Consider the following 72089-nt stretch of genomic DNA (forward strand, 5'->3'; position numbering starts at 1 on the left):
TTTAACTTAATTATTCCTAAGCGAAGATGGGCCGAGACTTACGTGGTCTCGAGGGTGATTGAGTAAAGAAAATATTTTAGCATCAACATATTCACCAACATTCGTTGCTGACGTATTTTCTAATATTTTGCAGGTAACCAAGAATAGGGCTTGAAGAACGAAGAGCTCAAGAATCCGATGGCTCGGATGTTTTTGTTTAAATATTAAATATGGTGATTTTGTAAAACTTATAAACAAGTAAATGTAAATGGAACTTTCGTTCCATCTTTTGTAATGTAAATATTTATAACTTTAAATCCACATGTTTTATAAAGTACACCGCTAATAACCCGTAACTCTAATTTATTTACAAATGTGGTACCAACTGTTGATCACACTCCTAGGCTTAAGATGGGGGTGTGACATAGATAGTTTATGGAATTTAGCCTGGCATCATATAGTCTAAATCAAACAAAACAAGTAATACTGAAAATATGGTGAAAATCTAATCACGAAAGATTAAAGGCGATAAAACCCGTAATCTTCAAACGTGAACGTATAAATCTTCATCGGCTGTCCTCATGCCTTCAAAATCATCAAGCAACTCGAAAATATGCTCCAAGAACTCTCAAAATCTGCTACGGTCCTCAGGTTATGTTTAGGTTTAAGTTAAACATATTTAAATACCCAAAACAAGGCCTAACTTGAAGCAAAAAACGAAATAAATCAACCCAGCAGCTCCTAGGCGCCGCGCGACCAGGGGCTGAGGACCTGGCCGCGCGGCGCGGCGTGTTCCACCAAGGGGTCCGGTCTGACCGGTTCTCTGTTCTGGCTCCTTCCTAACGCGTTCCAGATCTCCGTTTTGGCTCTTTTTAACTCGTTTTTCGCCCTTTTTGATCACGATCAACTCCCGGAACCTACAAAACATAAAGTGTTAGTAGTATACAAATCTTGACTATAAACGAACAAAAACAATTAAAATATTAAATAAAATATACACATGAAACATAAACATTTAGCATTATATCAATCGTACATTTAGGAACCTATTCTAGTTAAAATTCAATTATTGAGGTCGCCGGAACCTTAAAATCATCGTCGGAATCAGTTGATGGTGCTTAAGGAATGGTGGTTGGTTGGCGGTGAGTCAATTGGTGGTGGTGGCGGTGTTCAGGTGGTGTTTTTAAGCAAAAAATTGACTTTCTCGGTCAAAAACGTTATTCTGGCGACCTGAAACTAACAGTGTTTGGATTCTGTTAGCCGCAGACCGTTAGGAACAAATACATTAAAAGTTGGAACCATCCGTGATCAATTCGTTAGTTGGGACCGGCAATGACCAAAAGACAATATTTGGGACCAATAAAAACCAATTTTCCTAATATATATTAATAAATTTCTCCCGACAAATAGTTGTCGCACCCCCCCCCCCCAATTTCGCCCCGGGGCGGTGTTGTAACCCTAATTGTAAGGCCCCGATACCGGAAGCCCTACTTTCGCGTCGGATTTACTCATAAACACAGTTCTTCAAATCAGAGTTTATTAAAACTTTTCGCGGAATATAAAACATCAATCATTTGTTACAAATCATTCAATCTTTTCTTTGATATCATAACACAAAACTTTATATTTAACACATCTTTACTTCTTTCTTCAGATGCCAGCCGTTCAATCCATGCCGTGTGTCATCCTCATGCTAACTCTATAATCAGCTCACCTGCGTGCATACTAAAAGTCAGCTACGCTGAGTGAGTTCCAGTTAATCAAGCAACTTATCATACAACCACTTCATACAATATATATATACGTATCCGAAGACACATAGTCCACTGTCTAACATGCCACTGTTTAACCACTTAATTACCCCTACAGCTTAGCCACTTAATTACAACGGCACGTATAGGCTTTCCCTATCACGCACTCACGCTATGCCACTTAATAACGAAGGCACGTATAGGCTTTCCCTATCACGCACTCACGCTATGCCACTTAATAGCGAAGGCACGTATAGGCTTTCCCTATCACGCACTCACGCTATGCCACTTAATAACGAAGGCACGTATAGGCTTTCCCTATCACGCACTCACGCTATGCCACTTAATAACGAAGGCACGTATAGGCTTTCCCTATCACGCACTCACGCTATGCCACTAACACCCTTACTAGACTCCTGCTACCTCTAACACACTCTACCTCAACCTGCCTTGGTCACACTCATATTAGTTTAGTATTTACGTAGTGAACAAGTCACATCACATCATTCATACACACTATCAACCACTTGGCAATCGCTATCCTTGGCGATACGTGCAATATCCGAAGATCGTTCACGTACCGACAAGCATTATAAATATATACCTCATATAACATCTATAGCATACACTTACCACTTAAAGTAAGTGGATTCACACTTCACATCGAGTATGCACACAGCCCCGAAAACATAACAAGGAAATGGGGCTAGAAACTCACCTGAATACGGTTACGTTCTCCGTTGATTGTAATTCCTTTCTTTAACTGGGCTCGGCTAACTGTATAATATTTACACATATCAATTAACTACTACTACTCGTTTTCGATAACTGCCTTAACACATTTTCCATTAGGTTTTTAATTCATTTTATAAACGAACTTCGCTTCAGGCGAAGTTAAACCTTAGGCGAACTCGGAAACAGCTTGGTTCTGGCTTGATTCGATCGAATAGGAACACGTTCGATCGAATAGGAACACGTTCGATCGAATAGGAACACGTTCGATCAAACAGGAACACGTTCGATCGAATAGGAACACGTTCGATCGAATACAACACTCATTCGATCGAATACAAAACTCATTCGATCGAATGAGTTGGAGACTATTCGGTTGCTTCCCTATTCGGTCGACTGGACTTGTTCGATCTACGCATTCGATCGAATGGACTGATTCGATCGACTGGTTCGATCGAATGAGTCTGATTCGACTCCTTCAAGCTGGGCGACGGAGAAACCCACGGGTTTTCCAGATTTTCCAGATTTTTGACCCAAAATCGAAGTTTTTGACATGGAAATGCTCGGGATTGAAAGGGCTATCGATTCCTTGTACTTTTAAACACAAAAGCTTGCATTTTGACATCAAAACAAGGCGGTTTTTGACCCGAAAACTCAAGTTACGAAAATAGGGAGTTTTTGCTCGATTTGAGCTCGAAAATGGTTATGAAAACGGATGATTTTCGAGAGGGACTTACCAAAAACGATTAGGAACTAGATTGTGGACTCGGATTTGTGATTTGAGAACTTTCTCTCTCTAGCTTCTCTCTCTAGAAATGAGAGTGTTTGGGTGGGTGTAAGTGAAGGAAGATGGTGAAAATGGTGGAAGTGTCAAGAACTTTCGTTTATATACTACGGGTTTGGTTAGGCTCGGGTTGGCTTCCTACGGGTCGAGACAGGCCGAGTTCATAAAATAACTAAGCCCAAGACCCGTTCCTTACTCGACATTAAATAACTAAAACGTGAAATTACTAAACATAACTTTCTTTTATTTATCAATATAAAAATTTCGGGATGTTACAAGTCTTCCCTCCTTAAAGAGGTTTCGCCCCCGAAACCTAACTTATTCCCTATAAACGGAAAACTTCTTATATTTACACGCTTTACCATCACACAACTATTTATTATAACCAACATGCATTCAAGTTAAATTCATAGATCATTCATACTAAAGCACAAGAAGTCACAAGTACTTCATAACATAAAAGGAAATCATTCAAGCTTGCTAAACAACATAGGTTCAACTGTAACATAAAACACTCTTTAACTACTAAACATAAAACAACTGTGACATGCCACTTATTCTCCTGCAACCTCCTCAGCAGCTAATAGACCATCCCTTCACGCGTTTCCTCTTCCTTCCCTCACTGCCACGGCTTCTCTACACTCCCTAGCTATGTGACCTGACTTACCACACCTATAACACTTCTGGTCCTCGGTGCATTCACGGGAGAGGTGCCCCTCCCTCCCACATCGGTAGCACTGGTTTGGACCAGCCTTGCATTCCCCCAAGTGCATCTTTCCACACACCTTACATGCTCCACTCCCTGCCATCTTCTGTGTCCTTCTCCCTGCATGTTCCACGATATCCCCAGCTCTTTTAGTTCCTTTCCCTTTTCCCTCATCTTCCACTCCCACATCATCCGCCGCCAGATCATCATAGACTATCTCCGCCAACTCGACCGCAGACTCAAAGGTAACAGGTTTGTTGGCCCTGACCAACATGCGGACCTTCTGGGGAAGTCCTCTAACGTAGCACTTGATCCGTTTCGCCTCGGTGTTCACCATGTCAGGTACCAACCTAGACATGCGGTTGAATTCAGTGGTGTACTCACGATGTGTCATCTTGTCCGCCTTTAGATTCAGAAACTTCATCTCGGCCCTCTCAACCTCAGCATCAGCACAGAACCTTTTCATCACTAACTCCTTAAGGTCATCCCACCTCATGGCCTTAATCTCCTCTCGGGTCTTCCTTTGTTCGACCGTTTCCCACCAGTACATGGCCTCATCTTCAAATGACTGAGTGGCATAACCCACTGCTTGGTCAGGACGACACTCGCTAATGCGGATAACCTTATCCATGGCGGTTATCCACTGAAGAGTAGCGATTGCGTCTCCCAAACCAGTCAACTTAGGCGGGTCACAACCTTTGAAGGACTTATAGTTGCAACCGCCTCGGCCCCTCTTCCTTTCATCATCTTTCACAGACTTTACCTCACTCGAGTTATCCCTTTCCCTCTCGTCATTCTTTCTATTATTACCACCTGCCCCTTCAACGGTTCGTTCACGGCTTCCAGCAGACCCTTCGGGATTCAGGTTCTTCACAGCAGCAACTACAGCTTGAACAATGGCTGCTTGAACTGCAGGGCTAAGTTGAACTTCTTCGTTGTTGTTCTGGTCTCCTCCAGCTGCGCTTCCTTCATCTTCGGTGTGGGAAGCTTCTTCCACCGAGGGTTGCCGGACAAGACGAGGCCTGCCACGACGCCCAGTGCGACCCCCAGTTTCAACAAATTCTCCAGCTCCAGCCATCGTAATCTAAAAGGGAAAACACAAACATCATCACTCAAGGATCTATCTAGTACAAGGATAGTAAGGCTAACAGGTAATAACAGTGGCCAGTTGTGATTAGCTGATCACGTTACTTTCCGTGTCCTATACACTTCCCTTTATGAGTCCATTTGTGCTGGTTCTACATAAGCAGTTTGTCAAATCAAACAATCAATTATTCCTATCCCTAACGTTCACATATCTTTCTTTTCTCATTAACATATATCATTTAATCATACACCTTACCTTTACTGATCTTGCTTGAGCGACACATGGCATTCTTGAACTGGCATCTTCTTTCCTTTCTTACTTAAATCCCATTTTCTGTTCGAGTCTAAGCATGTAGGATGCTTAAATCTCTCGAACTTATGCTCTGATACCAACTTGTAAGGCCCCGATACCGGAAGCCCTACTTTCGCGTCGGATTTACTCATAAACACAGTTCTTCAAATCAGAGTTTATTAAAACTTTTCGCGGAATATAAAACATCAATCATTTGTTACAAATCATTCAATCTTTTCTTTGATATCATAACACAAAACTTTATATTTAACACATCTTTACTTCTTTCTTCAGATGCCAGCCGTTCAATCCATGCCGTGTGTCATCCTCATGCTAACTCTATAATCAGCTCACCTGCGTGCATACTAAAAGTCAGCTACGCTGAGTGAGTTCCAGTTAATCAAGCAACTTATCATACAACCACTTCATACAATATATATATACGTATCCGAAGACACATAGTCCACTGTCTAACATGCCACTGTTTAACCACTTAATTACCCCTACAGCTTAGCCACTTAATTACAACGGCACGTATAGGCTTTCCCTATCACGCACTCACGCTATGCCACTTAATAACGAAGGCACGTATAGGCTTTCCCTATCACGCACTCACGCTATGCCACTTAATAGCGAAGGCACGTATAGGCTTTCCCTATCACGCACTCACGCTATGCCACTTAATAACGAAGGCACGTATAGGCTTTCCCTATCACGCACTCACGCTATGCCACTTAATAACGAAGGCACGTATAGGCTTTCCCTATCACGCACTCACGCTATGCCACTAACACCCTTACTAGACTCCTGCTACCTCTAACACACTCTACCTCAACCTGCCTTGGTCACACTCATATTAGTTTAGTATTTACGTAGTGAACAAGTCACATCACATCATTCATACACACTATCAACCACTTGGCAATCGCTATCCTTGGCGATACGTGCAATATCCGAAGATCGTTCACGTACCGACAAGCATTATAAATATATACCTCATATAACATCTATAGCATACACTTACCACTTAAAGTAAGTGGATTCACACTTCACATCGAGTATGCACACAGCCCCGAAAACATAACAAGGAAATGGGGCTAGAAACTCACCTGAATACGGTTACGTTCTCCGTTGATTGTAATTCCTTTCTTTAACTGGGCTCGGCTAACTGTATAATATTTACACATATCAATTAACTACTACTACTCGTTTTCGATAACTGCCTTAACACATTTTCCATTAGGTTTTTAATTCATTTTATAAACGAACTTCGCTTCAGGCGAAGTTAAACCTTAGGCGAACTCGGAAACAGCTTGGTTCTGGCTTGATTCGATCGAATAGGAACACGTTCGATCGAATAGGAACACGTTCGATCGAATAGGAACACGTTCGATCAAACAGGAACACGTTCGATCGAATAGGAACACGTTCGATCGAATACAACACTCATTCGATCGAATACAAAACTCATTCGATCGAATGAGTTGGAGACTATTCGGTTGCTTCCCTATTCGGTCGACTGGACTTGTTCGATCTACGCATTCGATCGAATGGACTGATTCGATCGACTGGTTCGATCGAATGAGTCTGATTCGACTCCTTCAAGCTGGGCGACGGAGAAACCCACGGGTTTTCCAGATTTTCCAGATTTTTGACCCAAAATCGAAGTTTTTGACATGGAAATGCTCGGGATTGAAAGGGCTATCGATTCCTTGTACTTTTAAACACAAAAGCTTGCATTTTGACATCAAAACAAGGCGGTTTTTGACCCGAAAACTCAAGTTACGAAAATAGGGAGTTTTTGCTCGATTTGAGCTCGAAAATGGTTATGAAAACGGATGATTTTCGAGAGGGACTTACCAAAAACGATTAGGAACTAGATTGTGGACTCGGATTTGTGATTTGAGAACTTTCTCTCTCTAGCTTCTCTCTCTAGAAATGAGAGTGTTTGGGTGGGTGTAAGTGAAGGAAGATGGTGAAAATGGTGGAAGTGTCAAGAACTTTCGTTTATATACTACGGGTTTGGTTAGGCTCGGGTTGGCTTCCTACGGGTCGAGACAGGCCGAGTTCATAAAATAACTAAGCCCAAGACCCGTTCCTTACTCGACATTAAATAACTAAAACGTGAAATTACTAAACATAACTTTCTTTTATTTATCAATATAAAAATTTCGGGATGTTACACTAATTCGCCCCTTTTTGTTGCCCACTACGTATAGTCTAGGAGGGTCGTTATTATTAATTATTAGGTCCATTGTAATGATTAGAAAAGTTGTCGTCAATGTCGAGACAAATCAAGTGTCTACATTGAAATTACGTGAGAAAAAATGAAAGAGGAAAAAACTTGTGGTATGCGTTTATTTGAAGAAAAAGCTACATAATGTTTGGAAGGGACAACAACTTGCAAAATGCAATATTGGATGCATTACACTGTATGAAGCTAGAGGTGTTCATAAACTGTCCAAACCTGTTGAACACTTGAATCAAAGGCTTGTTCGCCGGTTTAATATTTATGTGTCCATATTCTATAAACCAGACCTTTTAAATCCTAGACATTTGGGCGGTTTGTGGTATGAAATGTGGAACCGGTTGTGTACAAGTAATTGATATGCAAAAAAACAATTTCATTTTTTTATACATTTTAAAGGTTGCTAGTTTGATTCTTGCTAACCTTCTTTATCACATTTTTCTTTCTTTACCTAATTTTGACAACATGTTTGATGTTTGTACCGGTTTCACTTTGATGTTGCTTCTTAAATATTAAAAAAACAATTTTAGATAATCATTAGTTTTTAATTAAATATATATGTCCTACTGTTTGGAATCCAGTCGAATTTACCCATGATACTTGGCTTATGTGGAAATCTTTGTAAAATGCATGTTAACGGATGACCACCAATCACATGTTCAACAGCCACTATATAAGCAGTTACACCATTTTTGAGCCCATAACTCTTTTGACACATAAAGATAACGTTATCTAGTATGAATACAAGTGACGTTGAAAAATTTACGGCCGGCACTATTCCGCATTACTTAGGCATCTTCATTCTGATGTTTAGTTCTGACGTGGCATTGCTTAGAATTCTGAACTGAATAAATGTACATTTGAGTTGATGTTCAGTTTTGAGCATATTCAAAAAACTAGATGAAAGTAAACATGATAAGTGAGTCCAATGTAATTAATTTTTCATTTAAATATCGAAGACAATTTCAATCCCCACTTTAATTATCTCTCTTTTCGAATTAAAAAATAGTTTCTTTGTTTTGTTTTTACTTTTGACGGTAAAAATATTTAATTAAAAAAATATTATTGTTTATGTAATTTAAAAAAATTTAATAATTTTTGTGTATGTGTGTGTGTGGTGGTGGTTTATTTTATTTATTGTTTATGTAATTTAAAAATATTTTTTATTATTTATATGACTTTTATTATTTTTATTTTAAGTCTATTTACTAGAACTTATTTTATTTTTAAACAATATGAAATAAAAAAATAAGATACATATAAAAGTATTTGAGTTTATAGAAATAAACTATAGAAGTAGGTGATTATACGAAATATAAGGGTGTTTAAAAGTGAATGTAGTGTTGAAGAAAAAAAGATATCTTTTAATGTTTGAATGTGAATGAGTGAAAATCTAATTTGATACGTTTAGTTGTTTTTTACTCATCCACCATTGTAAATGCTCTTACTTATCATTTCTAACTAAGTATTCTCTTACCCCCAAACTTATTCTCATGCCAAATGGTGAGCCCCAAGTTCATCCTTAAATCCCTTTGTGAGATTTCTTACGAGGGTGAAATAGAACTTTCTTAAAACACAAGGGTGTGATAGTAAATTAAAAGGTAACAATTTCCAGCAATGCAATGATGTTATAAATAAAGATAAGGAATACGTAGTCATATATATTGGACGAATGGGATAAGGTCTTATGAAATATGAGTCCCAAACTGGGATGTGGCAAATAGAAAATAAGAATACAAACATTATCCAAGTGCATATGACTCCTGAGCAATCATAAATTCACAAAAACTTATCCACAAATAAATAAGTAAATCATTTTAATATAAGTAACATGTTATATATATTGTTTTATAAAATAACCAAACAGTGAAAAAATAACATGCCTATTTTTTGTGCTATTTTTATGAAACTTCTCAATAATAATAAACAAAGTTATAAATACAACTATCTACATAGTTAGTTAAGTTTGTTATAAAATCTTTATGCTATAAATTATTTGAATAGACTTATAATGGGTTGATCTTGATTGTAACAGGTGTTAATAGGCTACTTTTGCTTGAAATAGATCATTATGATCGTATCAATGAGTCATTTTTGAATAAAGAGACTTATAATTAGTGATAATTGATTGTAAGATTAGGCAATATTCGGTTGTAATCGGTCATAATGATTACGAAGGGTCATATTTGTATATATTGTGTCGTACTGTGTAAGGGTATTAGGGTCATTCAGTATGGAATCGGGTTGGTCAGCTACCAGTAACCCTTGGGAATCGGGTTGTGAATTTGAGTATGTGAAGCTGAATCAAGTTGTGAATCCGGGTACTTTAGGGAAACCGTACACCGCTGCCAATGGTTCGGGTTCAATCAGGTACGAGTGATGCGGAATTTTTTTTTGGTTGTTCAGTTTGTTGCTATCAGGTTGCTTGTGCCCCAAATACCCTACTTTTGGTTGTAATTGTTATAACTAATAGATGCCTTGGTGCGTTGCATCATAGTTGTGTAACGTATACATTTTTTACCCATTTACTTAACTTAAATATTTACATTTGCACTTTGTATTGGGTCGAAAATTCGTTCAACGATTATTGCAATGGTCAACACACAAAATTATAAAATTCAGGGGGCTACAAAATTTTTGGTCAAAACCTAAATTTATAAAACTGGGGGGTTAAAACTAAGAAATTAAAAAAGTATGTATTATAGGTCATTTTTTGGGTTGGTGATTCATAAGTTTATATCTTCACTTGAATGGAGTTTTCGTGTCGGAGTAATTACAAAATGAAAACGCATAGTCATGTTACTGTCACATAAACATAGGTTTCATTTAGAAAAACACTTCTAACCACTAAAATGTGTTCTAGTTTCACTTGAAAATTAAACTAAATAAAAAATAAAAAATAAAAAATGAAGTATGGTTTCGATTGGTTAAGAAACAAATTAAATAAAAACATACTTTCCCCACGCCGTGGTTGATCCACGCTTAGCGTCCCACGCCTTCAAAAACATTGGAGGAGTATTGGTGTTCTACGCCCAATTTGATTACTTGGAGAGGGGTGTTGACGCACTACATACACCCTTATTGTAACATCCTAGGAAAATCTCAGATCGGTCGTGGATAAGAAAGATCATTGGTTCATAAGTAAACGACATGCCTCTTAAATCACCAACGGGTTTTTGGCTTAATGGCAGTGGACGAGAGGAGAGCTCCACAGTTAAGCGTGCTCAGCTGAAAGTAGTAGCAGGATGGTTGATCTCCTGGGAAGTCTCCACTTGGGCAGCCAAAAACAAATCCGTGAGCTCTTCGTGGACAAAGCGGACAATATTTGTGGTGCGAGGGGCCCGGATGTTACACTTATAATGAGTCATGTGCTAACTAATTACATGTCTACTTACACATATTAAGGTTAAGTGTGAACTTAAAGACGTATTGAGTAATTATAGGTATAGAGGTTTGGTTAAAGAATTGTGGAGCCGGAAGAGGTAATAATAAAAAAATAAAAAAAATAAAAATAAAAAAAACTTACAAAGAAAGAGAAAGATGCTATTCTAGAAAGAATCGCATGAATTGAAGCAAATGAGGGCAAAGTCTAATATGAATAAGCATATCCTAACTATTGACTAGTTTGAAAATTATCTAACCATCATCTTGTTTCTTTTTAATAAATTCTCCATGATTTTTATAAAAATAAAAAAGCCTAGCTAGGAATAAATTTTATTTTGTAGACACCACAATTCATATATCTATTGTCTTCGCAGTGGGAAAATTATTGTATTATACCTATATAATATTCATAATTACATATTTAAGAATTCAAGTAATTTCATTAACCTATATAAACTTTTGCTATAATTTGTTATCCTAACAATTTTATTATATGGTTGACAAGAAAGAAATTGATCTTGAAAAAAAGTTAATTCTTATATCTCAAAACCTATAATTAGAGACGAAATACAAGTGCAAATTTGGTCCCAAAGGGTCATTACACGGACCTACAAACAGTCGCTTTTAGGTCTCAAAAACCTTTGCATGAAGTGTCGCTATTTATTTGCAAAAACCGTCCAAAATCCAAATACAACTTTATTTGGTCCAACGTTTGTCGCAACTCTCCCACCATGGAATATGTTGTTTATACATCGACACTATTTTTGGTCACTAACCCGTGTGAATTGAAAACCGATTGACGATGATGTTTCCATCTCAATCAAATCCATCGCAAGTGGGCTTCTACAGCTGTTTTCTACATATACGGTAGACTCACATGTATCATGCCACATGACAATGGTAATTTTTTTATTTATTATATAGTGCTTGATACTCGTTTTTTTATGTTCTTGATGTATATAAGCACAAATGACACCGATTCACACAACATTTTCAAAGAGTAGGAGTCCTGAGAAAATATCAAGTCTACCATTGCTTATAGACACATGTTTTTTTGTGTATGCACCAATGTTGCAAAAGTCGCTAGGCAGTCCCTAGACGGCCGACCCTCTTGGAGGGAGTACTCGGAGTACTCGGACATGATAAATATAAAGAAAATTGATTTTTTGGGTAATATATATATTTCAAATATCAAAAGTTTACTAATATTAATAGCAAAATAAGTGAATATCAATCTAAATAAGAGAAATACATTTTTAAATACAAAATTATTCTAAAATGTTAATCATTAATTAAAAAAATGATATTCATTCTTTAATATTATATAAATACTAATTATGTTGTATTTTTAAGTTAAAATAGGCCCAAGTTAACTGACTAGATGTATTTATGGCTGATGTTAACCACTTTTGAACAGTTTATAGTAACTAGGCGGAGTTAAAGAAACTCCCCTCGACACCATACCTTGTAGCGAGTACTCGGAGAGTACTAGGCCTTGTAGACCTACTTTTACAACATTGGTATGCACGCACGAGATGTATGCAAGTATGTAGGATGAAAACCGGAAAATAATAAGGACCAAGATAAAATGTTGATTTTCATCAAATTGAGGGTGTAGCGCAAGAACTTGAGGTGTGTTTATCATCCTATGGTAAAAAAAAAAGCTAGCTATGTGATTTGTCTATCATAAAAACCCTAGCTTTTGGGTATTCTTGAATTGTGATAGAAACGTGGGTAATGCATGAAGACTATATTAGTTGTAGATGATTAATTTCATGAGTTAATGTTGTTCAAGTGATGGTTGTAAAGGTCATTAGGTGGACCTAGGCGGCTGACTGTGGAGTTGGGTGTACTCGGAGTATTCGGGGAGTACTCGGAAATGATAAATATAAAGAAAATTAAGTTTTAGATATTATATATATGTCAAATATAAAAAAGTTTACCAATATTTATAACAAAATAAGTAAATATCAACATAGATAAGATAAATGCAATTTAAAATGCTAAATTATTTAAAAAATTGCTAATCATTAGTTTAAAAAAATGATATTCCTGTTTTAATATTATAAAAATATTAATTATGTTTTATTTTTTAAGTTAAAGTCGGCCGAAGTTGACCAAATAGATATGATTCTAGCTGAAGTTGACCACTTATGACCGTTCCTTAATAACTAGGTGGTGTTAAAGAAACTCCTCTCGACACCATACTTTGTAGCGAGTACTCAGGGAATACTCGTCCTTGTAGACCTACTTTTACAACATTGGTTCAAGTTCATAAAATTTATTTAATTTGTTGATGCATGTTGAGGGTTTTGGGGTATAATTTATAATGAAAGGTTAAAGCATGATGTTTCCAAGTTAATTTCACTTTCTTTGACATGTTCATGCTCTTAGGAATGGTTGCGTTCCACGTATACATGTTTGTTGATGTATATGTTTGTTTATTTGTTTCTAATATTAACATATCCATGAGCTATAGTGACGTGAAGTGTTTAACTTTGGCATATTATTAATTAAATTACTTATGATTACAGGTGATAGATAAAGGTTAGCAAGAAGATTAAGAGTTGAAGTCCACGTCGGATAATACACTTAGTTTCCATAGTTTGATAAGAACGTAGTAATAAAAGTACAAGTTTTACAAGGAACAAACTCGATTATAAGATCCTAAGATTATCCCATACTTGGACGCCATCTCCACGGACCCAGGAGGGGTGGCTTATCAAACCACTGTCGCCATGTTTACGTGTCGTGGCTGGCCACTTTGGTGTTGACATATACTACAAAGTTATAGTAAGTTTAAGCATTTTTTTTCTTTCTAATTATTACAATTTGACAAGCATAAACTACTGACGCGTACACGTACGATACATATCACCTTAGCTTTATCTAAATAAAAGCTACAATACGTTTTAACTAATCTTATATTCCAGTCGGCATGACGTGAAAGATTTGAAATAATATAGTATATATACAATCAAATAGTTTTTAAAAATTGTGTGTTGTTATTATTTACTTTTAAAATAGGATGTTGGGAGTGATACCCAAATAAGACCACCCGTAGTCGGCCTAGTTATGTCGTTTTGAGGAAAAAATGCCGGGGGCACTCCACCCCCTTCCCCCACGTTTTGGCCTTGCGTTTTTGAATAGGCGATTTTTACAAAACGCTTCATGGCACACACTTTCAAACACTCTGACCGTTTTTAACAGTCATATTATTGTTTTATAAAAAAAACAAAATTTTTCTATATAATCATTTTCATCCCTAATCAAAACTCACCAAATTTATAAACCTTTTTTTTCTAAAACTCTATATTCCTCACACCAAATTTTCTATAAGACCTAATCTATGGATTCTCCCACTTCTATATAATTTCGGGCCCGACCGGCAAGCCGAAAACGACGCGGAGGAAGAGGCGGCTACGAGTGCGATTGTGCTCGCGACAACTAATTATATGAATTCTATTAGCTCTTCTCCACCCTCGGTTTCGAAAAGAGCATATATCGAGCGAGATCGTATTTGCGCCAACGATCGGTTGATGGAAGATTACTTCAACGACTCGCCGAGATACAAGAACCCAAAGACTTTTAGGCGTCGCTTTCAGATGTCTAAAAATTTATTTATGCGCATTACCAAAGATTTGGAGCGTGAACTTGATTACTTTAAGCAAAAACCGGACGGTCGAGGACGCTACGATTCACAACTATTCAAAAGGTTACGTCAGCCATACGAGTGCTCGCCTACGGAAACACGTCCTACATTAACGACGAGTATTTAAAGATGGCCGATAAAACAACTCGGGAAACCTTGGAGTATTTTTGTTACGATACATTTCATTTTTTTAAATAATTATATAACTCGTTTGCATTAGTTAATTATTTTATAAATTGTATAAAATATAGGAATATTAAAACTATATGGACCACATTATCAAAGAGAGCCCAACTGGAACGATCTACAACGTCTTTACGAGCCACATGCAAGGGTGCATGGTTTACCTGGCATGATCGGGAGTATAGATTGTATGCATTGGGAATGGGTTAATTGTCCAACTGCATGGCGAGGCCAATACACACGAGGTGACCAAAAGGGACCAACGGCCAGCCTTCAAGCGATTGCTTCATACGACCTTTGGATTTGGTCGGCGTTCTTTGGTGTTCCCGGTTCCAACAATGACATAACCGTCTTAGAACAGTCGTCTATGTTAGAGAGTTACATATATGTGACTGTTCATGTCGCTTCGTTTTGGGCTAATGATAACTCTACGATCATGGGTACTGTTTGGGCGATGGAATATATTCGGAGTATGCAATTATCGTGAAAACATTTAGAGACCCGTTGGATGAAAAAAGACAGTATTTTAAGAAAGTACAAGAGTCTGCGAGAATGGATATCGAGAGGTGTTTTGGGGTTCTTCAACAACGCTGGCATTTTGTTAATGTTAATAATCCTTGTCGTATATGGTCGTTAGAACGAATGAAAAGTGCTACGTATGCGTGTATCATAATGAATAACATGATTATCGAAGACGAGGGAAAAACAATATGTTCGACTTTCATACCACTCGGATCCACCACGAACTCCAGCAAGTATGGAGCAAAGACTTGAGTGGGTTTTGGTCCAACATTTTTGAATGTATCGGCGTTTTCCAGGTGAAAGTGAAAACCAAAACGAGGGCAACGATGAATACGAAGTCGAGATCGATGATGAAGACGACGATGATGGAGACGAGTAGTTTTTGTTTTATTTTAACGTAATATTTATTCAATAAAATATTATCATTATTTGTTTACTTTTTAATAAAAAATTTTAAAAAACAAAAGAAATGTAAAAGTGACTGGACACCACGTGGTGCAAAATGCCCAAGGGTGGGGCATTTTGACTACGCCATTTTTTTGCAAAATTTGAAAAAGCTAATTAGACGCCACATGACGCAACATGCCCACATATAAAGCATTTTGACTATGCATGGTTTAATGTGACAAATATAAGAAACAACGCATAATTTAGCAAAAAAGAAAAAAACAACTAAATTTCTTTCTTTTTTTTTTTTGATTTTTAATTTACTTTAATATGTAATTTAGTTTTTGATGATTAATATACAACAAAATGTTAATCCACAGTTTTCTTTAGCTTTTATCGTTTGTATTTCGATACACATTTTATTTGTATATACTCGATCATGTAAATTTTTTGTCGGTTTGAGATACCTTTAGTTCACCGTCTTTACTAAAAGAAAAAAAGTCACAAGGCCGGTCCACAACAGGTGCTGGATGTGCAACTACACAATACCTCAGGCTTTCGAGAATTTTTATTTTTCTGGCGTTTTTTTTTTATTTTTAAAATTGTTCTGTACCATAAACCTATAAAATTCAAAACCAATAATAATTTGTAATCAAATAACATTTTTAACTCATTAATCTTACCAAACAAAAAAAAAACAAAAAAAAAAAGACTAAATTTAAGTTTTAGTCCTTCTAAATCCATTTGCCATTAAACCCATTTAATCTAATTTAGAAAAAAAAAACATTTAAACCTAATTAAACTTCTAAATCCATTTGCCATTCACTCATCTATACCCATTTAACCTAGCTAAAAAATATATATAAACCTAATTAAATACTCCCTTCGTCCCGGTCAAAGTGTCTTGGTTTGAAAAACACAAAGTTTAAGGTAGATTAAATTATTGTTTTCACTGCTTACCAAATGACAATAATGCCCTTGAAAATTGGGTCCATCATTATTGTTTATTAATGTTAGTTGTATGTGTTTAAGGGTAAACTTGGAAATTGGCTAATAAATTTTGAAAGTGGACATTTGTAATGGGACAAATAAAAAAAGAAATATGGACACTTTTAATGAGACGGTGAGAGTAATAAACTAGCGGAGAAAATAAATTAGAAAATGTGAGGCTACGATCTGTTGACTTTGTTCGACTATTCAAGTGCCGAACTCCGAACTGCAGCTTGCAATTAGCGATCAACGTTTAAGAAGGTTGTTCAAGTAAGCAAGTTTGATGTCTATTCTCTTTTCAACAGGGTTCGGGTTTGTCCAAAGCGATCAAGTCCAAACCGATAAATAGGCTCAATCAAAAATTATTAAAGATTTATGATTCTTTTTATTATTATTATATATTATTATTATTTTTTTTTTTGGAGTTGTAAAATTCCATGTTTTAACTTTAGAGGATGGAAACCGTTAACAAAAGTCAAAATTAGTCGAACCCAAGATTTCTAAGTTTGACCATAGGGTCCATGTTTTGCAAACGCCAACATATATATATTTCGGACCAAATTGACTGCTTGTTTTTGAAAGATCCAGCATACTAGAAGGAAAACCAAAAGAATTTATAAACCACTAAAAATATTCACACAAATGGGTACATACTTTATTTAAATAAAAATACATCTTGAACTAGAATCTTTTCCGCATGCTTGAAAACAAAGTTTCTTCTTAAAATACAAACGTAAACTCTCGTTATTTTTTCTATATGAATCACGTTATTATACACGGTTTTTCATAATTATTGAGTGTGGAGAGTGTGTTAAGTATTTAAGAGAAACATCCAAGAGGTTGTTTAGCTTATGGGTTTACGTTTGCTAGGCTATCATTTAGTTGATTTGATATTCGTGTTTTTAAAATTATACTCATAAAATTGACACTTACCGAATTTACATGTGAAAATAGTCACAAAATCACCGTTCGTAACTAGTAACTTTTAAAGTTTTAATACAACTATCAAGTATCAACAATGAGAGTAGAATGACCAAACTCCATATCAACAGTGGGCTCAACCCAATCTTGTAATCAACTAGAGATGTCCAAAAGAATAACTGGTTCCAGCCCGGCAAACCAGTTTACAAACTGACCCAATAGGCAATAACTAGTTTCCAACCCGACCCAACTCGTAGGTTTGTATTTTGCTTCCTACGTTGATGAGAAAAACCGGTTAAAACAGATTAAACGTGGGGAATGAGTTATTACGAGTATAACATTAATATACCGTTTTTTTTTTTGTGCTTCGGGTGTTTTTGTTGAATCCCAACATTCAAAAACGCTCTCAGTACTCTTAAACTCAAAACTGCTCACTAATCTCAAAACACGTTCCATAAATGGCTTCATTAAGTGTGTAATCCTTCGTTGACTGCTTAATAAAAAATTTAAAAAAATATTTACAAAAAAACCTGATTTGGGCCCGAACCGGTTTCATCCCAGCCCTAAGTGATCCATATAAGGTTCGCTTATTGACACTCAAAGTCGTTTCTAACCCAAACCAGGATGGGCTAAACAGGTATTGACTAGTCGTTGACCAAACTGGCCTGGTTTATAACCCGAACCGGTTTGAGCCCAACTGCTTTGTACACCCATGTTAAACAAAGGCTTTTTAACACACAAAATGCATCTCCACATGCTTATCTTCCCTAAAGTTTATATTCTAGATATAATAACTGTACAGATTCAAACTTCAAAGGCATGTTGGCAAATAGTACAACTGTTCCATGCAAAATGTAAATGATAACTCCATTTAAAAATTTTAAAAAAGAAAAATAAAATCAAAGAATATTAAATGTACAAAACACCTACATCTGTTCTATGATTCCAATTTTTTGACATTTTATCAAGCAGAAACAGGATCTTGCGGTTGGGAATTTTGCTCAAGAGCTTCCCGAAGATTCAACACGATTTCGGCAAATGCTACAACGCCACATCAACAGAAGAATGTCAATCGCAAATAAAAAAAATACCTAATTAACTACTAAAACATCATTTAAATTTTGATTAACCCGTTTGAGATGAAACACAACCCAAACTGACCTTCGGGTAAACTCAAGGTGCGCAACGCAGATTCTGCATAGGATAAACGCATGGGGCCCATGTTTCCAAAGGATACTTTTCCCTTTTTATCCCTGGTTGGGGACTTTTTTGATTGGCTCATGGGCCATGCCACAACACTTATACCAGTTGGAAGTATGGATAACAGATCTGCATATCTAAGACTCACTGTTACCTTGCTGCAAGAATTAACAACATTAGTTACACACATATTAATAGTGTATTATGAATATATAAATACGTAACATAAAAATACCAACCAATCAAAATCTTCTAAGAAAAACTCAATCATATGATATGGAAGACTATGATAAAGCTCTACAATCTGGTTACCATACAAGTCCTTAATAAGACGGACCTGTAACAAGTAGAAAACGGTCATACAAATATTTAAATACTGGGAGAAGTATTAAAGAAAATACCTGTTCGCGTCTATCAACATAAGCTTGCAATAAGTCTCCAATGTGATCAATAAATTTCTGAAAAGCAAGTATTATTAAAATTGTACAAACATGAACTGAGAGATGTTATTAGAAATTAAAATTAGTTAATTACCATTGCATTGGAGGACAAAAGATCGTTTTCTGCTTCACGTAATGGCAAAAAGAAAGGAACAGTGTGTTCAATGACAGTCATCTTTTCAAGAAACGACTTGCTTTCGAGAACACAATGATACTGTTCGCGTGGCTCACCTAAAAAATGAAATGTGTGTTATAATTCGAGTTTACAATATAAGAAAAGAAATAAAATATGATTGTTTACCAGCAAAAAACGTATCATACTGTATGCCAATGCGTGCGCCTTCCAAGCAACAAATTACCTGTTAAAGAAGATATTTAGTTAAGAGCATAATAATAGTTTAGTTCCACTTTGCAAAAATAAAATAAAATAAAATAAAAAATACCTTGGTTCCAACTTTATATGTAATTTTGTCCTGAAACATAGACAATGGCAGCATGCGTGCATCCTCAGGTGACTGCATTGCCTTTCTGTCAGCCTCCATATGAACCTGACATCATAATAAAAACAATTTCAATACCAAACATAGCTACACATTACAGAAATTTAAATCAGAATATCTGAAGAAAATGAATAAGATTAGGAAACTGCACCACTTCTCTTATAGTTGCTAACAACCCATCATTCCACTGTTCGATGTCTAAACAAACCTCTGAGAATAAAGGCAGATAATTTCAGAATAACCAAATTTGTGACAACAAAAGATAGAAACAAAAAATGTAACTAGGTCTACCTTGAGTTTGAGAAGCACATGCAGCTTCAAATTCCCTTTCTAGACGCTCAAGAATCATTTTATCGGAATCCCTAATATTAGAAAAAGACATAAGTTATTACTACAATGAATCATTGACGTAACAAAAACAGACATTAAATGCCAGAAAACTAATATTCAGTATTTTTAAGAGTTAATACCTAGAAAGGCGCTCAGTTAGTTCCGCATGCCTTTTGAGGACACTTGCAACTGCCAAAAGAAACAACTGTGATTCTTGAAGTCATAAAAATGGTAACTAGAATACTTGATCCAAACCAAAAAAAAAAAGAATATAAGATGTACATCTGGCTCTTGTGGTGTCTAAATGTATATCATCCTCATCCATATAGTCCTGCAGTACAACCAAGAATATATCAAAAGTTAAAATGGATGTATTGTTAAACGCATCAGGTGAACAATGTAAAATGCATAATAAGTACTCAAGCAGTCAAGCTATAATAAGTTTACAAGATAAATTTTGTTTAACAGTGTTTGTTAATTCTGTAGCTCAGAAGCATTATGAGATCATGGGTTTCAGTTATGTAACTGATAAGAACCGAAAATAAGAACTTGATTACTGAAATTGAAATGGATAGTGACCCGATTCGAGATGGGTGATCTCCAGTTTACAAGGTTAACAAACCCTAATTTTAATAAACAAAAACATCGACTAACTAAACAAAACAGAAGTTCTAATATTAATATGAACAGTTAACACAAACTGAAAACTGTTCCCGCTTATTTGGTAACATGGGTTTAGGCGGGAACAGGTACGTATCAATACTACCGGCTGGGTAAAACGACTTGTCCTCAAGTCGAAACAAGGGGGATGGTTCACCAATGGATCATACGGCTAACACTTGGTTTTTTTTTCCAATGGTCGGTGACCCCAAAAGATAAGTAATTCCAAGAGCGGTGGATTTGTTTCTGAAAACCAGCTTGAGCTTTGAAACATGTAAGACCACTTATCATTTTTAGCATGAAAGACCGAGTCAACACGAAAATCGGGCGGGAGTTCCAACTGCCAGTAAGGTTGTACGAAACGACGAGAGTGTCCTGTTAAATCCATCAACCCACATATGATTTCCCTGCAAACCAAGTTGCACCTTATGGTGTCTTCATTACCTATTTGCATCCAGAATGGGTTCACCAACCAGGTAACTTCAGTTCATGAAGCTTCATTGAGGTGCACCCGATGATGTCTATGTTTCCATCTTTGCATTGGTGCTTTGGTTCGTATTCTTCTCCACACTGGAAGCATTCACCAAGTAGGTCTCGTGCTTGTTTCTTCGTATCTGAAAGAAGGGAATTATTATGTCAAGCAACAAGCCATTCTATTGGAGGTTGATAGACGATTTCCTTGTGTTTCAAAGCTTCACATAACCCTACCAAATCAGCTTCCAATGCCTCCTGAAGTGCAGTCACTGCACTTCTTTGAAACCTCAGATCTGTTTCGAATTCTGGAGCGACTCTTGTTGTCAAATGCTTCTGCGGAGCTTTGCCCCTGGCAGATTTTTTAGCAGTTTGTATGGTACGGATCATATTTCTAGGATACCAGTTCCCGACCGGCTGAGAGCGCCAGACCCTTTGAATCTGAGATTTCGGATAGGCAGTAGGCGCCAACTCTACAGCATCCAAAACACGTTCTGATCCATCGTCAGCATCATTAGAACTGTTGCTGGCAGGTTCATCATCATGCTCCTTCTCACCCATCCAAGCCTCCTTGATGTGTGCAAATATCTCCCTTTAATTGCGCCACTATGGACTCGAGTCGGGATGAGATTGTGGCTAACTGGGCAGCAATTTGATCTGGATTCAGTCTTCCTTCAGGTTGGCTTCGAGTTTGTGATGCCATCATTCCCGATTTTTAACTTGTGAAAATTGATCAGACTTGACAAAACTGGCCGGATTTCAGAATCTCAATTGAAATTCCCGATTGAGTTTCCCGGCAATGGAACCAAATGATAAGAACCGAAAATAAGAACTTGATTACTGAAATTGAAATGGATAGTGACCCGATTCGAGATGGGTGATCTCCAATTTACAAGGTTAACAAACCCTAATTTTAATAAACAAAAACATCGACTAACTAAACAAAACAGAAGTTCAAATATTAATATGAACAATTAACACAAACTGAAAACTGTTCCCGCTAATTTGGTAACATGGGTTTAGGCGGGAACAGGTACGTATCAGTAACACATGATGCAAAAATGATATAGCATGTCACTTAATAAATAACAAAATCGATAGTGGACAAAATGCTAAACGAATGTGAATGGTTACCTCTTCTCCCATTGTATCGGTGGAATCCTCTATTAAAACTTACTGCAAGCAAACAATGAAGAATTAATAAGCAAAATTGACAAGACATATAAAATGATGACATGACAGCCAGCTAGAGCTGTAAATGAACCGAACGAACATGAAGGGGGGCATGTTCATGCTCGTTCATTAACTTTAACCGAACATGAACATATATCGAACAAATTCTTTTGTTCATGTTCGTTCAATAAGAAAATGGGCATGTTCGTTCATTTACACCTTAAATGAACATGATAGAACCCAAAACTTAAACAATAAATTAAAGGATAGTTGGCCCGATTCGAGATGGGCTATTCTCCAATTAATCCAATTTGAGAAGGATTAGATCTCCATTACAAGGATTTTAACCAAGTAAATTCATAAACATAAACATTGACTTCCCTAAACCTAGAACAAATAATATAAATAAGCATCAACAGAATAATAACCGACCCTAAAAAAGCTAATAGAATAATAACCGGCCCTAATCTTCAGCATCTCATTTACTCACTTTCCCCCTTTTTCAATAACATCTTTGACCAAGATTTGGAATCTTATCAATACTTCCAGCCCAGAGACACGACTTGTCCTCAAGTCGAAAAGAAAGGAATTGTTGTGCCAATCAATAAGCCATTAAATTATAGGTTGACCCCCTTCATAGACCTGTCGTTGAACCAAAACATATTGTGGTTGATAATTGACTTTTGTGCGTTTCAAATCCGCGTTTACAATTTTGCTTGTGCAAATCTGAGTTTCAAATTTTCCGTGTGACTTTCCCCATACGAATTGAAATTTGGTGTGGGGGCTAAAGTGATGAACTTCTATGGTTTCCCTTGAGGGATTACGGGTGAACGCTAGGGTTTGATCCAAATCTTCAATCTTCGTGTTCAAGTGCAATACATCCACAACCGCTTGAACAACGAAAACCTGATTTTGAGATTCCAGATAGGGCTCTTGCACCAACTTCACCGCACCCAAAACATGCTCAGATTTGACGACGTCATCACCCGAAACATGCTCATATCCGGCAACGTCATCATTAGGACTGTCGTCAGGAGCATCCTCCTTGACCAGATCTGGCAATGGCTCTTCAGATTCATCCTGAGTTTCCATGTCACCCATCCAAGCCTTCTTGATCTCGACAATATCATCCTTCAAGGCTATGAGGGAATCTAACTTGGCTATAATGGCTGCTAATTGAGCCATGATAGCATCTTCTCTGTTGTTTAACATCATTTTCTCTTTGAAATTCCCGGCAATGGAACCAAATGATAGAACCTAAAACTTAAACAATAAATTAAAGGATAGTTGGCCCGATTCGAGATGGGCTATTCTCCGATTAATCCAATTCGAGAAGGATTAGATCTCCATTACAAGGATTTTAACCAAGTAAATTCATAAACATAAACATTGACTTCCCTAAACCTAGAACAAATAATATAAATAAGCATCAACAGAATAATAACCGACCCTAAAATTATGCTAATAGAATAATAACCGGCCCTAATCTTCAACATCTCATTTACTCACTTTCCCCCTTTTTCAATAACATCTTTGACCAAGATTTGGGATCTTATCAGAACAGTTCACAAATACAAAAGAACATAAACGAACACAAGTGAACATAATTGACCAAACATAAATGAACATAAGTTGGCATTCAAAAATACAAACTCCAGAGGATAATCATAATATTTATTTTTTTTCCAATATAAAATAACCAAGTAAATATACATACAATTTAAACGAGCAAACATAAATGAACGAACAAAACGTGTGTTCGTGTCCGTTCGCTTATTATATACACGAACTTCCTGCCAAACAGTTCATGAACATGTTCAGTCCATTTACAGGCCTACAACCAGTAGCTCAAAGTAACCTTCAGTTTAGAGTTAATGACTTGTATCAGGTAGTTGTGTATATAAGTTCTAAAACAAAAGATCATGTCGGCATAATAAACATACATATAAGACAGTTAAGTCCTGTGTTACAACTCAATGCAATTATGCATATGTAACAAAAATTACTTTTTCATAATGAATTCATGAATCCTAACTGCAAATCACAGTTCACAGTTCAAATGCTGACTATTCATCTGTATTATAAGAGTCCTGTAGTTATAAATATAAGGCTTCATAACCAGTAGCTAGATTAACCCTAATTAAAAGTTCTGGTAATATATCTGGTTAAAGTTAACATAAAGCGAAGCGTAATTAAGCTACGCATACGATCAAGTACATCCGATGAGAAATCAATGCTTTATAATTTTATAAAACACTGATACTGAGGATAACTATGAAGAATAATAAATAAACAATTAGGGAAAGATATAAGATATAGATTAGAAGACGAGTAGGGTTTGATATATTGAGAAATTAAGGATTTGAAGACTGTGATGACTTATTATTATTATTTTCGTATTTGTGTTACCGGAAAAGAGAAGGTGAGGGTACCTGGTTGTCCGATGGCGGCGAGACGCTGCTGCTCTGACGGAGATCAAAGTGACAAGTGCTGTTCAATGGTTTATTTCTCCACAGGGTATATTCGTAATTTTCTTTTTTTTTTCTTTTATTTTAAATGAATTTCTGTTAAATTCACTGTGTATGATAAAGTTGCAGGTAAACAAGCAATTAGTTGCACCACAACCACCTTTTGAATAACAAAACTGATATACTCTATAAACAAAGCTTTGGAACTTAGATGGTGAAAGATTCGTTGGACCCTAGTCAGACATTCCATAACTTACGGGGCCAAGAAACCAAATGTATCAAAATCAAAAGGAGAAACACGTGTTAATTCAGCTTTCTCGTGTTTAGAAAACACTTGTTGGTAATTAACATGTTTGGTTTCTATAATGTTGTTTATCGTATAAAAAGTTTATACCAAAGGACCTTTGTCAAGAAGTTGGATAAGGTTTTGTCTTTTTCAAATGATCCATCTTATTTCACGTTTCACATCTTTTGTAATATATAAACCTACAAATGGGGCAAGATCGATTTGAAGGTGGAATCGGGAGGACACCCTACTCCCTGACGAGTGGTAAACGAGAATCATTCCACATTTCAAGTCATTAAGGTCGAGCTCAAGCTCTGAGTTTATACCATGAATCATGACCCTGCTTTTTATCCATTTCATGATCAAAGGCTAAAATGTGATTTGACGATTTCTTTAGCTACTACTTATTCGTCTGTTCTCATTTGGAACACAACCCTAGTAGGATAATGCTAATCACAACAATACGAGCTTACTGATTATGTAACTAAGGTCCATGCACTTCGGTTGGATAAAACTAAGGTCCATGCAAAAGGAAATCAATTGGTCGGCTTGGGTTAACTCCCCGTTTTCGTGTATTGTGGCTTGAGGACTATTTTCATTTCGTGGTCCTTTTACTTTTCTTTTTCTGTTGTTTGTAACTGTTTTTCAACTTCCCGCTGGTGGCGTTTTTGCCAGTTTTAATATACTTTCAAGTTCTTGCTGAGCAAAAAAAAAAAAAAACTAATTATGTAACATTGTAACATAAGATTGAATATTTAGCGGTTCATTATAATTAGAAGTATTCATCCACATCTGGTTCATCTTAGCACATATAATGAACCTCTTGTGTGTCAAATCTACTATAGCTATAGGAATTTGATTTCCAATTACAAAGAAATAAATATGAAATTAAAAACTTATACTAACATGTAGTTTTTATCTTTGCTGAACTAGAACCCACACACCCACTTATTTTGGGATTGTGGTTCTTCGTTGTTTCTCTTGATATTTAGCAAGTGAATACCACAAACCGCCGAGTGTATTGATCACCAACCCGCTAACATTCAGAAAGTGTACTTGAACTCCTCCCAGTAAGAAAAACCCAAGTGTCTTCACCCACCAATCATAAGTCACATTAGGGACACTCATAAATAATCGAAAATTAGAAGTGGCAATCTCAGACAAATTTACTTAATAAAAACTAGCATAAAAGTCACGCAAAATGTATTTTTAATGTATAAAGCGTTCTACTTATAAAAGAGTTTAAAATGTTGAATAAGAAGTGTTTCAGGTCAACTCTGACCCGACCCGTTTTGATATTGAACCAAATCGCCCATTTTGCCACCTCTAATCATAACTAATAAACCAATGAATAAAACCATGGAAACTTACAGTAGATCCAACGCCTTTGAGGACTCCAACAATGGTTGTAGTAAGGGCAGAATTGACAATTGTACATAGAAACATGGTATAGTTCAAGATTATTCCCATCACCAATGAAAGAACAAACATCACAAAAAAGTATATCGAAGTACTCTGTTTAACACAACAAAATTGTGTGAGCATTCAAGAAAATGACTTAGAAAATATAAAGAAAGTGCTTTTTAATGTATTCATTAAATACAAGACTTGTAATCATTACCTTTGCATATAATAATGAGAGTGAAGTTGGGAATTCACCAGTAACTATTATGAGAAATAACAGAAATGGCAAGGATAATAAGCTGTTGTAGAACATGATTTCAATAGAAGTAAGCCCGTCTTCTGCACCCGATCTTTCCACCAAAACAAGGTACATTGTCTGCATGCAACATCTAAATGTCATTCCTATTATAGATAAACATCAACAGTTTCTGATACGGGTCGGGTTGAATTGTAACACCTTTTGTCCATTATTTGTAAAATTCATTTGCAAATATGAATATAATCAGTGAGGTAAATAGGATTGCGCAATGAAAATACACTTTGGACACTTTCAACCCGTTTGACCAATTCAACACTTTTCCTTTTTGACTATTCTGATTTGACCCATAATCGACACACGCACCTGGAAGAAGACAGATATAAGAGCCATCATATATCCAAGTAAGTCGAATGAAAAATCTCCTAGTGCAGCAATCATTACACCCGCAGCAGTTAATGATACAGAAAGAATCACCTGAAAACCAACATAACTGTTAGAATGAAACTGCAATGAAGTTATATGATAACATACACGTTATGGAATGTGATAAATCACCTGTTTTGAGTGCTTTCCCTTCTTATAAAAAAGGCCAGCTATTAACACAGCCAGAGGAGTTAACCGTTTTATAGCAATGTACATTGGAATATTGACTCCTTTCAAACTTGCTAAAGCAAACGCCACATTTCCATTATAAAAGAGCGAAACAAGAACCAGTTTTTTTGCAGTGTCAACATTTAATGCTTTGGCTTTTGTCCATCCCATTACTCTTCCAGAATGTATAAGCAACGCAGTCGCCAATTGCTGCAACATTACCAAAAGAAACATATATAAACACTCATAAACAACAAATGACAAAGTTAACAAAAACTGTTATAATGTATTACCTGTAAGGTAAGGAGAGTCATTGAATACGCATACTCCATGACAACTGCTTTGTTTATGAAAACCATTGCCATTGACGCAATTCCATATGATAATGCAGCAAATAAACTACATTGTGGATTAGCATAACACATCCAACAAACAATTAGTAAATATTCATCCTAACATAGCAGTTAAATTAGCAAATGATCTACGAACAGGTAAACTGACCATTGTGCCCTTTTCATAAGTTACACTTTAGCCCCTTTACTATTTTACTCTTTTAAAATTTACAGTTTAACCTATGATGGTTGTTATTATTACTATTATTGTTATTAGCTTCAATAATAACCAAATAATAACAATAATAGTAATAGTAACAATAATAATAATTAATATAATAATAACGTTGTGTGTTGTGGAGGGACCATCCAGCCATGTGGACATAATGGCGCCCTCCACACCGCGCCAGACTATTCATCAAGTGGCGACATGGGGCTAGGCCCCACCCCCATAACAGTGCCACTTTCCTCTTCTTTCTTTTTTTTATGGAATTCACACCACAACCAGTCACAAATTATTATTCTTTTTTTGTTTTTCCTTTTCATTTCAAATGTTTTTAATTATTATTTAAACGAGGATAGTGAGCTAGTTAACCTACAGCGCTTAAATTAACGAGATGGCTAGCTGTCTAGTGGCAGTGACTTAGCGTGATAACTAGCTGTTTCTAGCTATTATTCAATAACACACAGCCTTAGGCTAAAACATGTCATTCATCATAAGCAAATCTACAAAGACCAACTGCATACATTGTATATTACCATACTCCTAAACACAACATTGAATCAAGAAATGAAGTGTGCCAATGCTAGTGCTACTACTACAAAGTACAAACAGATCTGGTCTGGCAATTTTATTCAATTCCAACAGCTAAATTTGCAAATAATTAAAAATGATGAAGAGGTAGCTGACCTAAGATACGGAGTCGTTGTATCTCTGTCCATGATGTGGCTATTAATTACGATGAAAAGATAGATTGATAATACAGCGGCAATTTCAGCAAAATCGGAAGGATAATGAAAAGGGTTTTGTGTTTGTTAGCACTGCTGCATTAGGTTTAATAATAATAATAATAATAATAATAATAATAATAATAATAATAATAGCAGGATGAATTGAAGAAGATGGATCTTGGTACACAGTCAAGCAACTGGTTACTTGTTCATGGGCTTGAGCGTGTGGAGTGAGTTTTGGGGTAGATTAGATAAGCATAGTGTAGGGGTATGGTAGTAAAACCCGGTTCTACGCCCTAAATCTATTATGTTTGGCTTATTTTATTACATGGACTAATACAATGTTATTGGGCTGAGGGGGTTTTGTGGAGGTAACCCTAACTGGGCTAGGCCCATTAGGGTACCATGATGGTGGCCATGAGACTCTCTATATAAGGAGGTCTCCACCTCCTTATTCAGGGGCGATGCTCAATAAGAGCCACCACCACTTTTTTGTGTCTGTAAACAAGAGGTCCTCAGGATTTCTTAGCAGTCACCTCCACACTCCCAAAAAGCCATCGCAGGTCACCAGCAGCTGATGAAGAAGATCAAGACGTGGTTCGTTCATCTCGAAAATCCGTGGAAACATCGTCATGGATCAGGTCAGATTCATTTCGTGTTTCGACACATAGTATTTGGGATCTGGGAAGTAGAGTGTAAAAGGTTAAATTTTTGTAGATTAACTTAATAACTAGTAAGTAAAATTTATTTACTGTATGATATAATTGATGCAGGCACTTGTTGTAGACTTGTAGCAACTGGAAATGGAAAGAAAATATAAGTGTCCAAAAGGATTTACTTTGATTGTTGAATACTATAAAAACGAATATTGGTTCCGATATTGATTATAACTATAAAACCTGGTAAATTTAACAAAGATAAATTTGTATAAAATCATTCGGATTCGAGTTCCGAATATTTGAAGTTGATCCTTAACTACATCAAACAACCAGGTTTAGCAAGATGTGAACTTATGAACTTTCAATCGAACATTATAGTCAGAACTTTATGAAGCAATATGCGTTAAATAAGGTATGAAGAGATTGTGATTGATGTGTTAAATTTGAAGAGAACTTTTATCGAAGTTTAAATAAAAATAAGCACGTTGCAACGATATATTCAGAATGGTATAAAGAATTATATTATAATATTGGAATAATGAAAAGGTGAACAATGTAACTTTATATACATATTAAAAGCCTATATTGTTAGGCAGCTTTGATGACATATACGTTTATGCTTCGATCACTTATACATTACTATTCACAACTTGTTTTAAATAAATTTTATATTAATACATTACGTCACAACTTTTCACCTCTCTCTCTCTCTCTCTTAACACATGCGCTATTCTTGAGATTTCCAAAACGTGCCACACTCTTTAGCTAAGAGGTTTGTTTTACTTTGTCGTGTTAGACTTATTTAGTTTATGTGGCTAGTAAGTTGATTGTGTACCTTACTACCTTATAGGTTTGTGTCAACACTTAGACTATGCGTAGTCAAAACTCTTCAACGTTGGGCGTTTTGCGACACGTGTCAGTCCAATTAACATTGTAGAGTTTTGTAAAAAGTGGTGTAGTGGTAAAAAGCATACAATTCTCATGCAAATATGCAATCATTACTCCCCTCTCTCACAAACGCCTTTGTTTGCCAATACTTGTTGAGAGAGAGAAAATGGGGGGTGCATGGCGTTTTGAACCAAAACGCCAGCCAAAACTCCCCATTACGGATGGCCTCACAACCCTCTGCTAAGTAATTTTAACTTTAACTTTCAAAAGAGCAAAACATGCACTCCCTCAAAATCAGAAAATAAACGTCTTTTATTAAACTTTTCATTTTCTTAAGGCATAATATCTTCATAAAAAAAAACTTTGAGATGTTACAAAACTCAACAGACTAGTACAATAATAGCATGAAGAGTTGGCATATCAAAAACTTGGGATGCTACAAAAACTCAATAGACTACTATAATGATAGTAATAGAAGAGATGGATGTAAATGCTCTTACATAGATGATACAAGATTTCATTTGGTTTATTTCATTGGCCAAATTGGATCAGAGTAAATAGAAATGAATTGTAATATTCTACTTTCGGTTATATTAATAAAATAAACTTCGTTTATTTTATAGTGGGTCGTTATCGGTTTAGATAAATAGAATATGAGTTGGGCTAGTGTTGGGTAAATGAATATGGGTTATGGACTTGAGGTATGAAAGAAGAAGGAAAGACCATGGGCTTAAGCCCATGACCCCTAAATATAAATACCATTAATCATCACTTAATTCCTCTTTCTACACATATTCCATACACCAACCAAAATGCACACTTAAGATCTCTCTCTAGTTCTTCCCTTTTCTCTAGCCGAAACCAAAAAGGAAACCGAGCACCGACCCGAGGTAATGATAGTTTAATATTGTATGAGCTTAACCCGTTAGATATAGTCACGAAACGACGAGCCGACACCGTTAAACCGTTTAAGTCACGAGATCCGGGTGGAATCGGGTATAAACCGAACCTATGATGAGCTTAGGGGTCACCCTAGCTCAGATCTGGATCGAACGGGACGAAAAACGGTGAAAAACGAGTTAAAACCCATTTTTCCGACGTGTTCGCGGTTTTCCGGCGGCTTTCCGGCAATGGTGGCGCCGGAAAAGTTAATACGAGGTTAGGGGTGTCAGGGAATGTTCTGACATTCCCTGACCTAGCCCTAGTTCGCTAGGGAGTAATTGACGAATTAGAAGCAATTCGCTACCTGATTCGCTAAGGAAAGAATAACGAACTAGCCTTAGTTCGCGTCCAGACTCGTTAAGGAAAAGATAACGAATTAACCTCTGATTCGTTATAGCCATTCGTCAAGGAGATAACGAATTAGAAGGTCCAATTCGTTACCTGGACTGATTCGCTATGTGGACTGGTTCGTTATATGGACTGATTCGTTAAAGGACCAGTCCGTTAGAGGGTTCAATTCGCTACAATGACCAGTTCGCTAAGATAAGCCAATCTGTTATGAACCAGTAACGAATTAGAAGTTTAATGGAATGACAAGAACAGTCCCTAGACTTAGAAAAGAATGGGTTAATTGCAAAGAAGTCCTCAAACTTTTTAAGTTAGTTAATTAAATAATGATTCAAATTTCTAATGAAAAATGTGCTACGACAGTTAATGGAAATAAAATTTTTCCAAGCTGACATGGCAGCTCGACCCCAGCCAGGGGCTCTGCCCCTTGGACCCTGCTAGGGGCTGCCGCCCCTAGACCCCGCTGCCAGGGGCGCTGCCCCCAGACCCCCGTCCGTTGAGGGTTATAATTAGAATAGAAACGTGATATGAGATTGAATAGTTAATTGATACATGTAAATATTATACAGTTAGCCGTGCACAGCTTAAGAAAGGAATTACCATTAACGGTGAACGTGACCGACTTCAGGTGTTTCTAGCCGCATTCCTTGTTATGTTTTCGGGGCTGTGTGCATACTCGATGTGATTAGTTAATACACTTATCCTAAGTGATAAGTGTATGCCATATATGTATTATGTGAAACGTATGAATGGTTTCTTGTCGATACATGAACGATCTTCAGAATTGCATGTATTACCAAGAAATGGTTGATGTTATACGTATGTTGTAAGATGAAGAATGAATAATGTATGTATGGAACTTACGATTATGTATATAGAAAAGTATGTTATAAAGGTAAGGAAGAAAGGGCACCGGACCCTAATAATATCCGAGGATGAAGGGCACCGGACCCTAATAATATCCGAGGATGGAGGGCACCGGACCCTAATAATATCCGAGGATGGAGGGCACCGGACCCTAATAATATCCGAGGATGGAGGGCACCGGACCCTAATAATATCCGAGGATGGAGGGCACCGGACCCTAATAATATCCGAGGATGGAGGGCACCGGACCCTAATAATATCCGAGGTATGTAGGGCGAATGCTCTTTATAACGTAAGGTTAGATATGTATGTGTATGAAAGATTGATGAACAGGTTAAGTATGTAATGCGTACCTACGGGCACGTGTATGTGTATGTAAAGTAAGTTATGTGATTAACTAGAACTCACTCAGCGTAGATGACTTTTAGTATGCACGCAGGCAAATAGGTTGAGGCAGCTAGCATGATTGAAGATACATGGCATGGAATCGAAGATACTGGCATCTCGAAGAAATGTTGTGATGTTTTAAAGACTATGTTTTATGTTTAAATAAATTTGAATGCTTGTTAAGACAAGATTTGACAGTTTTGTAATATGTTATGGTTGAAGTTTTATTCCGCGTAAAGTTTTAATTAACTCTGATATTTAGAACTGTGTTTATGAGTAAATCCAACACCAAAGTAGGGCTACCGGTAACGGGGCCTTACATGAATGTTTTGGTTTATACAAGGCGTGTAATAATGAAATTAATGCTAGAAACTGGAATGAAATAGGAGACATGTTTGTACCGAGATACTAGAGTTTTCAATAAATGTTTCGGTTCGAGTCCCACGGATGGCGTTAATGATGAAACATCAAGTATAACCTGATAAGGTTAGATCTAACACTTCGTCCAGGGGTTAGTTTTTAAGATTAAACCTGATAAGCTTAATCTATCGCCTAACCCATCATCTCCACATAAGTAAGAATCAATTCTAGCGAACCGTACACCTGCAAAACCAAACACTGTGAGCTCGTTACGAGAAGGGGAATATGGGGGTCTTCTCGTAACCACCCTACAACGTGAGAATCAATATGGTAAGTGGTCGAAATATATTTAAAGGAGCGAGAGAGCTTAGAAGTTGGTATCCTACCGTTACACTATCATCTGTATTTATAGCCGAACGGGGAGAAGGTTATGTAACACCACGGAAATTTCGAGCCAAAAATGTCAAAATTCCAAAGTCTAAGGATCAATTCTGTCAATTTCCAAACTCCAGGGTCTAAAATATAAATTCTGTTTTCCTGACCCATCGCGATACGCGATGGATCAGAAAAGAGATCCATCGCGTGCCGCGATGGGTTGTCTGACACAACGTGACACGTGTGCCACGTAACGCACGGTGGCACAGTGTGTCGCCACGTGTCACCACGTGGCAACGCGTCTGCCACGAGCTGCCACATGTCGCCACGCGGCGTAACGCTTGCCACGTGGCAGGCCTACTGTGTGACTCACCTGGCCTATCCATCGCGTACCGCGACGGGCTTCCAAAAATCGCCTATAAATAGTAGCCATGGGTTGTTCATTTGACACATCAAACCACAACTCTCATCTCTCTCTACAATACCCACATTCTCTCTAAGATTCCTCGTAAAACGTGCCACGACAAACATCGATTTCCGCACCCAAAATACCAACATACCTCGATATTTGTGCCACTCCCCGACAAGTTTCGAACAAGAAGGTGGTGCCGTCCCGACGATCATCTCGAAGTACGTGCCGTGAAGTATTGATGTCTCGATTTGCGTGCCCAAGTGGAGTATTGATTAAGGAAGGTTGATAAAGAAAATAGCATTGAAGTGCTACTCGAGTGTGTAGGGTTTATTAAGCCAAGAAAAGGTAGGCTTAATGCCCGAATAAAATAATAATAAAATATTATAAAGGCTTAATGCCCTAAGTTGAAATTATACTCGATGTCTCAAAGATAAAAAGAAATACATATATATAACAAAGAAAAGAAAAGAAAGAAAAATAAATGTATTTATATATATATGTTTGTATATATAATTCTTTGTTATAAAATATTATTTAAGTATAATGAGTATTCTTAAATAATAAAGAAAAGAATACGTTTTTTAAAGAAGAAGAAACGTAGGGTTTTTATAAATAAACTGAAGGATTTATAATAATACTTTTTAACTAAAGGTTTTAAAGTAAAAGAAAATTTGAACAAAAGGTTCATCGAGATAAGCAAGACTAAAGGTCTTAAGCCGGATCGTATATCCGACTAACAAATGTTATACTCGTACTATAGGTGCGAGATAGCAAGGGAAAGACCCAAGGACGGTGTTTGAAGCCGATCCCAAAACAAAAGGTGAATAAGTCCCACTTTTACAAACTTGTTTTCAAACGAGTCAACTTGTTATGTGAAAAACTTTACATGAGACTAAGTGTCTCTAAACTCATTAAGAATAAGAGCATAAGCCTAGCCCTCAGGTTGTAGTATACATTTGTCTGGATCCTTACATATGTGGTAAAATGTGGTGGGCACATCGCACCACGCTTGGTCACGACCTCCAGCCACGATGGGCCGGACCTAAGTACGTTCGAGTAAGACTGACCATGTGTATATTTATGGTACCTAAGTTATGTCGAAACGCTGCGGTGTTTTGCTGGGGTGACCTAGTGTAGAGACTCGAGTTTATAATGATATTGTTAACTTGATTATTCCTAAGCCAAGATGGGCCGAGACTTACGTGGTTTCGAGGGGTGATTAAGTAAAGAAAATATTTTTAGTGTCAGCATATTCACCAGCATTCGTTGCTGATGTATTTTCTAATATTTTGCAGGTAACCAAGATTAGAGCTTGAAGGACGAAGGGCTCAAGAATCCGATGGCTCAGATATTTTGTTTAAATAGTAAATGTTTTGTTAAACTTATGAACAAGTAAACTTAAATGGGACTTTTGTCTCGTCTTTTGTATTGTAAATACTATAATCTAAATCCACATGTTTTAATAAGACTTCCGATTAATCCGCTACTCTGACTTATTTACAAATGTGGTACCAACTATTGATCACACTCCTAGGCCTAAGATGGGGGTGTGACAGGTTAGCTGTCCGACTCAATGGAAGCTTCTCCCATCATGGTTGAGCATGACGCATGACGGTCTGTCCTGATTGGTTGGACAGCCTGGCCAATGGTATTCTTCCTTTTGATGCAGGTACGACGTTAGCCCATTTTCATTGGTCCATCGTGCATCCATGTAAAGCTGGTCTTTCTTTTGGTGCGAGTACAACGTTGGCCAATTCTCATTGGTCCATCGTGCGCCCATATGGAAATTGGTACTACGCAATGGTACTCTACAACGTGTCCTACCTTTCTCATGCACTTCCGTTGTTCTTTCCTGCTTATATTGTCATGTGGTTATTTTCCTCGATGGTGTGTGACCTTCTCGCGGAAGATATCCTTTCCGCGGATTAACCATGTTATCTTCAGGGGCGGATCTACGGTTGAAACGGGTGGTTCCTCGGAACCACTCGAGTTTTGAAATAATAGTGTATTTATATATAGTAAATAATAAAGGAACCACCCTATAAATTAGAAAGGAACCATCTTAGAAATATATTAAGTGCTTGTCCAGCTGGTAAGATGTTGGTTTTGTAACACGGAGGTAGCAGGTTCGATTCCCGTTTTTATATTTATTTTACTAACTTACCATGATTGATGTTAGGGTTTTTTTTATAACAAACACAAGCGCACCAGACACCAGACCAGTCCAGAAACAGCGCCTCTCTCCGCCCCTGACCACTTCAGCCCCTCACCACCGTCACCGCCTGCGCCGGAAGCCTCACTCAGTCACTCTCGTTGCCCTGCACAGCTGCACTCCATCAACCACTCGTCAGCCACTCAGGCACTCAGCCCCTGACCAATGTCGTCCCCGTCCTCTATCGGCCACTCAGCCCGTCTTTGATCCCCGAGATCCGTTCTCTTGCCACTGCCTACTCTTACTCGAAGTCTCGAATCCTCCCACTTTGAAGGTAATAATTCATTGTTAAATGTTAATTATTCTTAATTGTTAGTGTTAAATACTTAATTGTTAAGTTATTTGTTAATATTTATTAAATTTAGTTTTAGTTTGTTAGATTATTGGTTTTAATTTGTTAGTTTTTGTTAGTTTCTTAGTTTTAAATTTGTTAGTTTGTAATTGTTGATTTGTAGGTATTCTGAATATGAAGAGATATTATGTAGGTTCCCAGCAGGATCTACACGGAATATCTCGTTCTACGTAGGTGCGGAATCCCTACGTAAGACGTTACGAGCGTAGAAGACGATATACGTTAACACGATCGAACACACGTTACAATAAGCAAAGACACGTTGTATATTGCAACTGGAAACACGTGATATCAATCACTGATTACAGGACCTCGTACAATAATGACTCGACCACTTACAAACTCAGCCGTAACCTAATCCTTATAAACACGACAACTTCGCCTGGCATGTTCAGGCGAAGTTGTCACTAACTTCGCTTATCTAACAAGTTCGCCTATATCAGCGAACTTGTTAGCTAACTTCGCTTAACACAAAATACAAATCCAAACAACTCGATTACAGACACTATATACTAAACTAGTGACATCATGTACCAACAGACTCCCCCTTGGCAGTAGCTTCAATCTTTATCTTCAACCACGTGTCTTGTAATCTTCAACAATCTTGTATCTTCATCTTTAAGCATGAACTCCTTCACGTACACAAACTGATACAATTCTTTGATATTTCTTCACTTCGTCTTTCCAAGCAGAAATATAAAATATCTTCTTCTCATTCAGCACCTGCAGATCAGCTTGCGACAAGTTCACTAGATGCATCGGATCATAGACTCTCAGCAGCTCTTGTTCATCTTCGTCCTCCATTACTGCTTCAGCTGTTTCACAATCTACATACCACCACTTCAGATCCTTCAGCACATCCTTGGGCATTTATTTCATCGACACTTCTTTTAAACACCGGATCGGCTTATACTTCATAATCATCCAAGGCTTGCCATTTGCTCTCATCCCTCTATCTTTGTCTTCAATGAGTTTTCCCTTTTGTGGTTTTAACAGCTCGAACTTCTTCTCTTTTATACTTTTCTTCCAAACAATCTTCCCAATGACTCTAGCCATGTTATCATCACTTCTGTTTATTAACCCCAATCTGGCTAAGTCTTTCACTTCACATTCTGGCAATGTATTCAATGATCTCAACAATCTTTTGAAGTACTGAACGCCATCATATCTTTTAATTACAAAGAGCCTCAACTGCTCATCATATATCCAGCATATAATCCCCTTTCTCGATTCAGCATAGCCTCTAATGTTGTAACTCTTCTTAAACATAGTAGGGACCGCCGGTTTCTTCGTTTTTACGAACCATTGAGCATAGCCTTCTTTCCATCTTGGCTGCTCTTCCCATTCCGTCTCATCATTTCCAATCTCTTGACTCATATCTGCCTTATCGACTTCTGGAATCTCATGCTCCACATTCTCCTCTACTATCTCTCCCTCTTCTATATCATTTTCAATAACAATCTCTGCACCAATCTTCTCTATCTCATCCACCGGTAATACATCATCATCACCTACAAATTCATCATCCATCTCCTCAACGTCCACTACCACCACATCATCACCACCCGCTGCACTTGTCGACTCCCCCTGAGTTGTGGAAGTCCCAAGAGCTTGATCAGTTCTTGGCAACTCTCCACCTGCACCTTTCGATGCATTGGGATCATCGTCTCTATCATTTCGCTTCTTAGTCCTCAGCTCATCGCCTTTACAGCTCGTCTCCCCCTGAGATGCCAAGAACTCCTTCAAAGCATCTATGATTTTGCCATGTTCTACCAACAGGGACGACTGTATCTGATTCTCTGCAACGAGGCGTTGAATAGCATGGGTCTGGATAAGATTCACCCTTGATTATTCTGCCACGACCCGTTCAAGTGCTGCTATTCGTTCAGAGTCTGATAAGGTTGCATCGAAATCAAACCTCAGATGTGATATATCTTGAGTGTACCGAGGAGGGATTTCCAATGTAACCGGGACCTCAGAAGTAGGCATAGACGTAACCGCAGGTGGTATCGTCACCGATAACCCTGCAGTGGCCACAACCGTCGACTCAATAAATCGTGCCACGACCTCCGTTGGAGTAAGAGTTGGAGGTGGCAACGATACAATCTCCGGAGCCGATAGTTGGAATGTAGTGGGTGGGAGGCCAAAGGCAGATGAGGTAGCCACCATGGGAACGTCCGTGGCGCTTGGCCTTGTAACTTGTAATGATGAGGGAACAATAGTCATACCGGCCAGTGCGGGTGGGGTGAAACGTACCACCCTTGAGCTCTCACCGGCTCCCGAACCTGCACCTGCCCGTTCCCTTCTTGATCTCCGAATCAACTGATGAACTTCTTCTTCATAATCTGACTCGCTGTCATCATCAGTTCTCTTTCTTTTCCCTTGAACCCGTTCTTGGTTAACTAGAATTCGTCTCGCTTCAGCCAACTCATCATCAGAATCAGAATCAGCCACCGTTGTAGCTGTCCTAGTCACATTCACACTTGAAACTTGTACATTTTCCTCTGGATCCACCCGATCCATATCAAAGAAGCCTTGACCGCCAAACGCAGCGTCAAGGTCTACATTCTCCTCCGGTGACACAACAGGAGCAGTAGGTATAGCTTGAGGTGCTCCTGCCTGTTGTGGTGCAGGGTCCCGAAACTCGTCCCCACGAGCTGGCACATACTCCGGGTTGATCAAGTACCCAAAAAGTGGAGTATGTCGAGGACGGAGCTCAGGTTTGCTCCTCGCACTGGAAGATCTGCATTGGGCGAAGATCCGTTTGCTCACACTTTCCACGTATCTAATTGGGCGACGCTGAGGTAGCATTGGAGCCACATGATTCAAGATCATCTGAATGAATCTTGGATACATAATAAATCTCTCACGCGCCACCGCTCTTCTCTGTCGATCTATCTCGTAGAAGACCATCTGACTAAAGCTGTAACGCTTATTATAAGTCAGAGCAGTCATCGCTGACTGCATGGTCGCGCCCATGCCATCAGTGCCCGCCTTTCTCCCTGACATGCACACGATCATGACATGCATGAGAAAGCGCCACTGATCTAGTAAGAACCCCTTCCTTCTCTGAGTATCTCCCAAGGGACCAGAGTATCCCATCCTCATAAATGCACCATCATGGAATGGAGCGACGAAATCTGTCGGATCATCTCTTGTCTCATCTCCAAACCGTAAAGCCGCCCGGATCTGTTCAGATGAGAACTGAACAATCTGATTGTTGACTGTTGCTCGCATCACCAGGGGCTCGACTCGAAAGTCATATTCCACGGTCTGCCAAAAATCCTCAATGTTTGGCAAGGATATCGGCAGAGTTGTGGTAATCGCGTGGAATATACGCGAGCGTAAAAGAAACGTGATGATTTCGCGGAAATCATCAACTCCGCTCGCCTCCGGGTCTAATGTTATGTACATGTTATGACCCGGGAAGAACTGTCTTTGGTTGTCTCCTCCATCATCACCGCCTGCTCCAGCTACAGCAGCCATATCTGCATCAAACAGACTAAGTTAGATAAACGTCAAAGCAAATCACAAATTCGCCTGTTACCATGAGCGAAGTTGTGATCTGTTCTGTATAGGCGAAGTTAGAGGTGGGGCGAAGTTGGGAACAACTTCGCTTCAACTTGAACTTCGCCGGATAACAGTTAAGTAAAAGGGGCCAGGCGAAGTTAATGATAACTTCGCCTAACCACAACATCGCCTAATGTACTGTAACCTAATTAAATATCAGGCGAAGTTGAACCTCAGGCGAAGTTACGGATAACTTCGCCTAAACTGTAACTTCGCCGAATATGAAACGGTGACAGATTAGACTGTTCAATCGACGTGATTTGGACAAATTGGAGAATGTTCGGTGATAAACACATGATATTATGAAGATCTAGACGATTCAGTTGATTACTACGACGTGAAAGTAAGTTTGAAAATCTGTTATTGAAGGTTCGGAAAAACGAGGTCGTGAATCGGGTCGAAACGACCTTTGATTAACGTTAAAGATGGCGATAATATGACACTACAGCCCTACACACCTTTAATTCACGGATTAGAACTGAAAAGAAAACACAGATGAGTAGATCGATAAGTTCGCTTAGGGTTTTTGAAGATAAGTTCGCCGGTTTGAAAATAATGAACTGTTTGACTATTAAAATCCTTTATATAGGGTCAAAATTATAAAGGCGAAGTTATGGATAACTTCGCCTATTGTAGGCGAAGTTAGGGATAACTTCGCTGATATTAAAATTTTCAAAACTAACCCCATACTTTGAACAATTTGCAATTAAGTTATAAAACATCCTTTAAAGCGTTAAATGCTACGATCAAGACCAAGTAACCAGGTATAAAATCATACAACTACATAAGTAGAGAAAAAAAAACTTTTAAAAATTAAAGTACACGGGATCAAATTTCAGTCTCGACAGGGACTACCATGTTTTAGAAAAGATCCGAACAGGAATCATACTAATTACGTGACTGTCACACAGATCCGTGTTTAGCTGTATTATGACATAAAGAAACAGGTTGTAAGCAGGTAAATGACTTAGAATGGTTTTCATCGTTTCTGTGATACGGGTTAGGTTCAATTAAGCTCAAAACTTAAGTGGGCAACAACTCAGAGAGTATGATGCCTCCTATCTATTCTCAAAGCGTATTTGGCTTTCCCCAAGTCACCCCGAGTTGACCTCGACCCGTAGTGTCTGATTAAATAGTAATTACTCTTCGATCTTCAGACTCTTCTTCCCGTTCCCATTCTAACATCTTGATTGAGAAGTCTTAACATTATCTAGCGTATCAACCTTTTCGAGCACAATCAGTTTCTTCTCAGCACAATCCCGTATAAAATGATGACGGATGTCAATATGTTTAGTTTTACTGTGTTTTACGGGATTGTTAGTTACTGAGATAGCAGCAGTGTTATCAATGCAAATAGGAGTATGAGTGAAATTCAGACCATAATCGCGCAATTGCTGTTGAATCCAAAGAACCTGGGAGCAGCAGTTGGATGCTGCCATGTATTCTGCTTCACAGATTGAAATGGCGACTGAGGTCTGCTTCTTGCACTGCCATGACACTAATCTGCCTCCAAGAAACTGACATCCACCTGTTGTTGACTTCCGACTCTGATTGCACCCTCCATAATCAGAATCCGTGTAGGCAACCAACTCCAAGTCTCCTCCTCTCGTGTACCACAATCCCAGCTTAGGTTTGCCTTTGAGATAGCGCAATATTCTCTTCGCACCATTCAAGTGAGATTCCTTTGGGTTTGCCTAAAAGCGTGCACAAAGACAAACAGCAAACATAATATCAGGTCTAGAAGCAGTTAAGTACATTAAAGAACCTATTATTGCCCGATATTGGGTTGGGTCCACGTCTGCATCGTTGTCTGAATCAGCACCCAATTTATGGTTGACGCAGACTGGAGTATCAAATGGAGTGCTGTCCTCCATCTTGAAGCGTTTGAGAACATCATGGACATACTTAGTCTGATGAATGAACATCCCATCTTTCTTCTGATCAACCTGCAGACCTAAAAAGAAAGTTAGTTCACCCATAGCACTCATTTCAAATCTCTTTTTCATGACGACCTCAAACTCCTGACACATGGCGACTTTTGATGCAGCAAAGATGATGTCGTCCACGTAGACTTGCACCAGAAGAAAGTCGCTTCCTTTTCTCTTGAAGAACAGAGTGCTATCAATCTTTCCCCTTTCAAACTCATTTTCAAGCAAGTAGTCGGATAGTGTTGAGTACCAGGCACGAGGAGCCTGATGTAGCCCATACAGTGCTTTACTTAGCTTGTATACGTGATCAGGAAAGTCTGGGTCAGGAAAACCCGGAGGTTTCTCAACGTACACAACTTCATCGACTTTGCCGTTAAGGAACGCACTCTTCACGTCTAACTGAAAAACCTTCATCTCCTTATGTGCAGCAAATGCCAAAAACAAACGAATGGCTTCCAATCTTGCTACAGGAGCAAACACCTCATTGTAATCGATCCCCTCTTGCTGATTAAAACCTTTTACAACCAGCCTCGCCTTGTTCCTGATAATAATCCGTTTCTCATCTCTCTTGCATTTGAAAACCCATTTTGTGCCAATCGCATGCACATTCTTCGGTTTTGCAACCAAGTTCCATACCTCCATCTTTTTGAACTGGGCTAATTCTTCTTGCATGGCTTCGACCCACGAGCTGTCCTTGAGAGCCATTTGATAGTTCTTTGGTTCAATCTGGCTGATGAAGCAGGTGTACAAGCATTCGTTTATGATTCCTGTATCTTTAATGCTTGTGTAAACACAGGTGTGCTCATTCAAGCTTTGTCTTGTTTGTACACCGTCGGACAGATCACCTATCACATTCTCCAAAGGGTGATTTTTGTGAACTCTCGTAGTCGGAACCGCACTAACTTGCAGATTGTCTTCCAGGTTCGAAGGTAGCTCATCAATGGGTGATTGTTGTTGAGAGTGAAAAGGATTGAATAATTCCTCTTCAGTAGAGGCAGCAGGGGTATCGACAGCATTTGACAAGGAAGGCTGACATTCATCGTACAGCGGTCTTTGCACAACATTGTCTTCCTCATCGTAAAGCATCTTCGAAGCTATTCTTTCATTTACTTCTGCACAATCCAAGTAAGGCATGTTAAAAGATTTAAAAAGTCTATCATAGTCGAAAACCCCAGCGGGTCCCGTGCTTGGTTTTGGTGATTTGTAACTTGTGATATCAGTGTTACAGACCACCTCAACCTTGCTGGTCGATGTATTAAAGACTCGTCTGTTGGGAGTCCCAACAACGTATCCGACCAAAATTCCTTCGTCGGCTACTTCACCAAATTTAGAATTTGTCTTTAATATCGAACACGGGGACCCGAATGGTTCAAGACCACTCAAGTTGGGCTTTCTCCCATGCATAAGTTCATAACATGTTTTATTCAGTCTTTTAACAATTAACACTCTATTAAGGATATAACAGGCTGTTGCAACAGCTTTAGCCCAGAACACCACAGGAAGTTTCGAATCAGCCAGCATGGTTCTGGCTCCTTCAATTAACGTTCTGTTCTTCCTCTCAGCCACTCCATTTTGTTGCGGAGTATACGGAGCGCTGCACTGATGTTCTATTCCTTTCTGTAAGCAGAAGAGCTCCATCTGATAGTTCTTGAACTCAGTCCCATTGTCACTCCTGATGTATTTAACTCTTTTTCCCATAATATTCTCAACCTTGGTAATCAAATTTATTACCATCTGAACAGTTTCATCCTTTGACTTCCGGAAATATACCCAAGAGTATCGAGAGAAATCATCAGTGATCACCAGCAGTAAGATGTTCAACCTAGGCTTTTTGCATTCACGGGACCAAAGAGATCCATGTGAAGTAAGTCTAGGGTACTGACTATTGAATTAACCTTCTTGGTGTGATGGGATTTCTTGTGTTGCTTTCCCTTTTTGCACGATAAGCATTGGTCTTCAAAGTTGAAATTCTTCAAGGGAACACCCAGCACAAGCCCATTCTTGACAATGTAGTTCATTTTCCGAAGATGAATATGCCCCATTCTCCTATACCATAATTCGGACTCCGATTCAGTTGCTTTTGACAGAAGACAAGATTCTTCTGTTGCCATCTTAGTCGACCTCATGTCCATAATATACGTATTCTTTTCTCTTGGAGCCTTCATAACAATCCAATCCTCTGGTATCTTGAAACCAGGATATAGCACGATCGCTTCATTCTTGGTAAAGTGCACGGTGTAATCTTTGTCACAGATCTGCGATACACTCAGCAGATTATGCTTCAGTTCTTCAACGAAATTTACTTTCTCTAACGTCATCTTTCCGTTAGTCACCATCCCAATTCCTGTGATCCTTCCACCGCTCTCTCCAGCAAAACTCACTCTTCCTCCCTGAACAGGTTTCCATTCGTGTAACAAACTCTTGTTACCCGTCATGTGCCGGGAACAGCCGCTATCCACAACCCATAGATTGTTTGCAGCCCTGTTCAACTGTTCCTGCACGATTAAAGCAGATGATTAAAATCTGGGGACCCAAGACCTATTGGTCTTGGGTCGATACATCCCGTACTTTGGCTGTCCAAAGTTAGTATCGGAATAATTTCTGTAAGTCCTAAAAGGATACCTTCTTGTAGATTGACTATGAGGCCATCCATACCTTCGTGAATTATATGAATTATTACTTATGGTTTGGTTGTTAGCAGTGAAAAACTGAGATTGATTTCTTTGAAAACCAGGATTATTCCAATTTCTGAACTTTGATGAGTTTTCATTTTTACCATTATAGTGATTACGGTTAGTTCTGTTCTCAGTTTTCGAAGGCCTCACACCTCTGAATCTCTGCTTCAGAGGGCAATCAGCAATTAGGTGTCCTAATTGATTACATCTGAAACAACTCCTGTGTTCAACTTTCTTTTCAATAGTTGTTTTAGATGTTGACGCTGCATTACTGCCCGTTTGTCTCACATATGGTGGGACATACGGGTTTAGTGGAGATTTCTTTTCAGTTGTTTTATGTTTCTCTCCACCTTTTGGTAGCACTGCCTCTTCTTTTGTCTCTCTCGACTCGGATGACTTGTCCGAGTTTGATGAGACAGGACTAGGAGCAGAAATCTTAACACTCGAAACAGGCTTACTTGTTTCGCCTTTACTAACTTCTGGTTCTTTAATAGTAACCTTAACCATAACTGTCTGACCAAAATCAACATCAACAGATTTCTGATTACTAGGATCATAAGTGTAATTATGATTGTACGGTGGTGGAACTTCATGATATCCAATTCCTCCCCTTTTAACTGGGGAACCTTGATCACTAACGAGGTGATCAAGTATAGCGGAGGAATTTCTGAATTGCTCAAGTTTCCTGTTTAGTTCCACCACTTTCACCTGGTGATCAGCTATTTGTTTATCCCTTTCAGCTATTAGTTTGGTTTTCTCTTCTAACACTTCATAGCTAAAATCAATTGCTTGAATTTTTTCAGCTAGATTTGCTTTAAGACTCCTAATATCTTTCTCACTAGCTTTTATTTTTACTTTATAACTGTTTTCTCTAGCTTTAGTGAAATGATGATCTTCTTTTAATGTTTTAAATTGAGCATCTAAACTAACAAACTGATCAGTTATAGTTGTCAATTGTTCAGACAAATTTTCACATTTAGTACAAGGGAGTTTAGTACTTACCTCGGAGAGCTGGTCTTTCACTTCTGCCATGAAAGCTTCATTTTCGCCAGTCACTTTCTCATTATCTGCAGCTTCGATGTTCGCCAAATTGGCCTGTTCGAAAACTTCCTCAACATGCAGATTCCAGTTGTACTCCCCGTTTTGTCTGGAAATCATGGCTCTATTCTCACTACCACCCCCATTCTGTTGTGTAGACCTGTTTTGACTGCGTTCTACACGTTCATTTGTGCACTCCTTCGCAAAGTGGCCATTCTGCTGACAGTTATAACATCGCACCTTTGACTTGTCAAAACCCGGTCTCTCACCAACAAACTTTCTACCTGTCTTCTTCATAAACCTCTTAACCCTTCTCACAATCATCGCCATCTGCTACTGCAGATCCATCTCTTCCAGATCATCAGCATCGATCTGATCATAGTCTTCGTCTAACGTTGCAGGATCAACAATCTTACCTTGAATGTAATTTTCATACGAAGCAATGAAAGATGCATAGAGAGCAAACTGCTGTTCAGCAGATTTAACACTCATGGGCATCTTTAAGTAGTTGTTGTTCGAAACACATGGGGAAAAACTACTCTTGGTTGCTTGAGGTTTAGAAGCATTTGATCCACCAGCTACAAAACACACATCACCATTCATGTTGAGAGATACATGACCTTCATGTGTTGAGTTAGCGCCCGAGTCTCCTTTTGAGTAGTAAGCAGACGATTCAGACTTCGAACTTGAACTTGAGTTAACTTTTGCACCATACATTCCTGGATCCTGAACCTGATCAGTTGGTGTCCCTTTACGAACCATGTTAAGTTCAAAAGTTCTTAGTTTGTTGACTGCTGTTTCCAAGTCATAGTCGGCAAACTCTTTGTCTTCTCTCATCAAGACAGTGTACATCTCCCATTTCGGTGGGAGAGCATCAAGAAGCTTTTCAACGATCTCATCTTCTTTGTAAGTAATGGAATAGTTGCTGAGTTCGGTCATCAGATGATTATATCTAGTGATGATATCATCAAGTGATTCATTCTTCAAGTACTTGAACACCGAGAATTGGGTTTTAAGTAGTTTAATCTTTGATGCTCGAATCCCCACATTACCCTCAAAACGGTTTTCAAGTGCTTCCCAAAGTTCTCTAGCAGTTTTATACTTTCTAAAGGTGTGAAGAATCTCTTTTGGAAGAGCCATTGTTATCGCTGCATGAGCTTTGCTTTCAGCCTCATACATTTTATTTTCTTCTTCTTCCATCTCTTTGTATTTCTTAATCTGATCACGACCCTCATACTCAGCAGTTGGTGGAATGTAACCATCTTGTATGCACACCCACATCTTAGCATCTTGGTATTTGACATACTGTTCAAACCGATCCTTCCACGCTACAAAATCGGTTCCCTTAAGCATCTTCGGTGCCTTTGTAGATGAACCCGCTTCCACTTCCATCTTCACCAGTTCCGTAATGTTTATTGAAGACATCTTTCACAAAACACAAAGAAACTCGAAAAATAAAAATTTTATTTTTAACAGTACTGTTGGCGAAGTTGTGGATAACTTCGCTTAAGTCTGAACTTCGCTGATTCTGAACTTCGCTCCCTTTTTTTTTAAATTCGCCTGATTCGGCGAAGTTGTGTATAACTTCGCTTAAGGTAAGCGAACTTGTGAGGTAGGCGAAGTTGTGGGTAACTTCGCTTGAGATAAGCGAACTTGAGAAGGTAGGCGAAGTTGTGGATAACTTCGCTTAACCTTATATCTTCGCCTAAACCCTACAAACAGTGACGGCAACTTCGCCTGATGAACACGATGGTTTTGCAGGTTTGATTTCTGGATTTTACGAGGTTTGTGAAGGTGTAATGGGTTGTTTATGATGGTGGGAGGCGAGTAGAACACAAAAACTAAGTAAACTCGTCCCGCGAATAGTCGAACGTTTCGATTTCTACACCCGCGTGATAATCCCGAACCACACAATCACGAGCAAAAGCTCTGACACCAATTGTAGGTTCCCAGGCGGATCTACACGGAATATCTCGTTCTACGTAGGTGCGGAATCCCTACGTAAGACGTTACGAGCGTAGAAGACGATATACGTTAACACGATCGAACACACGTTACAATAAGCAAATACACGTTGTATATTGCAACTGGAAACACGTGATATCAATCACTGATTACAGGACCTCGTACAATAATGACTCGACCGCTTACAAACTCAGCCGTAACCTAATCCTTATAAACACGACAACTTCGCCTGGCATGTTCAGGCGAAGTTGTCACTAACTTCGCTTATCTAACAAGTTCGCCTATATCAGCGAACTTGTTAGCTAACTTCGCTTAACACAAAATACAAATCCAAACGACTCGATTACAGACACTATATACTGAACTACTGACATCATGTACCAACATATTATCAAAGTGAATCATCAAACCTTGGATCATCATCTTCAAGTAGTAAACCGTCAAAAATAAATTTGGATGGTCTACCATGGGATCCTTCCGAAAGGCAACCAATTTCATCTTGTCACCCAAGTCAAAAAGATGAAATTAGACGGGCATATCTACTTAGAGGTCGATGTCAATTAATCGGGCATGATTGTCCTGTAACAAATTTAGTGGTAAATTAAGACCCTTTAATGAGGAATGGTACACTAGTGAATTTGAAAATTGGTTGGAATATAGTGTCAAAGCGGATAAAGTGTATTGTATGCATTGTTACTTGTTTAAGGAAAGTGGACAAAATGATGCATTTCTAAGTGAAGGATTGCAATGTTGGAATAGGTATTGGGAGAAATTTAGCAATCATGTTGGTAAATGCAATAGTTTTCATAACAAAGCACGTAAAAGAGGAAAGACTTACTTAACCAAGCTCAGTCTATACATTTGGCCATTGATAAAGGAACAGATATACATAAAAAACAATATAGAGTCTGATTACATGCTTTGACCAGACTTACCAAAGCATTTTTGAATGGTTCGTTAGCTTTTTGTGGTCATGATGAGTCTAAATAATCTCTTACAGGGGAAATTTTATTGAGTTCTTAAATATGTTTGGAGAACTAAGTGAAGAAATTGGTAAGGTTATATTAGATAATGCTCCCGGGAATAATCAAATGACGTCTCCATCAATCCAAAAAGAACTTTGTAATTGTTTTGTAGAAGAAGTATTAAAGAGGATATTTGAAGAACTTGATGATGATTTCTTTTCCATATTAGTTGATGAATCGAGAGATATTTCTAAAAAAGAACAAATGGTCGTGGTTTTATGATATGTTGATAAATTAGGATTTGTGAAGGAGCGATTTATTGGCCTTGTTCATGTTATGGAAACAACCGCGTTATCTCTTAAAGCTGCAATTGTTGAATTATTTGCTCGCCACAATTTGAGTATTGGTAGGGTAAGAGGCCAAGGATATGACGGTGCAAGCAACATATCTGGTGAGTTTAATGGTTTGAAAGCTTTAATTTTGAAAGAAATTTCTTTAGCATATTTTGTTTATTGTTTTGCTCACCAACTTCAACTTGTTGTTGTGGGCCTTGCAACCAAACATTATGAGATTTACAGACTTTATAAAGAATTATCAAATTTAGTAAATATTGTTGGTGGATCTTGTAAAAGAATAGATTTGTTAAGAGAAACTCAAAGAGAAAGTTTGGGATTGAATTCAGAAGTTGAAACCGGAAGTGGAAAACTTCAAGAATTGTCACTTGCAAGAGCTGGGGATACACGTTGGATTTCTCATGAAAAAACAATTCTCTGTTTGCTTACTTTATATCCTAGTGTTATTGACGTGCTTGAATATATAGAAAAATCGGGAGAGTTTTCAAATCACCAAAATCAAGCACGTGGGCTTCAAGAATTCATGAAAACTTTTAATTTTGTATTTTATTTACATTTGATGAAATACATCTTGGGTGTAAACACATTGTGTCAAGCACTTCAAAGAAAAGATCAAGATATGTTGAATGCAGTTAAGCTAGTTAAGTTAACTGATGAAAGCCTAAAATGTTATCGACTTGAAGGTTTTGACTCACTATTGGAAGATGTCACATCCTTTTGTGAAAAATATGAAATTGAAGTGGTTGATATGGAAGCCGAGTATGTTTACCCGAGATTTAAAAGAAAGAAAACCGGTATCACCAATCATCATCATTATGTGGTTAATAATTTCAACACGGTTCTCGATATGCAAATTCAAGAGCTTGGAAGCCGCTTTAATGAGGTAACCACTAAATTGCTTACTAATATGAGTTCTTTGAGCCCGTCTTGTAATTTTAGTGCCTTTAGTAAAGTAAACTTGTTAAACTTGGCCGAGATGTATCCATGTGATTGTGATTTTGATGAAGATAAGCGGTTTGCCAACTTGAGTGGCTTAGGTGATCTTGCTAAAATGATGGTGAAAACAAGTTTACACATTGATTGTCCGTTAGTGTATCGTTTAATAAAGTTATCACTAGTTTTGCCGGTTGCAACGGAAAGTGTTGAAAGATGTTTTTCTTCAATGAAGAATGTGAAAACGGATTTGCGTAATAGGATGGGTGATGAATACATGAACGATTCTTGCATTTGTTACATTGAAAGGGAATTCCTCCAACAAGTTTCGGTTAAAGAAGCAATGCAACGATTTCAAAAGATGAAGACTCGTAGGGAACAACTATAAGCATTTTTTTAATTCGTAAAGACTATTGTATTGATATTATGTGTTTTTTAATTTCTAATGACGGTGTCTCTTTTATTAATTTATCGTATTTTTATTATGTAATGAACTTTTCCCGAACCATCGAACCGACCCAAAATTTTTTATACTCGACTCGGTGAAATTGAAACATCTAAAAGTAGTGCACCACCCGAAAAAAAATTCTGAATCCACCACTGGTTATCTTATTATATGCATGGGGTGTTTTATACCTTACCCCTACAGGTTTAAAGAGTTTCTTTTGAAAACTACTTTGTTTCATCCTTAGTATATTTTTTGAAGCTTAATTTTTGCATTTTTCCCTGTTCACGTATTTTGTGAATGTGATCATATTATGTTTTGGTCATATATAGCAGATGATTGTTCTTTTAACTTATAACTTGTGACTCAAGTTGATCTTGACTAATAGATTAGTTAAGCTCGTTACATTGGGAAATGAGTGTCAATGATATTATTAATTTGGAATAGAGGTGGGCAAATAAACCAGTTAACCGACCCGGCCTGAAAATCGAATTGAAATCGCACCGGTTTGAAACCGATTATGTAAAAACCAGTTTGAAACCAATTGAAACCGGTTTGTAATTTTCGCCACCAAAACCGGTTCCAAACAGGTTAACCGGGCAAAAACCGGTCAAAACCCGAACCGAAACCGTTCGTAACTAGTCAAGAAATCGGTTTCAACCCGAACCAAAACCGATCATAAATCGGTTTAGACTTTTGTTGACCAACCCGAACCGGTTTCAACCCAAACCGGTTTTGAGTTTTAAACCGGTTTGTGCACCTCTAATTTGGAATATGGTGATGCATAAACTTAGGGTTGTCGATGATATTTCGGATATCCTGTACGGCTATAAAAAATGAGCCCTTATATGTATAAAAATTATAAAAAATGAAAGCCAAGGAGGAGAAGTTAGCAAAAAGAAAGCGGAACTGACAAGTCTAAAATCCATAATTTCCTATATATTACTCCATATGTCCCTCTACAGGTGTCATAGTTTGAAAAACACAAAGTTTAAGAAAGTTTGAATGATTATATTTTTTGTTTAACAAATGACTATAATGCTCTTACATATATAAAAAGACAAAATTTATGAAAGTTTGAATGATTGTATTTGTTTAAGGGTGGAAATTAATTAATAAATTTTGAAAATTGACATTTGTATTGGGATAAACAAAAAGGGAAATGTGGACACTTTCAAAGGGACGGAGGGAGTATTGTCACACCCTCAAAATCCACTAACGGAGTTTTACCGTCAGAGGGTGTGAACTAACAGGATCGGAATCATTAGTTATAATCAAACCATAAGAACGTTTAAATGAAAATAAGTGCGGAAGCGTAAAAACCAAAAGACAAAAGTTGCGTCACGCAGGACGACTTAAAAACCCAAGTAATAATAGTTAAAAACATGTTTGCATATCAGAATGTTCAAAAACCATGCATGATCCTATACCGCGCGCCCGCCTCGGCTACCTGAGAATAACATACTAAAAGTGTCAACACGGGGTTGGTGAGTTCACAAGTTTATATCAATAAAGCGTTACGTTTGCGCTCAGCGTTTTGCGTTTAGCGTTTTGCGTTCAGCGTTTAGCGTTTTGCGTTCAGCGTTTTGCGTTACCAGATAGTGTTATGTCAATTATATATCTATAGGTAGCTAGCCTATAAAACAAGTATTACTAAGTGTTCGACACCGAAGCTGACTGTTTATCATTTGCCTTGCCACCAGGTCTATCCCGACCATGGTATGTGTTTAGCCAAGATTACACCCACTCGACCTCCAGTCGAGTTTAGCGTTGGGTGGGGTTTGTCAAACCCAGTAGTACTACTCAACAATGACTCGCTATTATCCAATATTAAACGGTTCGATGTAAATGAAGGACTTTAGTTATTGTGTTTGCCACTTAGTCTTTACAAGTGATATATAATCTATATTAACAAAATCTTAAATGCGTTTTCGGAGTATGTTATCTCCCCAAGTGAAAAGCGTTTGAAAACAGTTTAAAAGGGGTAAGTGAACTCACTGTTTGCGAAGAATTCCCAAAATAAATCACCAAGTGATGCGCGTCACAGAAAACTCTCTCTAGCGTTCTAAAACAACAAGGAGATTTTCTAAGTATCGGAACTAATATCGAGTCTCTAGACCCGGCACATAATTCCTAATCACAAGATACGTTTCGTGTTTGTTTGTGAATCGTGTGTGACTTAACGAGTACATTTGTGATACGATACGTGTGTGAGCAATTATTTACGTGTCATGTATTAATAATGTACATCACTAGCAATTACTCCCCGTAAGGGCAATTTGGCCACACATAACAATTAACTAGCAATTATTCCCCGCAAGGGCAATTTGGTCAAAACACGACAACTATTCAGCAAGTATTCCCCGCAGGGGCAAATTGGTCAAAACATAACAATTAACTAGCAATTATCATGTTTCATGCATTTTCACAAAATTCAGCAGCTAGTTTCACCGAGACAGAAATTCTACTTTAAAGATTGTACTATTCCACCGATCATAGAATCTCAATTAATTTACCAAAAATCATCACTAAATTATGCATGTGTTAGGTTTCCAGAACATATTTTATTTTATTTTTATTCCACATAGATTTCTCATAATGATCAAAACACTACAGCAAGCTCATAACAGTCAAATTCATGCGCAACAGAATGTTATTTGAAATTCCCGTTAAATGAAAAATCCAAAAAATGCAAGACCATTTGGGTTAGGTTCCTAACTCAATAAGTCAACTTCCAGAAGTAGAACCAACCCAATTGGTCTCGTAGTTCATGAGATATAACATTTACAAAACAACCTAACAGCAGGTCTAACAACTCAGCTTTGCACAACGTTTTTGTAAAATCATAAAGGTTAACTTTTACAATTCCAAAAATTGCAAATTTATATTCTTTAGAAACTAGACTCAACCTAGTTTACTGTAGTATCAATTATCTCAACCAATTTTCACATTTACATCCTGTTACAGTCAAATAAACATCAACAACACAATCTGTCCAGAAACTGTTTGCATCCAAACTCAACATATTAACTATTTATGGACCATAAATCATTCATATAACATTCTAGACACTATAATCACTATCCATGCATATCAATTACACCATACATACATGGTTAGGGTTTTATTTGAATTCAAAATCAAGAACACATCAATTAACATGTAATAATACCAATTCTAGTTATCATATCACAATCAATCCATCATCAAATCAAGATAAAACATATGAACACATATACATATGAAAATCGGACCTAGGGTTTGCAATTATACCTTCAAAAACACCAATACAAGCAATAGGAAGGTAGAGGATGGCTAGAAACGGATGTAGGATGCTTCAATTGTGAAAGACAAGATCAAACAATGGTAGTATGTGTGTGTATGAAGGCCGATCGCAAGGGGGGGGGGGGTTAGAGGCTGCCGTCGGGTATGAGGAAGAGAAAGAGGAGAGTTAGGGTTTATAATAATATTATTTAATAACAATATATTACACTCAAGTCCCTCAACTTCCACATGTTACTTCTCTAGCTTAAATAATTAGTTCTAGCACATTAAATTAATGTTTATAAGAATGTTATCACATAACACATAAGTCTAACACATAATTATCACATAATTATTGTTTTGACGTTTTTGTTTATTCACCAATCGTTTGCGTCAACTCGTTTGCGTTTCGGTGCAATTCCCGAAAGACTACACATGTAGTAAGTGTTAAGCGTCATTTAAACCCTAGTTTAAATGTAATGAGGTGTGCGTTATAGATTCAGTGATCTTTAAGTTTAAATTGACGGAGTTGATTTAACGGAGTTAACGGAGTTAACCTGAAATTGACGATTGTCACAAGTATAATAGATGGTCTTAACATCTCTTCTATCCCTAGTTTAATTAGTGTTAAAACACCGGATACAAGTATTAACTAGCTAATTATATATCTCATATTACGGGGTTGTTTTACATTATTCGTTTCTAATATCTGTATATTTTTTTGGATTATAATTTAATTTATTGTAAGAAAGTTAATAATATACTTAGGATTTGATGATGAAAGAGTTTCACAAATAAATGAGATACTATAACTCGGTTTAAAAGCTATTCGGGTTTCGTGAGACTCATGACTCGCTTATTTTTTTACTGTAAAATTGTTTCTTAATTATAAAAAAGATTTTTTTTAAAAAAATCGGATACTAATTTTTATCATATCACTATTTTATAGGATTTTCATATCAAATATTTGGTGAGATTAATTTTCAGTTTATTAAGATGTTATAACCCATTTAAGGGCTATCTTGGTTTGGTGAGATCCATACCCGTGAATTCGGGTCAAATGCATGAGAAACATCAATTTATAAAAAAAACAATCTGGTAGTTTGAGAGAATGTAGAGATGTTTTGTTTATATATATTTAAGATAATTAACTAACTCTTTTATATGTGTAAAAACTAAAACGAGTGAAGATTAAAACCTTGGGATTAATAAAGCACACAACAACGTGGGCCTTATAAGCATCGAGTGGCGGATCTTGAACGTCTAGTATGGATGACCCGAAAAGACCCAATTTTTTCTACTTCTAAGTTTCGTGTCGACAATCCAGTTCCGACTGGGTTAGGTCAAACAATAATTCCAAACCCTAACATGCTACCAAATTGAAAGAAATACAAAATGTTGAAATACGAATTCCCAAACAGGGTCTCTGCTTTCTTCTGTTGATTGTTTCAATAAATCAATTTCACTCCCACACGAGTTAGTTCCAAACCTGATGCCTCATCAGACAATGTGCCCAATCAATCGATTATTCGATTTCACATCTAAATGATTTCACCAATTGACCTGCTTGCTTCTCAGCTGCTGTTCTGACTTATGTGTCGAACCTTACAAGTCGTCATACAACGACCAACACACAATGGAAACTCCGTTTGTTGTTGTGTCCGAACATTGACCAGGTGGTAGGGTTGGATTTAATGTTATCATTTTTTTAGTTTAAAATTTATTTGGGTTGCGCTTGGTCTTATGGAGTCTTATTTCTTAGCTTTTCTTTATCTTTATATTTTGTTCGTAAACGATTTCTCATTATTCGGCTTTAAACAAAACTTTATTTATTTTTTTAAATTCAAAGCTGGCCCGCCCGGACTCAAATAATATGGATGGGCCAGTCCGTAACTTGGCTGGGCCTACTTAATACATGTATTTTATTTATTTTCTAGAAAAATTACACTATCGAGCGAAAAACGTGATGGGACCACGGCCCACTTTGGTCCAAAGAAAGATCCGCCATACATACAAATACGGTAAAATCTACTAAAAGACTTTAGTAAGAAAACACAAAAAGCTTTAAAGAAATGGTTAAATAGTATGTCAAAAGAATGTGGTAAAAGAAACACACCCATTGAGTTGAAAACTTGCCGTGCTCTTATTTTCTTTGAACGGCGATAACCATCCAAAATATTTTGAATACCATTTAGGGTAATTTGTTTTGATAATATATAAATGTGAACTGTAGAATTTGTTTAAAGAAAGAAATACAAATAAATAAAGATAGTACTTTAATTATTAAAGAAAGATATATTCAATATATTGAAGTTTGATCAAATGCATAAAATATTAAAATTTTAGACAGTATGTATTGTGTAATAATTGAATACGTATAGGTTACATAATTAAATAAGTAACTAAGACCGGCAACATATAGATGTACGGTTGGCAACTGGAATTTATTGCCTTTAACGTCGGTGAGAAACTGAGGATACAACCTTAAATTTTAAAAATATTGTGGATTTCTGTAAAATGAATAGTGGTAAACTGGTAATCTATAACTGAAATAATAATATTTTTTTCTAAACAACAAACTTTCATTAAACGAGACAAACCAGCTGGGCACTAGCACTAGTTAGGCCAACAAAAACAACGAAATAGTTCGAAAAAAGAAATTACACCAATGTTAACTTAAATCTATACATGCTATTAAAGCAAGGAACAATTTCCACATATCACCATTCTAGGGTGTCCACATAGGATGCCACCTCAACTCCATGTCACTCATTTCCTTTCTTAAGCATGCCAACTCAGCAATTAAACAATATTTAACTCATTAACCCATTTAAGCTTATTTTCTCGTAGGTCATGGATATCCATTCAACCCATTAACCCGTAAATTCAAATGCTATATTTTAGTCTAATTTCTTCTGCTGCCACTATTCAGAAACCCTAATTGCTATATTCCGTTAAGTTTTTTCCGGTTATGTTTTATACCTATAACAATGGTTGTTTTACATTATTTCAGGTTATTTACCCGTTTAATTTATTGAAGATTTCATTTTAGTTTGTTAATCAAAATCTTATATTCCATTGTTACGTTTTTTCGGTAAGTATTTCCAGTAAGATTTTCCGTTAAGTTTTTTCCGGCTATGTTTTATACCTATAACAATGGTTGCTTTACATTATTTCAGATTATTTACCCGTTTAATTTGCTGAAGATTTCATTTTAGTTTGTTATATAAAATCTTATATTTCATTGTTACGTTTTTCCGGTTAGTATTTCCGGTAAGTTTTTTCGGTAACATTTTCCATATATCAATATTAATATTCTTTTTTATTATTTCAGGTAATTGCCGACTCATATAATTTACTATCACGGAATGATTATGAGTTTATAGTATGTATAGATTTTAATTTTAATGTTGATGTATATTTTATTTTGTTAATTTGTTAATATTCATGTATATTCATCTTCTTTTGTTTATAAAAAATAAAATACAATTGTATATCGGAGATCCGAGATTAGTTTATCTATATTTTTTTTTCGGCGTGTTTTAACGTATTCGATATGAATTATCTCATTAATACCATTTATTTTGTTTGACTTTCCTTAATGTTTTAAATAACTTCCTTAACATAAATATTGTAATTTAATTATCTCATTAAAACATTTTATATTCTTTGACTTTCCTTAATTTATAAACTAACCGATTTTAAAGTTTCATAATTAACATAAATATTGTAATTTAATTATCCCATTAAAACATTGTATATTCTTTGACTTTCCTTAATTTACATTTTATTTCTTCACTTTCATAATTGACATAAATAGATAATCCTTATAGACAACCATAAAATTTTATAAATAGGTAATAATTATAAATTTACATCTTCATCCATTTTTCATATTATAATTTACATTAATTTCAAATCATTTCTTTTTATATTATCATTACATAAATAAGTAACTAATTTGTACTATATATCATAAAAACTATTATTCTTATATTTATTTTTGGTATAAGTTAACTTGAAAATTTTTATCATAATTTTGTATGATAATAATATATCAAAAGTTACTTAAAAAAGGTATATGAAAAACCATATATTTTAAACTTAAAATCAAATGACTCAATTAAGTAGCCCATTAATACAATTTATTTAGTTTGACTTTCCTAATTTGTTTAAATAACCTAATTAACATGAATATTATAACGTATTTAATTGATTGATTTGTTAGATGAGATTGTGATTTGTAGATGTTCAAATTCAAATTCAAATAAGTTATGATGGTCAAACTCATATTTATAGTACATTGTTACTACCATTTATAATATAATTATTGTATTCCAAGTCAAATTTCACCCAAGTCAAATTTAATCAATTTTAACGAATTATAAATTAATTTAAAATCATTTCACCAAAGTCAAATTTAATATGAATTTACCGTAATTGAATATAGTTTTTTATATCATAAAAACTTATTTTGAAATTAATTAGTCATAATTTACATAATTATAAGTTCTCTAAAATTAATTGTCCATAATCGATGCATAATAATAAGTTGACTAATTTATAATTTACATAAATAAGTAAATGAAGGTCTCAAATTTGTCTATGGTATTTCTCTACATTTTTTGTATATGATTTAAATTTTAATTTTTGATTAATGTCCATAATAATGGGTTGACTAACATTTACATGGAATATATATCAACATGTTTCCTATTTAAACCGTATTTTTATTTGATGAAGCTGTCCTATTTATATATAAATCGTATTTATTTGGAATATATATGTTTGACTAACATATTAATGTCATGTTTATAGTTTCCGACATTTTTGTATATCCAACTTTTTTTTCAATATTATATTTATGTGAACAAAAAATTCTAATTCAGATTATGTTAAATTTACACATTATTAAAATTATAGTTTACAAGTATGTTATTATTTATATTTTTGTTATAAAATTACAACTTAGCGTTCATACTATTACAAATTCAAATTTCGTTCTAAATATTTTAAAAGTACTACTTCCTAAAATAAATCCACGAAACAGAATAAAGTTTCAACATCTATTATGCAATGCAAGTCAAATTTTGCATATAATTTAACCTTTAATTTATAAGTAATGATCCATAATAATGATTTGACTAACATTTAAATGGAATATATATTCTCTTTACAATAATAACTTATATACATTTAAATTTTGATTATAGTGTTAAGGATGATATTTTCATAAATTACAAAAATATATCATTCATATTATGTTTAGTTTAGACATTATTAAAATTATACTTTACAAGTTCGTTGTTATTTATATTTATCTTATAAAATTATATTCTAATATATATTCTAATATTATGTTCTAACAAGTTCGTTATTATTTACAATAATTTACAATAGTTGCCAAATGTTAGAGATGGGTTTATAATTTACAATATTTACAATAAGCAATTTCAATTTATTTCCCCCAATTCAAATTCAAATTAACTTTTTGGTAATTGTATACATCCTTGGTATATGATTTAGACTTTATTTTATAATAATGATAATGAATAATGATTTGACTATAATTTTCAACCTTTATATAAACTTTACAAAATTAAGTTATAGACTTTAACATTAACAATTCGAAATTCAAAATTATCTTCCAATCTATTTAAATTTTAAATCTAATATTATAATCTCTACAACTACTACGAATTATTTCGTATTTTCGTTTTAAATATTACCTGGGTTTGAAATATAATGTTAGTTCAAATACTTCATTTGGAACCATATTGAACTATGACCTGTGTTTGAAAAAATTAAGTATATATTTTACAAGTTCTTATGTTATTGTTTTTATATTTTCAACCGTGTGTAACACGGGCTCTATGTGACATCTGCCCTGATCCGACCCGACCCAGGTACCCGTTTCTCTGACCCGATCTCTTTTTTTATGATTTAATATTTATTTATACTTATATTTTACTTTTAATAATAAAAATATATATTTCCTTCCCGCCTTTTTCTCTCTCTTTCTTTCCGCCGTCCCCTCCCTCTTCCTTCTCTCATTCCGCCTTCTTTTCCCTCTTGTCGCCGTCCCGCCCTTAAGCCTTGTTTCCCTCAACTCTTTGCTTGTCCTTTGGTTCTTCCGCCTAAGGATGTCTGCAGCTCCACGCGCCAGACTCCTTACATGGAAGCCCGCGTGAAGACATCTTGTTCCTGCGATGCGTGAAGAGAACTCTTCTCGCAGCGCGCCAAGAATGCATGTTCTTCCCGCAATGCGCTAAGAATGTATGTTCTTCCCGCGATGCGCTTAGAATTCTTGTTCTTCACGCAGCACGCGAAGGATTTGTGATTCTTCCCGCAGTGCGCTAAGGATTGTTGTGCCAGCCTTCGCGCTCGCGCACTCAGCCTTCCCGCGCTTAACCCTTTGAGTTTTTCTTCTGTTTAATCTAGCCGTTTGCTTTTGTGTTGTCTTATCTTTTGTGTTGTTGACCTAACCTATCTAATGTCTGAATAGTTACTTTCGGCGCAGCATGCGTACCAACTCCATTGGTTGGTAGAAAAAGTGACTGACATTATCTTTTGAGATCTGCTTTTGCCATGCTTGACCAGTACCTTTATCTGATCCGCCCATGCCTTTCTACTGTTCCCTGTCAGCTTTATCTTGCCCCCTGCAGCTGCCATATCTTTTGATATCTTTACTTTTCAGAACTTTTTACCGTTGATATCTTTTCTTTTACTTTTTGAGATCTTTTCCCCTTTTTCTAGGGTTTGTGTCTCCTAGGGTTTTCCTATAAATAATAATAATATTTTCATAACACATCACACACAAACACTTAATCTCTCCTGTTCTCTTGCTCCTTGCTCTCTCTGCCGTCTTCCTCTCTGCCTCCGTCTTCCTCCTTGTTCTTCCTACTTTTCCGGTAATATATATTATAATTTACTTATTAATTATGCTAACTTATAATCAAGACTTAAAACAGATCATTAAAACAATAATCTTATTTATAGGTTAACTTGTGCTTGTTTAGAGTTGGTTCTTGCTTTATCTTACACCGCATCGTTTATCAAGTGAGTTATCTCGTATCTAATCCCTTTTTATTTTAAATGCTTTGGGATGTTCATGTGTTCATACAAAACTTGAGTCTTAAACTGTTTATGAACTTTAGTCGCGCAGTATCCCATGTGTTGAGGACGTAGACTTGGCTGTTTATTTGTATGTGTGGATCATTAACCGTATGGACGGTCTATTCCGCAGTTTTCATGGTACCATTAGATGAACACGGGAGAACATTCGTTTATGATTTTCTCTTTTGTTTACACATGCACAGTTAGTCTTGTTTGTGAGCTCAATTGTGAGCACTGGCAGTCTTGTCTCTTAGAGTTGGTCCCGATCAGATTACACCCTTGTTGAAAACCAGACATACACATGTTGCGCGCAGATTTATTGTTATCTATGTATTGTATTAAACTTGATTTCTCACCAACACGCAAGTGTTTGACGTTTATTTTAACACATGTTCAGGTTTGCAGTAGCTGTTTTGGAGCTTGTGGACACGTAGGACGTTTTTACTTTTGGACCTAGAATTAAAATGTATCAGGACAAGTTAATGATGTTTGAATGTTATAATTTATAATATATTGATTTATGTTTGATTTATGTTCTTTATTTTCCCCGCTGCGCGTGCGCGATAAAATGTGTATTAATAAATATTGACACCAATAGTGTCACGAGTAATGAAACAATATGTGGCGCCCCGATGTATAATCCGCCTTTGGTCGGGGTGTTACAGATTGGTATCAGAGCTCGTTGACTTTAGGATAGGTGGTTAGACGTAACGGCCTAGAATACCTAAGAGTCCCTTCTCGCGCATGAGAGAAATCTCATGTTTGCGCGCTTATTGTTAATTACTCGTTATTTATGAATATGCTCGCACTTGCGCAGTATATGATTTTATGTTTTATTCCGCGATATTTCGATTTTTGTGAATTTCGATTTTTATTGATTTTACTTACATATTCGTTTGTTGGGATTGAAAATCCGAAAAGTCATGGTGATACATGAATAGTTGATTTTCAATTTCCATTTACGATTATGTTCTGAGGTTGGAGACTTGAAAAGTCATGGTGATACATGAATTGTCAACCTCCAATACTCATTTTCTTGTATATTTTATATTGAAGATTGGAAAGTCATGGTGATACATGAATCGTCAATCTCCAATACTCGTTTACTCGTATATTTTAAATTGGGAATTCGGAAAGTCATGGTGATACATGAATTGTCGATTTCTGATTCGAATTTGTTACCTTTATTAAGTCTGCATTTAGGGTCATTCATTTTACTTTAACTTTTGATAGTATCTAACTCCGTGAAACCAAGCTTTTCGAGGTTAAACTTTGTGCTAAAACTAAGATATTAACTAAAATTAAAATTTTTATAGAATGCCTCCGCTATCTCGCCGATTTCAGAGAAGAGAAGCCTCGCGCATGCGTAGACAGCAACGTTCCCAGGAAATGGCCGCCGCAATAGCCCAAGCCTTGAGCCAAAACAATACCAATACCTCCAGTTATAACATTAAATCCTTCAACGCGGGTAACCCTCCAAAGTTCACAGGTCTCGAAGGAGCCACCGTGATGCTCCAGTGGCTCGAGAAGATAGAAAACACTTTCCTTCACACCCAATGCCCCTCAGAAAGACGAACCCTATATGCTTCCAGTGTCCTGGAATCCAGAGCGCTTACATGGTGGAATGGAGTAGCCCATGCGCGTGGCGCAGAAGCTGCTTCTAGCATGACATGGGAGGAATTCAAGGAAATTCTTACGCGAGAATTCTGCCCTCCCAACGAAATTAAGCGCCTGGAGGAAGAATTCTGGAACTTGAAGCAATACAGCGGTGAAGCGCGCGAGTACGCGACGCGCTTCCACGAGCTAAGCTTACTGGTCCCTCACCTTGTTACCCCTTCACGCCGAGCAATCGAGAAATTCCTTGGGGGTCTCCCCATGGAAATTCAAGATTCTGTATGGGCCAGAAACCCAGTTACCCTCTCTGACGCCATTGAGTTGGCCGCTGTGCTCAGCGACAACCATGTCAGAGCAGGAACCCTGTTCCTGCGGGGATCTGAGAAGACCAAACCCACCAAAACTGCCCCTGAACCCGCAGAAACCAAACCTGAACCCTCAAACCGTAACAACCTCAAGCGCAGGCGCAAGGCCTATGCGCTTACCAACCCGCCCATAGTCCAGCAACCCGCTTACCAGCCTCTAGCATACGCCCCTCAACCTCTGTCAGCCTACCCAACACCTCCTATAGGCCACAACTATGCCATAACCAATCCCGCACTCCCTGCCCCGCCTCCTAAGAAACCTTACACAGGAAACCATCCCTTTTGCCCAACCTGTAGATTTCACCACCCAACCCAGACCCCGTGTCGACTTTGTACCCGATGTGGCCGCACTGGTCACCTTGTAGAAAACTGTAGAGTCCCTCTCGCCAATCCAATTGCGCCAACACCACCAGTCTACCCGCAGAACCCACAACCAACCTACCAAAACCCACGACCCAGGTCGTGCTATAACTGCGGTGATCCCAGTCATTTCCGGAACGCGTGCCCGAGACTACAAGTTCAGATTACACAAGCGAATCCGGTAAACCAGATTTCAAACCAAGTGACGCGTGGACGAGCTTTTAACATAACCGCGCACCAAGCGCAAGCGAATAATGATGTAGTTAATGGTACATTTTTGCTTAACGGATTTTATGCTTCTATACTTTTTGATACTGGCGCCGATCGAAGTTTTATCTCTCGCGCCTTCGAGCAGAAGCTTGCGCGACCGCGCAACGATTTAAAAGAAGATTTTTCAGTTGAATTGGCTAACGGTGAAACTGTTTTAATTAACTCGGTGATTAAAGATTGTACGCTTAATCTTAACGAAAACGATTTTCTGATCGACCTCATCCCTATGCCTCTTGGAAGCTTTGATGTTATTATTGGTATGGACTGGCTCTCAAAGAATCGCGCCGAAGTTATTTGCGCCAAGAAGTTGATTCGCATTCCTCGAGAAAATGGTGATCTTCACATCTACGGCGAAAAACCCTCCAGTGGTCTTAAACTTATGTCTTGCGCCGAAGCCCAAAGACTCTTGCGGAAGAAGTGTATTGCATTTCTAGCCCATGTGGTTAATCCTGCTGAAGAAAGGAAGCTTCGCGATATCCCTGTTGTGCGTGATTTCCCTGAAGTTTTTCCTGATGATCTTCCTGGTATCCCTCCCGCTCGTGAAGTCGAGTTTCGTATTGATCTTGTCCCTGGTGCTTCCCCCGTGGCTAAATCTCCTTATCGTCTTGCACCCGCTGAGATGCAAGAATTGGCCAGCCAACTTCAAGAGTTGACTGCTAAAGGATTCATTCGCCCTAGCTCTTCGCCCTAGGGTGCTCCGGTGTTGTTCGTTAAAAAGAAAGATGGATCGTTTCGCATGTGTATTGATTACCGCGAGTTGAACAAACTCACCATTAAAAACCGGTATCCCTTACCGCGTATTGACGACCTCTTTGATCAACTCCAAGGTGCCTCTTGTTTCTCGAAGATTGATCTCCGCTCTGGCTATCATCAGTTGCGCATCCGCGATGAAGATGTTCCGAAAACTGCTTTTCGAACTCGTTATGGCCATTTTGAATTCTTGGTCATGTCCTTCGGTCTAACCAACGCACCCGCCGTTTTCATGGATCTTATGAATCGGGTGTGTAGGCCTTTCTTGGATAAATTCGTGATCGTGTTTATCGATGATGTTCTGGTGTATTCTAAGACCAAGGCCGAGCATGAGCAACATCTTCGGTTGGTATTGCAAAAGCTTAGAGCCGAGCAACTCTATGCTAAGCTTTCCAAGTGTGAATTTTGGTCTGATGAAGTACAGTTTCTTGGTCATGTTGTAAACAAGATGGGTATTCATGTCGACCCATCCAAGATTGAAGCAATCAAGAACTGGATTACGCCATCCTCTCCTTCTGAGATCCGTTCCTTTCTGGGCTTAGCTGGTTATTACCGGCGCTTCATTTCGAACTTCTCGAAGATCGCTTTGCCTTTAACAGCTCTGACGCACAAAGGTAAACCGTATATTTGGGGCTCGAAGCAAGAAGAAGCCTTTCTAACGCTCAAGCGTTTGTTGTGTGAAGCTCCTGTTCTTGCGCTACCTGAGGGTAATGATGATTTTGTCGTGTACTGCGATGCCTCCAACCAAGGTCTCGGTTGTGTTCTTATGCAACGAGGCAAGGTTATCGCTTACGCATCAAGGCAACTCAAGGTTCACGAGAAGAATTATACAACTCACGACCTCGAACTTGGTGCAGTTGTTTTTGCCTTGAAGATCTGGAGACACTACCTTTATGGTACTAAGTGTATCCTCTACACTGACCATAAAAGCCTTCAGCATATCTTTGATCAAAAGGAACTTAACATGAGGCAACGCCGATGGAACGAACTCATCAGCGATTACGATTGTGAGATCCGGTATCATCCTGGTAAGGCTAATGTGGTAGCCGATGCGCTCAGCCGAAAACCCTGCCAACTTAACTGCATCTTGCCGCGCACCCAGCTTCACTTCGCGCCGATTCAAAGCAACCTTGAATCGCGTATTCGTGACGCGCAGCGCGCATCCATCAGTAATGGTAATCTTCGCGCCGAGTTAGCGTGTGGCGCGGAAGCACTCTTTGTCCCTAATCTGAGTGGAATTCTCTGCTATCTTAATCGCATCTGGATTCCCTTTGATGAGAATCTTCGCGCTGATATCCTGAGTGAAGCACACAAATCTCGGTATTCTATTCATCCCGGCGCTGATAAGATGTACAAGGATTTGCGCATAACTTATTGGTGGCCCGGTATGAAAAAGGATATTGCTGTGTTCGTAGCTAAGTGCCTGACTTGTTCTAAAGTGAAAGCTGAACACCAACGCCCATCTGGTTTGCTCGAACAACCTGAAATTCCTACGTGGAAATGGGAATGTGTAGCGATGGACTTTATTACCAAGTTACCTTTGACAGCAAGCAAACATGATAGCATTTGGGTAATAGTGGATCGATTGACTAAGTCTGCTCACTTCCTGCCCATTCGTGAAAACTACCGTGTTGAGCAACTCGCGCAGCTTTATGTCAAGGAAATTGTCTGCCGCCATGGTACTCCTTTGAGCATCATATCCGATCGCGATGGCCGTTTTATATCTCGCTTTTGGAAATCTCTCCAATCTGCACTAGGAACTCGCTTGGACATGAGTACGGCATATCATCCTCAGACTGACGGTCAGTCTGAGCGAACTATTCAAACTCTTGAGGATATGCTCCGATCTTGTGTTCTTGATTTTGGAGGTAATTGGGATTCACACCTGCCTTTGATCGAGTTCTCTTATAATAACAGCCATCATTCCAGTATTGGTATGGCCCCATTTGAAGCACTTTACGGTCGTAAATGCCGCTCCCCGATCTGTTGGAGCGAAGTGGGTGAAACTCAAATCACAGGACCCGAACTTGTTCAAGAGACAACCGATAAAATCGCCAAGATCCGTGATCATTTGCTGACTGCCAGAAGCCGACAGAAGAGTTACGCAGATCGTAGGCGAAAGCCTCTCGAATTTCAAGTTGGTGATCTTGTTCTCCTCAAAGTGTCGCCTTGGAAAGGTGTTGTCCGCTTTGGGAAGAAGGGTAAGCTTGCTCCTCGTTATGTTGGTCCATTCAAGATTCTCGCGCGTGTGGGAAAAGTTGCCTACAGACTTGACCTGCCGCTCGCGCTCAGTAATGTGCATCCAACGTTCCATGTATCCAATCTCAAGAAGTGTTTAGCCGACGAGAACCTTCACATTCCACTTGATGAAGTTCAAGTTGATGAAACTATGCATTTCGTTGAGAAACCTGTTGAGATTATGGATCGCGAGGTAAAGCAAACCAAGCGCAGTCGTATCCCTATCGTGAAAGTTCGCTGGGAGTCCAAGCGCGGAGCCGAGTTTACATGGGAAAGGGAAGATCAAATGAAGATCAAGTACCCGCACCTGTTCTCTGCGCAACCTACTTCGAGATAAATTTCGGGACGAAATTTCTTAAAGTAGGGGAGACTGTGACATCTGCCCTGATCCGACCCGACCCAGGTACCCGTTTCTCTGACCCGATCTCTTTTTTTATGATTTAATATTTATTTATACTTATATTTTACTTTTAATAATAAAAATATATATTTCCTTCCCGCCTTTTTCTCTCTCTTTCTTTCCGCCGTCCCCTCCCTCTTCCTTCTCTCATTCCGCCTTCTTTTCCCTCTTGTCGCCGTCCCGCCCTTAAGCCTTGTTTCCCTCAACTCTTTGCTTGTCCTTTGGTTCTTCCCGCCTAAGGATGTCTGCAGCTCCACGCGCCAGACTCCTTACATGGAAGCCCGCGTGAAGACATCTTGTTCCTGCGATGCGTGAAGAGAACTCTTCTCGCAGCGCGCCAAGAATGCATGTTCTTCCCGCAATGCGCTAAGAATGTATGTTCTTCCCGCGATGCGCTTAGAATTCTTGTTCTTCACGCAGCACGCGAAGGATTTGTGATTCTTCCCGCAGTGCGCTAAGGATTGTTGTGCCAGCCTTCGCGCTCGCGCACTCAGCCTTCCCGCGCTTAACCCTTTGAGTTTTTCTTCTGTTTAATCTAGCCGTTTGCTTTTGTGTTGTCTTATCTTTTGTGTTGTTGACCTAACCTATCTAATGTCTGAATAGTTACTTTCGGCGCAGCATGCGTACCAACTCCATTGGTTGGTAGAAAAAGTGACTGACATTATCTTTTGAGATCTGCTTTTGCCATGCTTGACCAGTACCTTTATCTGATCCGCCCATGCCTTTCTACTGTTCCCTGTCAGCTTTATCTTGCCCCCTGCAGCTGCCATATCTTTTGATATCTTTACTTTTCAGAACTTTTTACCGTTGATATCTTTTCTTTTACTTTTTGAGATCTTTTCCCCTTTTTCTAGGGTTTGTGTCTCCTAGGGTTTTCCTATAAATAATAATAATATTTTCATAACACATCACACACAAACACTTAATCTCTCCTGTTCTCTTGCTCCTTGCTCTCTCTGCCGTCTTCCTCTCTGCCTCCGTCTTCCTCCTTGTTCTTCCTACTTTTCCGGTAATATATATTATAATTTACTTATTAATTATGCTAACTTATAATCAAGACTTAAAACAGATCATTAAAACAATAATCTTATTTATAGGTTAACTTGTGCTTGTTTAGAGTTGGTTCTTGCTTTATCTTACACCGCATCGTTTATCAAGTGAGTTATCTCGTATCTAATCCCTTTTTATTTTAAATGCTTTGGGATGTTCATGTGTTCATACAAAACTTGAGTCTTAAACTGTTTATGAACTTTAGTCGCGCAGTATCCCATGTGTTGAGGACGTAGACTTGGCTGTTTATTTGTATGTGTGGATCATTAACCGTATGGACGGTCTATTCCGCAGTTTTCATGGTACCATTAGATGAACACGGGAGAACATTCGTTTATGATTTTCTCTTTTGTTTACACATGCACAGTTAGTCTTGTTTGTGAGCTCAATTGTGAGCACTGGCAGTCTTGTCTCTTAGAGTTGGTCCCGATCAGATTACACCCTTGTTGAAAACCAGACATACACATGTTGCGCGCAGATTTATTGTTATCTATGTATTGTATTAAACTTGATTTCTCACCAACACGCAAGTGTTTGACGTTTATTTTAACACATGTTCAGGTTTGCAGTAGCTGTTTTGGAGCTTGTGGACACGTAGGACGTTTTTACTTTTGGACCTAGAATTAAAATGTATCAGGACAAGTTAATGATGTTTGAATGTTATAATTTATAATATATTGATTTATGTTTGATTTATGTTCTTTATTTTCCCCGCTGCGCGTGCGCGATAAAATGTGTATTAATAAATATTGACACCAATAGTGTCACGAGTAATGAAACAATATGTGGCGCCCCGATGTATAATCCGCCTTTGGTCGGGGTGTTACACTCTAATCTAGATAGCAATAATAACGATTATTTATTCCCATAAGGAAAAATTAAGTATATATTTTACAAGTTCTTATGTTATTGTTTTTATACATTTATTTTCGTAAAATAACTATTAATGAACATGGAATATTTCTTAATTTATTCATATTATTGCCATAAGGAAAAAGAGTTTTCTAAATAATTCGGTCAGAAATTCACAACTTCTCAAAATGTGGCATTTAAAGGACAAAATATCACCAAATGTAATGAGGATTGACATTAAGTTTTGTAATTATATCTATATTATTTAGTAAAAGAAATTATCTCTATTTAAATTTTTTTCAAATTAACCAATTTGATTTTAATTTTTGTAACCATTTCTAAATTAGTTAATCAAGTTTATATGATGTTACATATATTATGTTTTTAAATATGTTCCACCGTGTGTAACACGGGTACTATCCTGACTTATGTTTAATATGTGTGTTTGTTTAATATGATAGTGAAAAAATGTTATGATTTTGATGATCAGTTTGTTGCATTTAAAAAAAACATATGAATTTTTAAGATTATGGTTATAAAGTTATATTAAATTTTATAACTTTCTAAAATGTTTTCTTATGAAATTTTATGATTGTCTATATTTATATGGTAATTCTTACATTAACACATTTTGTTTTTAGTTTAACATAATCCTCTAGATATTAATGTTAACATAAACTCATTATGACATATATTAACATTTTCGTTTCATAATTAATCAGGTTGCATGGTTTGCTTTGTTTTTCAGGTTCTAAAGCAAAATGCTTTTGTTTTTGGACGGAAATTTTTGAAAGTTCATGTTGGGATAATACGATTTAAACATTTTCATAACTTTTCTAATATAGACAAGTTTGTGTAACTATTAATTTTTTATGTACACAATCTTACTCTTTAATATTTTGGTTAGGCCAACCTAATGTTAAATATTTGTTTTCTCGAATATGTTATTTATTATTAGATGTATTCAATAATTATATAACATAATTTATCCACAAAAGAGTTATAAAAATGGAAGAGAAAGCTTTGGCTAATTCCTAAATGATATATATTATAATTAACTATATGTCAAACACACTTGAATGAATTTTAACATGTTTTTTTTAATAAAGACTAAATTAATTTTTTTAATTGTCATAATAGTTTGTTTTGCAACATAATTTTATAATATACTTATAAAAAGAAATGTCTTATATATTGTTGATCTTTTAACATCTTTTAACGTTTATGTTTAATAAATGTTTAAAATTGATGTGTAAATAAACACGGGTATTATCTTAGAGTGATAAACATTACAGTTATTGATGTGTAATAAATGTCTTAGATAGAGTTTATTGAGATAGAAGTTTTTGTTGAATCAACATTGTAGAATTGTTTTATTGATTTGAAGACTAATTTCCTTTGTTTGCTTATTATTATACTGATGGTATAAGTTATACAATATTTTAACTTTTCATTTATTTTTTTTAGTCTTTGTATGTTTTTGTATTTTGATTCAAATAAGTTATGATGTCTTATAATTCATGTAAAAGTATAATTTATTTATAAGTACAACATTTGCATTTCATTAAATTTATATGATGTTACATATATATTATGTTTTAAATATGTTCCACCGTGTGTAACACGAGTACTATCCTAAATCAATATTAGAATCTAATGATATGTTTCTTTTAAAAGATTTGAATCACTTGAAGCTTGCTAATGTTAGAAAAGAAAGGGCACATTTGGATTTGGAAAATGAAGTTAGTGAGAAGATAAAATGGTTGTTAGAGTGTGAGAACTATGAGTCAAATTTTGATGATCTTTTAAACTCTTTGAAATCTGAAGATTAAATTTAAGGTAACACTAATTCAGTAACTTAGTTATGAAGTTGATTACTCTAAATTTTTTACTTTCATTATTCAGTAACACTTATTCTGTTTAAGTTATTAGTTTAGTTCATAACTATAAACTTTCAAAAACGTACAATAAACTTCCATAATCGTTTATTTTGTTTGTCAGGTTGTGAAGGTAATTTGTTTTTTTTTTGGTGAAATTTTGAAGAAGTTGATGGTTGGTAAATTTGACTCCGACATGTTTAGATCTTCTTTTGGTCTCTCCTTTTTATGTGTATATTTAGAGTGTTTTAGTATTAAGCTTGTATTATAAAAATTTGAATAATCAATAGTTTGGTTACTAAGTTATATTTTATGTGTGTTTGTTTAATATGACAGTGAAAAAATATTATGATTTTGATCACCAGTTTGTTGCATTTTTTTTAAAAAGCATCTGAATTTTAATGACTGCGGTTATAAAGTTATATTATATTTTATGATTTTCTAAATGTTTTCTCGTGAAATTTTATGATTGTCTATATTTTTATGGTAATAATTACATTCACATATTTTGTTTTTAGTTTTACATAATCTTCTAGATATTAATGCTAAGTTAACTCATTATGGCATACATTAACATTTTAGTTTAATACTTAATCATGTTGGTATGTTAAACACTGGTTGAAATTAGATAATACAGTTTAAAAACTAATCGGAAACTCGATTAGACAGAAAATTTTGAAGTTCATACTAGGATAATACGGTTAAATATTTTCATGGTTTTACTAATATAGACAAGTTTGTATAACTATTAACTTTTTATGTAAACAATGTTACTCTATAATATTTTTTTAGGTCATCTTAATGTTAGTATATGGTTTTCTATTTATGAAAATTTATGGTTGTCTATATTGATTTTGTTATTTATCTATTTTCAACCCGTGTGTAACACGGGTACTATCCTAGTAATATAATATTATAATCTCGTGAATTAGTTAAATCAATTTTAAAATTGAAACATAATCAGTCTACATAGAAATGGGTTTTGTCCATATTTTACGGATCAGAATTCCAAACAAATAAAAATGGGGTTTGTCTATATTTGGATGTAAAAAAAGGTCCTAAAAGAGGTCATTTTCGCATTTGTTTAATTCGGTGGCCACAACGAGTCAAGAAACAAAGTCTTTGTATGCCAAATGTCTATCATAATATTAAATCCTTACAACTCTTTCAACGACTTTTATAATATAGATAATAATCATCACACACATCGATGAGTGGGACCAACCAAAAATATTAAATGACCTTTAGATCTAGTAGAATATGGCAACATGCTCACGTACACAAAGCCCACCACACTTGACCAAAACTGTCCAGCTTGCAGTTCATGATGTGGCTTTTGACACAACTATTGTCTCTCAAAACTTTGATGAAGATTTATGGCTTTTGTGTGTTTTCTTTGTGTTGCTTGCTGATTATCAATGGAGTCGAGGTTGCGGCTTTCAAAGATCATAGATTGCGGTCGAATGTTTCGCAGCCTTACCGGACAGGATATCATTTCCAGCCTTCAAAAAACTGGATGAATGGTACAGTTTTCTTGGTTGGAAACATGTTTTTGTTCTTGTTGTTGGTTGATGTTA

General features: G+C 37.0%; 4 protein-coding genes across 5 annotated transcripts in view; 2 read left to right on the forward strand and 2 right to left on the reverse strand.

Annotated features, from left to right (window-relative positions):
• Positions 1–18463: 18463 nt before the first annotated feature.
• On the reverse strand, positions 18464–24905 carry LOC143576279 (uncharacterized). 2 transcript variants are annotated; one of them, XM_077060408.1, is made up of 13 exons: positions 24824–24905; positions 22353–22394; positions 20370–20418; positions 20228–20276; positions 20049–20119; positions 19909–19967; positions 19701–19805; positions 19559–19616; positions 19352–19488; positions 19219–19275; positions 19057–19154; positions 18779–18975; positions 18464–18658 (listed from the first exon to the last, which is right to left on the reverse strand). In XM_077060408.1, exons 2-13 carry the CDS (start codon positions 22362–22364, stop codon positions 18582–18584), a joined length of 969 nt encoding a protein of 322 aa, XP_076916523.1. In that variant the 5' UTR covers positions 22365–22394; positions 24824–24905; the 3' UTR covers positions 18464–18581. The 2 variants fall into 2 exon arrangements, with proteins under 2 accessions (XP_076916523.1, XP_076916524.1); XM_077060409.1 differs by having other exon boundaries at positions 20228–20292; positions 24824–24849.
• Positions 24906–25888: 983 nt separating this feature from the next.
• LOC143576280 (UDP-galactose/UDP-glucose transporter 7-like) lies at positions 25889–28791 on the reverse strand. The gene is made up of 7 exons (XM_077060410.1): positions 28642–28791; positions 27693–27798; positions 27364–27609; positions 27172–27282; positions 26767–26925; positions 26517–26660; positions 25889–26234 (listed from the first exon to the last, which is right to left on the reverse strand). The coding sequence occupies exons 1-7, from the start codon at positions 28671–28673 to the stop codon at positions 26094–26096; spliced, it is 939 nt and encodes a 312-aa protein (XP_076916525.1). The 5' UTR covers positions 28674–28791; the 3' UTR covers positions 25889–26093.
• A 20170-nt stretch (positions 28792–48961) lies between these two features.
• Positions 48962–50299, forward strand: LOC143576276 (uncharacterized). Its single transcript, XM_077060404.1, has one exon. It carries the CDS (start codon positions 48962–48964, stop codon positions 50297–50299), a length of 1338 nt encoding a protein of 445 aa, XP_076916519.1.
• Positions 50300–71697: 21398 nt separating this feature from the next.
• The window catches only part of LOC143576278 (beta-fructofuranosidase, insoluble isoenzyme CWINV3-like), a 3849-nt gene continuing 3457 nt past the window's right edge, over positions 71698–72089 (forward strand). The window contains exon 1 of the mRNA XM_077060407.1: positions 71698–72035. Coding sequence (XP_076916522.1) covers positions 71837–72035 — 199 coding nt within the window. The 5' untranslated portion in view covers positions 71698–71836. The remainder of the gene's footprint in view (positions 72036–72089) is intronic.

The sequence above is a fragment of the Bidens hawaiensis genome, unplaced genomic scaffold (genome assembly GCF_021521415.1).
Source record: "Bidens hawaiensis isolate Kalapana, Puna unplaced genomic scaffold, B.hawaiensis_p1.1 tig00028042_1, whole genome shotgun sequence".
Classification (NCBI taxonomy): domain Eukaryota; kingdom Viridiplantae; phylum Streptophyta; class Magnoliopsida; order Asterales; family Asteraceae; genus Bidens; species Bidens hawaiensis.

Excerpts from the sequence above, each read along its gene's own strand:
- LOC143576276 (XM_077060404.1), top strand. The coding sequence starts at position 48,962 with ATGGAAACAACCGCGTTATCTCTTAAAGCTGCAATTGTTGAATTATTT.
- LOC143576279 (XM_077060408.1), bottom strand. Across the intron at positions 20,277-20,369 it reads AGACACCACAAGAGCCAGAT|TTGCAAGTGTCCTCAAAAGG; the intron begins GTACATCTTATA and ends TTCTTTTGGCAG. Across the intron at positions 19,806-19,908 it reads TAGCAACTATAAGAGAAGTG|GTTCATATGGAGGCTGACAG; the intron begins GTGCAGTTTCCT and ends TTATGATGTCAG.
- LOC143576280 (XM_077060410.1), bottom strand. The coding sequence starts at position 28,673 with ATGGACAGAGATACAACGACTCCGTATCTTAG. Across the intron at positions 27,610-27,692 it reads TGACTCTCCTTACCTTACAG|CAATTGGCGACTGCGTTGCT; the intron begins GTAATACATTAT and ends GTAATGTTGCAG. Across the intron at positions 26,235-26,516 it reads TCAAAGGCGTTGGATCTACT|ACACTTGGGTTTTTCTTACT; the intron begins GTAAGTTTCCAT and ends TGGTGGGTGAAG.